This window comes from Triticum aestivum, chromosome 3B (genome assembly GCF_018294505.1).
Source record: "Triticum aestivum cultivar Chinese Spring chromosome 3B, IWGSC CS RefSeq v2.1, whole genome shotgun sequence".
Taxonomy (NCBI): Eukaryota; Viridiplantae; Streptophyta; class Magnoliopsida; order Poales; family Poaceae; genus Triticum; species Triticum aestivum.
Window position 1 is genome coordinate 153,508,844 of NC_057801.1, and position 72,089 is coordinate 153,580,932.

The 72,089-nt window shown below is 48.3% G+C and overlaps 3 protein-coding genes and 2 long non-coding RNA genes across 5 annotated transcripts; all 5 read left to right on the forward strand.

Annotated features, from left to right (window-relative positions):
* Positions 1-9,284: 9,284 nt before the first annotated feature.
* LOC123065083 (probable carboxylesterase 15) lies at positions 9,285-10,624 on the forward strand. Its single transcript, XM_044488451.1, has one exon. The coding sequence runs from the start codon at positions 9,319-9,321 to the stop codon at positions 10,318-10,320; it is 1,002 nt and encodes a 333-aa protein (XP_044344386.1). The 5' UTR covers positions 9,285-9,318; the 3' UTR covers positions 10,321-10,624.
* A 3,393-nt stretch (positions 10,625-14,017) lies between these two features.
* On the forward strand, positions 14,018-15,217 carry LOC123065084 (probable carboxylesterase 15). Its single transcript, XM_044488452.1, has one exon. The coding sequence runs from the start codon at positions 14,051-14,053 to the stop codon at positions 15,032-15,034; it is 984 nt and encodes a 327-aa protein (XP_044344387.1). The 5' UTR covers positions 14,018-14,050; the 3' UTR covers positions 15,035-15,217.
* A 5,568-nt stretch (positions 15,218-20,785) lies between these two features.
* LOC123069117 (uncharacterized) lies at positions 20,786-22,440 on the forward strand. Its single transcript, XM_044491874.1, has 2 exons — positions 20,786-21,747; positions 22,074-22,440. Exon 1 carries the CDS (start codon positions 20,786-20,788, stop codon positions 21,674-21,676), a length of 891 nt encoding a protein of 296 aa, XP_044347809.1. The 3' UTR covers positions 21,677-21,747; positions 22,074-22,440.
* A 5,476-nt stretch (positions 22,441-27,916) lies between these two features.
* Positions 27,917-29,032, forward strand: LOC123065085 (uncharacterized). Its single transcript, XR_006430895.1, has 3 exons — positions 27,917-28,003; positions 28,085-28,689; positions 28,772-29,032. It is a non-coding gene; the product is annotated as an uncharacterized lncRNA (long non-coding RNA).
* Positions 29,033-29,123: 91 nt separating this feature from the next.
* On the forward strand, positions 29,124-29,897 carry LOC123065086 (uncharacterized). The gene is made up of 3 exons (XR_006430896.1): positions 29,124-29,315; positions 29,398-29,704; positions 29,778-29,897. It is a non-coding gene; the product is annotated as an uncharacterized lncRNA (long non-coding RNA).
* Positions 29,898-72,089: the final 42,192 nt, after the last annotated feature.

The following is a 72,089-nucleotide window of genomic DNA, read 5'->3' on the forward strand; positions in this document are numbered from 1 at the left end:
GCGCCTTGTCAGCTTTGACCTTCTCCGACAAGGTCTTCTCCCGCTCCTTGGCGGCCTCCAGCGTCTGCATCAGCGTGGCCAGCTTCAACTCCAGGTCCGCATTGGAATCCTTGGCGGCGCTGAGCTCCTTCCCCTCTTAGCGAGAAGACCTTGCAGCTCACCATGGGCGGCAGCATCCTTCTCACGCTCACGCTTGAGCGCGGCAAGCTCCTCGCCGCTCTTCCCAATGTTGGCCTCCAGCTGCGCCACCTTCTCCTCCAGCTCTTTCTTGGTAGCCTCTGCGATTGCGGCAGCGTCCTTTGCCTCCTTGAGCGCCCCGCCAAGTGCTTGCTCGCGCTCAGCGAGCTCCTCCTCGTAGCTGTCGAGGTTGGCCTTCCGCTGCACCAATTCGCCTTCTCGCATAGACTGCTTCTCGGCGGCCAGCCTTTGCTCCTCCTCAGCTTCGGCCTTCTCGAGAAGGAAGGCCGTGCGCTCCTTGTCGAGTCGCTCCCGCTCCTGTGCCAGGGACCGGAGAGCCTCTTCATTGTGGCCCCGGAGCTCCTCCGCGCGCTTCTCCATGTCAACTCCTGCCTTCGCGACAAGCGCTTCCCGGGAAGCCAGCTTGGCTTGCCGTGCGCGGTAGAGTGACAGCAACTTCTGCAGCAGCTGCTCCTCCTCAGGCTCGCCACTGCTGCTGCCGGGCGTGTCGACCAACGACAGTCCGGCGGAGGCGAGCACCTCCTCATCAAAAGTTTCCCCCTCGACCGGCGCGCTGGAGCTCGACGCCCAGGGTAGCTTGATGAAGATATCGTCGCTGGCCTTCAAGTAGGCGCCAGGCTGGGGCTCCTCGGAGCCCGGCTCCGCAGCAGCGGCAGAGGGATCGGCGGTCGGCGCAGCGCCTGGCGCTCCTGCGGCCTCAGGGTCGTCAGTGCGATCGCCCAACCCCTCACCGCCCTCTGCGGCGGCAGCCTTGGCGGCCTCTTCGCCAGCAGTCTCATCAGCACCAGCCCCTTCCTCGCCGGCGCCCTCTGTCTCCATTGGCTCAGCAGCAGATGGGTCTGAAGAACGAAGAAGGGAGAAAAATCAATCAAAAATCCAAGAGAAGAAAATCAGAAGAAGAAGAACCCAAGGGAAAGTTTTTGGACAAGTGAATTACCGATCTACAGTTGCGGTCCCGGCCGCCGCAGGATCGACGGTGCTGCCCCTTGCCGGAGAGTTCTCCCTTGCCGGAGAGCGCTCCCTTACCGGGAACCCCTCCCTTGGCGGCATAGTCGAAGCAGATGGCACTTCAGGACCAGCTTCCAGGCGCTCCTGATGTGGCTGCTCTGCTCCTACACAAATCAACAAGCAAGATATCAACAAAGGAAAAAGCACTCATGCGCGCCCGACAGCAGAAAGCTAACTATGAACTTACGCTGGGGGTTGCGCTGGGGCTGCTTTGAGGAGTGATTGCCGGGTCCGTCAAAGTGGTCTCGGACCCACCCCCTGCTGACACGGTGGGGTCATCTTCGATGACGATCATCGCGGCCTTGGCCCTCTTCGCCGCTCTCTGGGCCAGCGTCCTGAAAAGAAAGGAGTCCAGATTGAAGCAAGTCAGATACAAGATAAAAACAGCAAGATTGAAGAACTACAAGAGCACCAAAGAAACTTACTCTTCTTCCTCCTTGTCGGAGCTGAGCGCGGAAAGATCGAAGTCCGGCTCCCCTCTGGTGCGGCGAGGCGGAGGAGTAGGATCCCTTGCCCGCTTGGCGGGGGCGGTGGCGGTGGCCCGGGAAGATCCCGCTCCAGTTGCCGCTGCTGCATGAGGCGCTCCCGCGGCAACATTGCTTGCCGCGGTAGAGCGTGTCGCACGGCTCGACGGCTGTTGACCCGGCTGCCGCCCCGCTAAGTACGCGGCCCTGCGAAGACGTCTCCTTGGCGGGGTCGGGGGCTCCGCCTGTGGCAAGCTTTCCAAAGGCTCGGGCTCTTCCTCGCCGGCCTCGCTCGGCTCGGCTTCAGAACCGGCAGGCTCTTCCTCGCCAATGAACTCCGTGCACTCGGCAAGGTTTGCCGCTTTTGCCGCCTCCGCCTCCTCCGTAGTGAACCCGAACACGCCCGCGGCAGCTGCGGCCGCAACCTCTTCCGCCCTAGTGGCGATGCGCTGCAGCTCCTCGTCGGTGGTGTCACGGGTGAGGCTCTTCTGCTCGTCAGCGTGGACCGGCACTTTTTCCAAGTTGTCGAAGAATGCTTGCACGACGTCATCTGCAGGCTCTTGCCAAGTTGGAACGATTCCGTGTGAATCGCACAACGGCATCATGGCGCGGATCCGGTCAAGCGAAGAATTGTTGCACAATGGAACAACGCCCCTCGGCAGCGTGAATGGGTGCTGGGGGTCGCGTTTGAATAACTCCAGGAGCATTACGTCCAGCTCCAAGACGGTGAAGTTGTAGTTGAGGCCCGGCCGCAGCCTCATGATGTCCGCCGAGTTCTTGAATTCCCAGGCGGGCCCCCCCCCCTCTCCTGCAAGGGGGCGATGCGGCGGCGGAGGAAATCTGCACCTACAGCGCCTACAGTGAGCCCGGCAAGCCTGAGGCGAAGGATCCTAGTAATGGCAATCTTCAGCCTCTCGTCTTCCGGGGCCACGTTGCTCCAGTCATTGCCGCGCACTATTGGAGCTTGGCGCACGGCGGTGAAGGGCTGCGGACTCTCCTCGACGATCCAGCACCACTCCGCTCTCCACTCATCCCACTTGATGCGGAGCTCACCCTCCAAGTACGCCTCCTTCTTGCCGACTCTTGAGATCCAGGCGATCCCTCCGGCAAGCGGCTCTCCTCTCTCTACCCGAGGTATGAAGAAGTGGCGGAAAAGGGCAACATTGGGGTGTACTCCGACAAAGTTTTCGCACAAATGTGCGAAAACTGCCATGGTCAAAACGGCGTTGGGGGTGAAGTCAAGGAGGCGGAAGCCGTAGGTGTTCATGATATCGTAGAAGAACTCCGAGAAGGGCGGGCAGAGCCCGCAATAGAAGAACAGCGCGCAGAATGGGTACCCGTTTGGAGCCAGTTCCGAAGCAGCGGTCGGGAGTACCCTCGTGCGCGGATGCTCCCGCGTCTCCGTCGCCCAAAAGAGGTAGAAGTACTCCATCAGCTCCTGCACGCCGAGCTGGGGGAGAAGATCGCCCGCTCCTTCCGCAGCGCCGCGAGCCGCTGCGCCTCGGCCGACTTCACGCCCTTTCCCTTGTCGGCTTTCGGAGCCATGGCGGAGGTGGTGGGGGAGGTCGACGACGTTGGTGATGCTGGTGGCAATGGGGGGCAGAGCGCTGCTCTCTCGGCTTCGAGAAGAAAGGGGGGGCGGCGGTGGTTCGTGAAGATGGAGTAGTAGCAACCAGCGAGGGGGAACGAACTGCCCCTGTTTCCTCTGCTTATAAAGAGGGACGGGGCGGACATTTCGCCCTTCCGAATAAAGAACCACCCACGATCTCTCCCACGATGCCGCATTCAACGCGTGCCGTTAGGGGAGAGCGCGGTGGATACGGAGCGAGATTCGGCGTGGCCCAGTCCGCGTGTGCCCATGCCCTGTCTTGAGCCTGGCCCAACAGCGCTCGGCACCGTGTCTGGCCCGGGCCCGGGGGCTCCTGTCGGTGTACTAGAATAGGGGTACCCTAGTACCCCGAACTTGTGCACGGGCAGTTGCAGCACCCCGCGGCAAGGCTTGCCGGGAGAACGCCAAGATCCTCCATGGTTCCCTTGGAGCCATTCAAGAACAAAGTATTTAAGCTCAGGAGACAAGGCCCCGGCAAGAGGAGCTTGCCGGGAAGGCCAACCAAGGCACTCCAAGGAACTTGCCGCGACGTGCCACGCGCTCCGGCAAGGCAACAAGGCCTCGGCAAGAGGAGCTTGCCGGGAAGACCAACCAAGGTACCTCGAGGCCCGGTGAGCGACAAGCTTCCGGACCTGACAAGATAACAACAGCGGCAAGGCGCTTGCCGCGGCAGGCGGCCACTCTGTGCCCACGCTCCAGCGCATCCACCAACGTGTCGCCCTGGGGGCCTCTCCAGGCGTGCGTGGCGGGAGGCTGTGCAGCCAGCGGTGCGTAGTGGCATGCGAAGCTGACAAGATCGCCATCATGGCGAACGGTGGCGCCCCTAACGGTCCTTTTCTGCACTGTTTGGGCGACCCAGACGGGCATTTAATGCCCTTGTCCCCTACCGTCAGGGTTAGGTAGGGTGCACTGTACAAGTAACTATACCAACCACCCCAATTTTAGATAGGATGTCTTCCAAGTCCTCCCAGCTGCCAATTAAATTTTCGGGCAGACTGTTCAACCAGTACCGAGCTGGTCCCTTAAGTTTTAGCGGGAGGTATTTGATGGCATGAAGATCATCACCACGGGCCATATGGATATGGAGAAGAAAAATCCTCAATCCATACCGTGGGGTCCGTTATCTCGTCATATGATTCAATGTTCACAGGTTTAAACCCTTCCGGGAATTCATGGTCCATTACTTCATCAGTGAAGCAAAGGGGGTGTGCGGCGCCTCTGTATCGGGCCAAGGCGTGACGTAGCTCGACTGGAGTTTGTCTGTGGTGTTCGGCCCGGGCGTGGTTATGTTTGTTGCGTCCGGCCAGATGGCCATTGTCGCGTGTCGGGGCGCGCCCCTGTGATCCGTAGATCGATCTGGTCTGACCTGCTCTGCTCTTCAGGTCATGCTGCAGGTCATATGTGTATCCCCGAGTTGTTGTGTCTCTATTTTTGCGGCGCGATAGTGCGGGCTGGTGTTCGTCCTGAGTTGCCACTTTGTCCCGGCCACGTGGTGGTCGGTCAGCCGCATTATGCACTGGTAGGGCGGGCTCCAGCGCCTCGTCGTCGAATTGGGGTAACAATTTGCGCTTCGGGTAACTTTTGGTTGGGCGCTCGAGGCCTTATTCCTCGGCTGCCAGGACATCAGTCCATCTGTCATTGAGCAGATCTTGGTCAGCTTGAAGCTGCTGCTACTTCTTTTTCAGGCTCTTCGCAGTGGCAATTAGCCGGCGCTTAAAGCGCTCCTGCTCGACGGGTTCCTCAGGCACGATAAAGTCTTCGTCGCCGAGGCTCACCTCATCCTCGGAGGGTGGAAGATAATTACTGTCCTCCGAGTCTTTGTTTACGGCCTGTTCATTAGGGCTGACTCGCCCGTCCTCCCGGTCGTCCTGTTCGGAGGTTGGCTCAACGGGGTCTTCATTGTCTTCGGCCTCGTCCGGAGTATTGTTTTCTCCTATGCCAAAATTTTTGTCTTTTCCACGATGTGATTTAGAGCGGCGCTGCTCGCGTCGGCATTTTGGCTGTGTCTCAGGAGGTTTATCCTCGACTGGTTCTTTCTTGTTATCGCCATTGTTCTCTTTGGGTGTATCCACCATGTACACGTCGTACGAAGAAGTGGTCGTGCAACGCCCGGTAAACGGTGGGTTTTGTCCATGCTCCTCTTTGGCATCGTCGTCCATACCGTCGATGTCTTCGGAGCCGTAATTGAGCATGTCAGTTAAGTCTTCGACAGTGGCTATGAAGTGGGCGATGGGTGGGAAGCAAAATTCTCCGTCATCAGCCTCCAGTTCGAACTGGATATAATTCGGATGTGAGTCCCCCGCTAAGGAGAGTGTTTTTAATGAGTTTAGCATGTCGCCTAAAGGTGAGTGCTGGAAGATGTCCGCGGAGCTGAATTCAACGATCGATGCCTGATCAAGCTCGGCGTACGCGGACGTACGTGGTTCGGAACCTGTAGCCGGAAACGAGTCCGAGGTTCCGGTGGCACAGATTCCACTCAAGGTTGGGTCTGTGTGCAGCTCTGACGCCGCTGAGTTTGCGGCTTCCATGGTGGGGTTGAGCTTCCTGTCCTCGGATGGCGCGATCTGCTCCGGATCTAGGGCCAGAGCAGTTACAGGCGCTATCTCATGGGTATGGTCTGATGACAGATTTAATTCATGTTCATCGTGGTGGCAGGGAGCGACCGCCGAGGTCTCGAATCCATCGAAGATCAAGTCTCCGCGGATATCTGCGACGTAGTCTAGGCTTCCAAATCTGACCTAATGGCCAGGGCGTAGCTGTCGATCTTCTCTAGATGGCCAAGCGAGTTGGCCCGCAGTGCGAAGCCGCCAAATACGAAGATCTGTCCGGGGAGGAAGACTTCCCCTTGGACAACATTTTTGTAGATGATTGATGGAGCCATCAAACCTTTTGATGATGGCACAGTGGAACTCTCAATGAAAGCACCAATGTCAGTGTCAAAACCGGCGGATCTCGGGTAGGGGGTCCCGAACTGTGCGTCTAAGGTTGATGGTAACAGGAGAAGGGGGACACGATTTTTACCCAAGTTTGGGCCCTCTCTATGGAGGTAATACCCCACTTCCTGCTTGATTGATCTTGATGAATATGAGTATTACAAGAGTTGATATACCACAAGATCATAATGGATAAACCCCTAGAAGTCTAGCCTATATGATTATGATTGTCTCTACGGACTAAGCCCTCCGGTTTATATAGACATCGGAGGGGACTAGGGATGTACAAAGTCGGTTACAGAGAAAGGAATCTTCATATCTAGACGCCAAGCTAGCCTTCCACGCCAAGGAGAGTCCCATCCGGACACGGGTGAGAGTCTTCGGTCTTGTATCTTCGCAGCCCATTAGTCCGGCCCATGTCAACCAGGCCGGACGTCCAAGGACCCGTTAATCCATGACTCCCTCAATTGTGTCTTTAGACTAACTGATGTATTACTGTGTAATGTCTTGATGAATAATTAATGATATGACTACATGCATCGCCCTGATGCAAAGTCGGGAGTCATCCTTGTTTTCGAAAGAAAATACCCGCTCATCGAAATAAAGATATTCTTGATGCAAAAAAAGAAAGAAAGATATTCTTATGGAACGAGTCAACCGAGAGACGTCAAAAGCATAATCGGAATCATCTTCAATTCATCGCCGCAGCTGCACCACAAACATATGCCTTCCCATTGATTTATCACGACAGTTCCACCAATTGCACTCCCACCCTGTTTGGGGCTGAACCTTGAGAAATCTTGGGAAGTTGGATGCGGACTTTACCCCCCCCCCCCTGATCCCTCGCGTCGCCCTCTCGAGGGCGACCAACATCCCCATCCGCCTACCCCCTCCATCTTGATTCCTTCCCTCGCCGCCGCCGGAGGCGGGCGCTGGGTCCCCTGCGCGGCCGCTGATGAGGGTGGCGGCGAGGCCCTCGGCCATGACGCCGCTCGGGCTCAGGCCTAGGGTTTGAGGCGACGACCTTTGCTGGTGAGGGTGGCGTCGTCCTGGCGACGGGCAGCGCTCGCCGGTGTTGCGGGCCGCCTCCACTCGGCCGCGCGGGCGGCAAGTCGGCGGTGGATGCGGGCGCCGCCTGGAGTGCTCCCCTGCTGCTCTCCTTCACCAGATCTGAAGACAGCGCCCCCTGCTACTGCTTCCAAATTGTCAGTCCGACCAGTTCTTGTGGCTGACTACGCAGATTTGGGGTCGGGAGCTCTGGATCAGAGTAATTTCTTGGCAGGCTGCGGCGGCCACGACGTCGGCGGTGCTCCAGGCATTATTAATTTCCTTCTTGAAGGCAGCTTCGAGGTCCAGCTTCCTCCCCCTTGTCCCCCCTACACCTGGGTGAAAACCCACAACTTTGGTTGGGCAGCGGCAGTGCCTGGCTCTGTTACCTTCTTGAAGGCGCCGCTTTGGGTCTAAGGGGAGGTGGGATGGCTGCAGTGCGTTCTTGGGTGGTCTTGATGGCGGCGGTTCTCTCTTCAGTGGTGTCGCTTCGCCATGGTCGGCTGGCTTCCTCTTCAAGACGTCGTGCCCTCCTCGCCGTGTGGGTCGGTCTGTCCGACGGGTCGACGCCCTCGACCTGGGCGAGAGGGGATAGTGGTCACCTCTACAGCGACTTGGACACGCCGGCGACTGAGGGATGGTGTTCTTGGCGAGGTCTGGATCTCGTGGTGACTGGGGTGCTCATCTCTTCGCCGTGTCTTCCTGGAGCGCTCCTGTTCAGGGGCTAGTGTCTTCAGCGTGCTTCTTGCTTTAGGCTGCGGCTTGTGTTTCTGATAGCTTGCTTGGGGTGGTGGTTGCGCTCGGTGCCTTTCTTCTTACTTGCTCTAGGGGGAGCAAGCCCCATTTCCTGTGGCGCGACCCCATCCAGCCCTCTATTAGGTCTCAAATTGTAGCCTTTCTTGTTTGGCCGTAGCATTTTAGCCTTCCTTCTGCGCCATGTATCTGCTGCTTTGTTTATGTTTGTTGTACCTCGTTATAATCCTGGCCCATTGATGGCTTTGTTAATTCAAAGCCGGGCGAGGTTCGAGCCTTTTGTCGGGCTCGGCCTGTGCCTTTTCTCTCCAATCTTGGGAAGTTGGGTCGGAGGAAGCTGAACCTTGAGCAATCTTGGGAAATTTTGGCGGGAGAGGGGGTGGGAGAGAAATTTTTAGGAAGGTTACGTTAGAATTTCGTAGCTTTCTTCGTAGGTGTAGGATTATCGGTAGCAAAACTCAAAGGAGAATACGTACCAACCTGTTGTTGAATGGTTAGGAGGACAATGATATCCCCTGCCCGTCAGAATTCAAGTTTCAAACTTAACATTGACGCTCGCATTTTTCTGGATTTATTTCAGACCTTTCTGTGATGTGCGTTCAGTGCGAGGAGACGTTCCATTGACTACGAAGAAGGCGTCTGTGGTGACTTCGTCAATCTCGAAATGATGTGTCGTCTCAGTCTCTCGAAGATGCTCATAGAGATAGAGTGTGCGTATGTCTATTCATAAGGCTGAACGCATGTGCGTATGTGTATGTATGATTGTGAAAAAAGAACTTAGGGCAAATGAAGAGAAATCACTACTTTAGTAATCTAAACGCTCTTATATTTCTTTACAATCAAAGACCAAAGTAGTACGGATAGCAATTCTGGACCATTGGCATAGCAGCACATAGGTATTCTCTCTTCTTTCTCAATTCAGGGAGAGGACACTATCTTAATTCTTGTGAAAAGGCAAAAGCAAGTAAAAGGGCAGCAGTATTATATGAGTACTAAAAATAAGGGCGAGAAAACTTGTACGTCCTGATCCGTAATCCAGCATTTTTGTTTTTCAACAGTTAGTCTATTTTTTCCCCCGGAGCTCGTTTATCTTTCTTTCTTCCCAAGGCATTTGAAGTGTGGAGTCAGATCCTCGAGAAGGCCAAAGCTGTCACAGATCCAAGATCCAGAGTGGTCTCTTCAGCTCACGTGCACGGAAGAAGTGACCACGTGGATCCTTCCCTACAAGTAGACGCCCGCCTCAACGTCCATAAACCGCAACGACCGGGGCGGCAACCATCGACCGTATCCGTATCACACTTACATCATGGCCGGCGACACGGCACCGCACGTCGTGGAGGATCTCCTCGGCGTCGTCCAGCTCCTCAGCGACGCCTCCGTCGTCCGCGGCGACGAGTCCGTCCTCGGACCAAAGGAGCCGCTCCCGGACGTCCCCGGCGTGGAATGGAAGGACGTGGTGTACCACGCGGCGCACGGCCTTAGCGTCCGCGTCTACAGGCCGGCGTCGTCGTCTGTGGCCTGCAGCGTCAAGCTCCCGGTGCTGGTGTACTTCCACGGCGGCGGCTACTGCCTCGGCTCCTTCGCGCAGCCGACCTTCCACGCGTTCTGCCTCCGCGCCGCCGCCGAGCTCCCGGCCGTTGTGCTGTCTGTGCAGTACCGCCTCGCCCCCGAGCACCGCCTCCCCGCGGCCATCGACGACGGCGCGGCTGTCCTCTCCTGGCTGCGCGGCCAGGCCGAGCTCGGCGCCGGCGCCGACCCGTGGCTCGCGGAGTCGGCGGACTTCGCCCGGGCCTTCATCTCCGGCGTGTCGGCGGGCGCCAACCTGGCCCACCACCTCACCGTCCAGGTCGCCACGGCGCGGCTCCCAGTCAGCCCCGTGCGCGTCGTCGGGTACGTACTCCTCTCCGCCTTCTTCGGCGGCGCCGAGCGCACGGCATTGGAGGCCGACCCGCCGACGGGCGTGTCCCTGCCTGTGGAGATATGCGAGCAGCTCTGGCACATGTCGCTTCCGGTCGGAGCGACCAGGGATCACCCGGTGGCCAACCCGTTCGGGCCCGAGAGCCCCAGCCTCGCGCCGGTGGAGCTCCCGCCGGCTCTCGTCGTGGCGCCGTTGGGCGACGTGCTCTGTGACCGCGTGCTGGGGTACGCGGCGAGGCTCAAGGGCATGGGGAAAGACGTGGAGCTTGTCGAGTTCGAAGGACAGCAGCATGGCTTCTCTGTCCTTCGGCCGTTCGGCGAGGCGGCCGACGAGTTGATGCGAGTCCTCAGACGGTTCGTGTACCAAGGTGACACGCCCGCTGAGCGCTGATGGGTTGGTGAATGGTGATCATGCTACTGTTTCGATGTTCTGAACTGCTGATAAGGGTCGGAGGCTCTGCTATGTTGGATGTTGTGTGTCGAGAAATAAATAAATTATAAATCTTCTTTCGATTTTCATTTCTGGTTGGACGTATAGGTGTACAATGGTTGGGATTTTGGTCAAATCACGACCCAGTACCTAATTCTTTTTCTTTTAACACAGAAAGTAGCCATCAAGCGTCAGGTTCTCACTCGTCTCACAGACAATGTACAGCACGTATTACAAAGCCCTGCGCTTGGAAATTGAGAAGAGATCGCACAAAAGGGCAAGAAGTAGGTATAGCTTCTCCCTGTTGGAAATTCTGAAAGTTTCTCCCCACTCTGACCCTCCCGCGGGCGGCAGGGGAGAAACCTGAGTCATCGCTGCCGCCCCCGGCCATCCTCCCTCCTCTCTCCGTGTCGTCGTCGGGGCGCGCCAGTGAGCGAAGCCCGTGCGGCGGCGGTGGCGGCGGGGCTCCTTATCCCTCTCGCGTGGCTGAGGTTGGTGTGGGCCGATCTGACCAGGCCGGAGAATGGCATGGTGCGGGGCGCGGTGACTCCTTGGTGGTGATTGGCCGAGGTGCTGAGTTGTCGTGACGGTGTCGTGGAGAGCTGCACGGTGGCTCGGGCGTGTTGCTTGTTGGATCTGGTGGTGCGGGGATTGGAAGCGTCTGTCGTTGGTTTGAGCTCGCCGGGATCGCCATGGGGAGGCTACTGTTGTGGTGGTCGCAGGCGGGGTTTGGTCGTCACGTGCGTGGCTAACTCCGATCAGACACTCGCGGTTCTAGCTTCTGGTCATCGGCGCGCGGCGCAGGGCGGTGGCGGCGGCTCGGCGTGGCGATGGTGGCGTCGGCTACGAGGGGTGTGTAGGGCGCATGGCGGGGCGTGAATCCCGCACGGATCATCGCCGACGGCCACGGGCATGGCATCGTGCGAGCTCGCAGCAACTGCTACTTAATCGTAGGTTTTCTTTCATGCAAGGCCCCCGCTGCTGGAACAGGCAATGCCAATGGGCTAGGGCCGGGGGTTTGCTTGGCGGCGGCCATCGGGAGCCACTGGATTGGTGCCCCCTCCATAAAGTGTAGCTAGCTTGGGCTCAAAACAAACATAACTACACCGCATCACCGACTGTATTTTTACCAGTAATGCCACAATAACAAGATATTCCCTCCGTTTTCTTTTAGTCTGCATATAATATTTGGTCAAAGTCAAACTTTGTAAAATGTGACCAACTTTGTAAAAAAAATATCAACATCTATAATACTAAAGCTATATGGTATGAAAAGTAATTTCATGATGCATCTAAGGATATTGATTTCATATTATGAATTCTGATTTTTTTTCTATAAACTTAGTCAAAGTTAACAAAGTTTGACTTTAACCAAAATTTATATACAGACTAAAAAAGGAAGTATTTACTAACATAGCATCACCTGATTGAAGGAGGGTGAGCCCACAGTGAAACTGAGGGGGTATGTGGGGCTAGATTTGCTCTATCAGCTACCAAACGGGAACATTTGGTAGGGATCAGGGAGGTACATTCCTGGGTGCCTCAGCACTAGTCTTCAGATTCATTTCAGATCCACTCACGCTTGAAACCCTAGCTATACGGGAGGCCTTGGCTTTGACCAATGATCTATATATTCAGAATATACATGTGGCTTCCGATTGCAAAGTAGTGGTGGAAGACATCCAGAAGCGGAGTTTGGCTTGCTATGGTGCAATAGTTCAGGAGATTAGAGATATGTCTCGTTTTTTCACTTCATGTAATATAGTCTATGAAAGTAGGAGCTCAAATTTTGAGGCTCACAATTTAGCGAAGCACGCACTCACCCTGGGAGGTGGCCGCCATGTTTGGTTAGGTCATCCGGAAAATCTTTTGTCCGTCCCTGTAAACATTGTGACGAATTAATAAAGCTTCATGAAATTGTCTCAAAAAAAAAGCTACCAAACGGGTACTCCCTCCAGAACTTGAAATGAGTATGAAGAGATTAACACGACTATTTTTTTTCTCTTAGTTTTTCCTACGGACTTACCGTGCAAGGAATAAACAATCATATACTTGTGGATGATTTTTCTACGGGAATCGTTTGGCGACGGTGCACCGGCCGAAGCTTTGGCCGGTCGCGTCCACGCGCAAACGCGCCTAGCGACTCGCCTAGCGACACGTAGGATGAGGGGCCCGCCCACGTGCGTCTTCTCCCTCCTGCCTTTTCTCTTCTTCCTCTCGGTCATCTCTCTCTTCTCTCTCCCCGTTGCCATGGTCAACCCGTCGCCCGCGTCGGAGGCCTCCCAGGGGCGCCACTGTCATGGGAATCAGCCGATTTGGCCGCCCTCGACCAGATCCGCGCGGATCCGCATGCATCGGAGCTCTGCCTACCTCGCCGGACCCGGCCACGCCGGAGCTGCAACCAGCCATGGCAGACTACACCCCGCGGCGAATTTTTGCTAGAACCGGTTGTAGCAAATTCAATCGCCGGTGGTAGCAAAAATCTACTACGGTTGCAGCAAAACGGCGTCATCGTCATCGCGGGGGTCGTAGCTGAGATAAGAAGTTTGAAGCTTTTTTCAATGCGGTTGTAACTTTTATAACCGTCGGTTGCAACTTTTCGTTTTTCGTCCATGACTTCGTTTCCACGGTTGAAACTTTTTTTATAGTCAGATGAAGCTTTTTTCATCGCTAGATGAAGATTTTTCTGTCACTGATTGTTACTTTTCTTGGTCATCCATAGCACCAGTCGTATACTGGTTGAAGCTTTTTTCGTAGCCGGTTGAAGCTTTTCCTATCGCTAGTTGTAGCTTTTTTGGTCGTTAGTTGTAGCACTGGGCATCTCCCCCGGTGCTCGATATTTTGTTGCAAGCTGCACACCGGGGATGAGCGGCGGCGAGCATGTTGGCGAGCTTCAGTCGTCGCAACCGGAGCTACAACGGTCTCAACAAGAGCTTCAACCGCGGGGTGTGGCCTTTGCACGGGGCAAAGCAACAAGGATGGACGGCGGTGGTTGGGCTGGTGACTAGGATGGTGGCCGGCGGGGACAACGGCGGACGGCTGCGACGAGGAAGGTGGCCGGCGGGACGAGGGCGGACGACTGCGACGAGGACGGCAGCGTCATGGACGAGGGCGGCCGACGAGCTGGCTGGCGTATGGGAGATCACGGGGCAGTGGGGATGAACAGACGGCATGACTTTTTTTTACCAACGGAGCAATTGGGGGAAGAAGCAATCGTGCGGTTATTATGGAACGTATCGTACCTCCACGGTACGGTGTTCGGCCGGCACACCGGCACAGATCAGTGCCCTTTTTCTACCGACTCCCTCTACGCGCTAATCCTTACACTAAGTCTTGTGGGCTTACTTTCTCTCGGAAAAAAAAATTATGAGACCAGGTCTCCCTTTCTCTCTAACCTGATGTTGCATTAGTCATAGGTGTAAAAAAGCAAACCCAGAGGCAAAATGGAGTCTTGTTTTTTCACGGCTAGTTATTCTTTTTCCCCGGCGCTAGTCTATCTTTCTTCCCACGGCATTGAAGAGGACTCAGTATTCTATCCGACGCGCTTTGGATCCCGCGCCACACCGAGATTCAAATTATCGAGGGTGACATGTGACCTGACGTAACCTCGCTTTGGATCCTTCTCTAACCGACTTGGATGGCTCTACTATAAGTCTAGACAATCACCGTGTCCTCAAAGCTAAAACCAACCATGTCCGGCGACACGGCACCGCACGTCGTGGAGGATCTCCTCGGCCTCGTGCAGATCCTCAGCGACGGTTCCGTCGTCCGCGGCGACGAGTCCGTCCTCGGCCCAAAGGAGCCGTTCCCGGACGTCCCGGGCGTGCAGTGGAAGGACGTCGTGTACCACGCGGCGCACGGCCTTCGCGTCCGCGTCTACAGGCCGACTTCGGTGGTGGCCGGCGGCGACAAGCTCCCGGTGCTGGTGTACTTTCACGGCGGCGGCTACTGCCTCGGCTCCTTCGCGCAGCCGACCTTCCACTCGTTCTGCCTCCGCGCCGCCTCCGAGCTCCCGGCCGTCGTGCTGTCCGTGCAGTACCGCCTCGCCCCCGAGCATCGCCTCCCCGCCGCGATCGACGACGGCGCGGCTTTCCTCTCCTGGCTGCGCGGCCAGGCCGAGCTCGGCGCCGGCGCCGACCCGTGGCTCGCGGAGTCCGCCTGCTTCGCCCAGACGTTCCTCTCCGGCGTCTCGGCCGGCGCCAACTTGTCCCACCACCTCATCGTCCAGGTCGCCTCGGCGCGCCTCGAGGTCAGCCCGGTGCGCATAGTCGGGTACGTACTCCTCTCTGCCTTCTTCACCGGCGCCGAGCGCACGGCTGCGGAGGCAGACCCGCCGTCGGACGTGTTCCTGCCGCTGGAGCTGTCCGACCAGCTCTGGCACATGTCGCTTCCGGTCGGGGCGAGCCGGGACCACCCGGTGGCGAACCCTTTCGGTCCGGAGAGCCCCAGCCTCGCGCCGTTGGAGCTCCCGCCGGCTCTAGTCGTGGCTCCGTTGGGCGACGTGCTTCGTGACCGCTCGCTGGGGTACGCGGCGAGGCTCAAGGACATGGGGAAAGACGTCGAGCTTGTCGAGATCGAGGGGCAGCAGCATGGCTTCTCTGTCCGTCAGCCGTTCGGCCAGGCGGCCGACGAGTTGATGCGAGTCCTCAGGCGGTTCGTGTACCCCGCCCGCTGAGCGATGATGTGCTGGTGAACAAATGGTGATCTCATGACGCTGCTGTTCCTGATGCTGTGATAGCTACTGTTTCGATGTTCTGAACTTCTGGGTAGAGGTCAGAGACTGTGTCTGTATGTTTGAGTGTTGTGTGTTGGTTTGCATTTGGATCGAGCCTATAAATAAATCTAGTCCATTTATGATTGGATGTGTTGTTGTCCAATGGTTGAAATTACGTTCAAATCCCGACTCAGTTGTCTCTTAACAAAATGCTCCTCACCCAAACAAAGATATTACTATCGGGACGTACGCGAACATTTTCAGAACGGCCTCCAAGTGCAAATAGCACGTTGCATAAAGCTTATAGCACGTGTGCATGCCAAAGCAATAATAACGGCATTAAATGCAAGATTTCAAATTCGAAGTTTTGAACTGGCCGTTGGCTAAACGGACAGTCGGTTGGGGGCCTGCTGCGAGTCCAGCCAGAGAGCTGTGACGACCGCATTATAGGCAAGAGCGGCATGGACAAGCCAACGATCCCCTCCTCACAGGTTCACAGCTCACAGGTTGGTGTCTTTTTTTTTCAGAAAAGGAGGATGACCCCCCGGTCTTTGCATCTGGACCATGCATACGGCCACTTTATTAATTATTCTTACAAGACCGTACAAATTCACACAACAACAAGACTAAAGCCACCGTCTAAGCAACAAATGTCGCTACACCTATCCAATTGATAAGGGGCGCTGATAGCCTGGACCTAATACCAAACAGACATCACAGCCAAACCTAAATATCTAAGACCTGAGGTCCCAACCAGGACGCTTGCCTAGTATGGGGCACCTACCAGTCCGGCGCACTCCTCAACCAGGACGCCTGCCGAGTATGAGGCCGCCGCAGCCACCTGCCACGAGTCCATCTTCAGAGTTGTACTGTTGCATCTACTGTGCCAGGTCTCTCTGCCATCGACGCCACCACGACGCCAGACAGCGCCGTCCTCCTGCGCGAGTCCATCCTCCCACATCGAACTCCGAATCTGCACTGCACCACGCCGTCAAGATCCGTCGCCATCAATATGTAGGATGAAGCACCACTCCACCAAAGAAGCCATCCGCTGGTCCCGCGAAGCCGAGTGCACCTCCAAGAATGCTACCCCAAAGGGGTTACGACACATGAATGCCGCCAACATCCGATCAGCTGATCTAGGGTTTCCCCCGGAGGTATTAAGTGGAGTTGGGAGCTTCACCTCGATGATGTCTTCATGAAGGAAACGATGATAAGGGCATCGTCATCACCGATTTCGGCCATCAACCAAAGACCAGGTTTTCACTCGGATCCGTCCCAAGAAATCCACCCAACAACCCGTGCACCGTCTTGACCGCCTTCAAAGCCCCAGATCCAGCCGCCTAGATCCGGCGACCACCCGCAGCAACAGTGCCATCGTAGGATCCCTGGCGCACCGGCCACTGCCTGAGTGTGCCACCACTGGAGCCTAGGAGGAGGGCTCCCACCCCGCCTCGCCAAGCCGCAAGAGCCACCGAGAAGGATCCCGCGCGCTCGTCACCGTCTCTGATTCGAACCAATCCAAAGCAGATCGCCGTCACAGATCCGCCTTGGACAGGGACTGCACCACGCCATGCCGCCGCGGGAAGCCCTAGCTTCACCAGCCGCCACCCTCCAGGGCCGCCGCCCCGGGATCCAGACAGAACCTCGCCGCTGCCACCGGCCAAGTTCCGCCACCGCCGACCGGCCACTGCGACCTCCGCCGCCATGCCACCGACGGATCTAGGCGAGGATAGCCATCCTCCCCGAGGACACACGCCACAGCCTCTTCTCCGCGCACTCGCACGAGAAGCCACCGTGGCCGCGTCCCCACCCCTCGCCGGATGCCGCACACGTGCCGCCCCGCCGCCGGCGAAGGCCGCCGCCACGAGGAGACCCGCACGCAGCCGCCACACAGCTCGGCGTCGACCCATCTGCAACCGCGCCATGGGCCCACCGCCGTCAAGATCGTCGCCGCCGCGCCACCAGGATCTGCGCGCCCGGCGCCTTCGCTCGGCCTGGCCGCTCCCGCAGGCCACGAACGCGAGGAGGGGAGAAGGCCCTCGCCGCCAACCACCGCGGGGGGCTTTGCCTCGGCGACTCTGGCCGGCGGCGGCAGGGAAGGGGAGGAGGAGGAGGGCTAGCGGCAAGGGGTGCCGGCGCCGCCCGTGTCACCCGCGGGAGGAGCGACGCGGGGGCTAGGTTGGTGTCTTCTCCAGGCAGGTTTTGCATCAGGTCCTCTCTACAGCAGATCTCACAGCAGGATGAAACTTCCAGTCCTGATTCGAGCGTCCAAACCGCAGCTGAACGCGTCGGCACCAACACATTCAAGGGAGCCCATTCGCTAACCATCCTTACCCACCTTCCAGCGCATTTGGAAACGCCGTATTCATAGTCGATCTCCAACAGAATCCCCAATCTATCTATTTTTCACCAATGACTATATCCATTACTCCGAAAGATAGTTTTTCCTGCCAAAAATACTTGCTGGAAGAATTGATTGATACAAGGCTTTCCAAAGCAGAAAAGGCCATCATCAACAAGAGCAAAGAAGTTCCAACTATGTCATCGCTCTGGATTACTCATCTTGGAGGAATCGATACATGAGATTATAAACAAGAATCATGGGCAAAGGAAAGATTTGCTTGAATGCAAAATTTTCTCCAATAAGTCCATCTATAATGACGAAAGAACAAACAGTTCCATCACAAGGAGATAGCAGCGTTAACTGGGATACCTATCCTGACCAAAGTTTCAATTCCATCAACAATAAACCTTTGCTGAAACAGTGGACTAGTAGTGGTCAAACTGTCTGCATAAACTAAAGATATTCATCGGCATGGGTGGTACACCAAACGAAAAGTTTCCTTACACTTGCCTGACGAACAGTTATTGATATCCCGAGTTCCTCACTTGAACCAACTAAAACAATAGACGCAGCAGAGGCTCTATCCTTGTTATTTGAACTGTTGTGATGACCAAGGGATGCACCTTCTCAAGATAAGTTTGTTTTCCAAGATGTGAACCTTAAGATGTGAATGCTCTGGTGCCTGTCGCAACAACCAGTAGAAAGGCCTCATCAGAAGTTCAGAACAAAATCCATTATATTTCAACATAAAATGGTACAAAGCTACAACTGAATATTTTCCCATTGACATGTCTTCTTAACTAGCCTGTAATATCTCTGAACAAAGTGCACAATAAGTTCCAAACTTGCCTGGACACTCAAGCACTTTTAAGGCCCCTTAAGCAGAGACAACGCGTAGTGAGTATCAGCGTCTAGGCATATTTGTGCAAAGCTAATAATTCTTTCGGATAATGTGCTGGTTCATTTTAAAAAGTAGCAAGATGAAAATACACAGAACACAAATGATTCGTTTCATAATTGCTGAGCAGGACCTTGAAAACAGGCCTGGTTTATTACTGGCAGGACCTTAAAATAGGCATGAGTCAGTTATGTGCCATTTAGGCAGCTAATTCCAAGTAGGGCCTCTATATTTGAAGGCCTTGATAAACAGTGTTCCATTCACTGGATATTTGCAAGAAAAATCTGGAAAACAAAAAATAAAGCATCGGTTATGATGACTAGCTCCGAACATCATGTTGCAACTATTTAGTAGTATACAATATTTTGCTAGCACAAAAGAGATGATTATTACCTATTTACAATGAATAAATAATTGTGTCTACAAAATTTAGAGTTGACTTTGGGCTAATGGTCCGAGACAATTGCTACTCTTGTTTTGGGGTTTACGCAATATGATTATATTTCTACAGTGACCATCGGATTTGTACTGAGAATAGGGGATGGATGTGCTACATGAATACATGATTGAAATTATTTACATTACTCCGTACCAGCTAGTTGATCATACATGTATTGAACACAACAACAACAACAACAAAGCATTTTAGCCCCAGAAAAGTCAGCATAGGCAAGAGTTGAAACCCATAAGATCTCGAAACCTAGTCATGGTTCTGGCACGGGGACAAATTCATGACCTAACCTTATATGATAAGTAATACTAATCATCATAAATAGTGATGATAATAAATTGGAAAAGTGATATTGTAACGCCTAAAAAAAGTTCAGAATCTGTTTTAGGATCACTCGAAACAGTATGCTGGTACCTTAGGAAAGAGATAATAATTTGACATAAAGATTTAGGGACAGACGAATAAAACAATTCGGAGTAGGATATTAACAAAGCTAGTTCAGGCACTTCAATATTTATTCGTAGGCCTCCTTAATTGTTGATGTATCATGTACCGAACCATCCAAGAGCAACAAAAGGATTTCGATCTAGATTTAAGTATAAATATTTGGTTTGGCAGCCATAATAAGCATAAAAGGATAAGCATTTAAGCGCGTTTTAGCAACACTACAAGTTCTACACTTTCTGTATTAATACACTTTAAGCAAGAGAGTACTCAGTTAAGTGTGTTCCTTGAAAACAACCATAGCAATCTTATCCTACTGAATGGATAGGTTTACATCCGAAGCATCTATTTACAAGTAGAAATATTGAAAAAAATTGTAGCCATTACTTAATACTGATCATGCAGCCTAAGTGCATGACTCCACAAGATGGAGGAGACATGATCACTTGTGCCGATTACAAAGGTCTAACTGGCCAACTAAAGAACATGGATAGATATCCAAAAAAACAAAGTATAAAGCAGATAAATAAAATAACGTGTATATTCTGCATTAGTAAGTTTCACTAACCTCAAGTAAGTGATGGTTGAATCCAAACCGAGGGTGGCCAGTTTAATCTTGAATCTGAACTAGGGGATGATAACTCAATGAAACTGCTATCTTTCATATTAAAGACAACGGCCTGCCTAAGACCAAATCTGTGACAGAAGATATAATGCAGCAAGTCATCTGTGTGGTAGATGCTGTTGGGAATCAACGTAGAGAAGTCTTTCACTGGAAGCATGAATGAACTGTTGTAACTGTTGAACCGGTATGGGCCCAAGCCCATCATATGTATCACTTAGGGCCCAAGCCCATGAGGAGAAGCTGACCTAGAAGGGGCATCCAGTCCCCCCGTTCCCAGTGAGAGCCGCCACACACACTCACACTCACGCTGCAGGTATTCCTCTCTCCCTGAGTCAACATGGTATCAGAGGCCAGGTTCGGCGGGGCCTGACGGACGGCGGCGCCGGCCGGCGAGGCGCGGGCGCGGGCCAGTGCCTGGGCGACGACGGTCGCGGCGTCAACGCGCTGCTGCGCACGAGTGGTCGGGCGCGGCGCTGCCTGCGCGGCCGTGCACGGGCTGACGCGGCAGAGGACGGAGGGACTCGCGACCTGAAGGCTGCGCAAGTGTTGTCCATGCGAAGGAGGAGTGCTTGCGTGAGTGCGCAAGGTGCTGCTGGAGTTTCTGTGCTGCTGCTGCTGCTGCGTGAGGCAGCGGGAGGAGGTAGGAGAGGTGGTCGTGGTCCTGGAGCTGCCGTTGCTGCTACTGTTCCTTGGGAGGAAGAGGTGTTGCTTGCTGCTACTGGTGGTGGTCAGTGCTACTGCTGCTGTGGGCTGCTGTTGTTGGGTGTGTAGAGGCTGTGTCCGTTGCTGCTACTGAGTGTTGCTGCTTCCACTCCTCCTGACCAAAGATGGCTGAGCCAACAGGCCTTGCTGAGGCTTTCGAGAAGCTTGCTAAGATCTTCGAGGAGTCAAAATCTAGGGCCATCGTTCCTCGATAGGAAGTGGCTCAGAAGGTCGAACTGCCGTCCATGGACATGAAGTTAGAGGGGGCTACCAATTATCTGAGCTGGTCCCGGAGGGCGTTGCTGGCTGTGGAACAGAAGGAGCTTGATGGGCACTTGTTGGGTGTTGTTGCTGAACCAGGAGACAAGACTACTGTGGAGGGAAAAAGATGGAAGGTCATAAACTCTGTGCTCATTGGCTGGTTGTTGAACTCGATGGTGCCCCCCATTGTACGCTCTGTGGAGGGGCTATCCACATCCGCTGCGATATGGACGACTCTGTCCACCTTGTACTCAGGTAAGGGCAATGTCATGCTAATTGCTCAGATTGAGGGGAAGATCAGTCGGCTGCATCAAGGCGACGCCATGTCAGTGATGACATATGTGGCAGAGCTGCAGGCTTTGTGGGCAGAGCAGGATAACTGCGACCCTCTGGAACTCTACGATGCGGCTTGCATCGAGTCAGGGCGCAAGTGGATTGCACGCAGGCGTGTGCTGAAACTGTTGGAGGGGCTTAGAGGTTGTTTTCATGGCAGGAGGGCATCCCTGTTGCACCAACCTCTCCTGCCCTCTATTGAGGAGACTATTGCTGCTATGTCTCAAGAGGAGGTGCGGCTATCTCTTGAGCATGCAGACATGAAGGCTGTGCCGTCTTCGACATTTGCAGTCACTGAGCGCATGGAGTGGAGCGATCCCAACAAATGTCATATCTGTGGGGAGGCAGGTCACTGGAAGTGGGCGTGTCCAACTCGTGGCAGAGGCAGGGGATACAACGGAGGGGGAACTGGCAGAGGCAGGAGTGCTAGAGGCAGAGGTGGATACTCAGGGACCTCAAGGGGTCAGGCTTCTAGGGGCAGAGGTGGCTACTCAGGACACTCAGGGGATCAGAGGGCTCACATGACAGTGGCAGGACACTAGGACATCAAAAGGCAAAGATGCAGATGATGTTGACTATGGAGACTTTGCTCTCTGGGCCTCCACTGATGAAGGTAATCCAGAACAGGCATCTCTTGCTTCTAATGAGAGTGCTCCAGAGTGGGTTCTCGACTCTGGAGCATCTAAGCATATTGCTAGTAAATCTTGCGTGTTTGAGTCTTACACTAAGCACCCTCCGTCTCACACGGGCACTATGCAAACTGCTGATGGCACAAACCAGCCTGTCGTAGGGGTTGGCACAGTCAAGTGCACTCCAACCATCTCCCTATCCTTGGTTTTACATGTGCCAGCTTTTCCTGTCAATTTGGTCTCCTTCAATGCCCTAATTGATCAAATTGACTGTCGTGTGATCCTTGCCAAATTTGGTTGCGTGATTCAGGAGCAATAGACGAGCCAGACAGTTGGGACTGGCACCAGGCGTAGGGGGCTCTGGTACATGGACCAGGAGGTGCAGCCGGACTTGGTGTGTGCTGCGACCATGGAGGACAAGGAGAAGGAGGCGATGATCCATCACTGTAGGATGGGACATGTATCTTTTGATAAGATGAGTAGAATCTTTCCGGATGTTATGTGTGGGATAGGCAAGGGCAAGTTGACATGTGATGCTTGTGAATATGCCAAACACACACGAGCCTCATATGTGAGTAAGGGGCTTAGGAGCATATCTCCTTTTATGCTTATTCATTCGGATGTATGGAAGAGCCCAGTTGTATCAATGAATGGAATGAAATACTTTGTGACATTCATCGATTGCTATTCTCGTATGACCTGGATTTATTTGATGCGTCACAAAGATGAGGTGTTTAGCTGTTTCCAGAATTTCCATGCCTTGGTGAAGAATCAGTTTCAGGTGCAGGTGCAGCTGATCAGGACTGACAATGGGACAGAGTATGTGAACAACACATTTGGGGCCTACTTGTCTGATCAAGGTATTCTTCATCAAACTTCATGCCCAGACACCCCTCCTCAAAATGGAGTGGCGGAAAGGAAAAATCGGCATATTCTTGAGGTTGCTCGGTCATTGATGTTTACGATGAATGTGCCCAAATTCTTGTGGAGTGAAGCAGTGATGACAGCCACATACCTGATCAACCGGACACCATCAAGAATACTAAGCATGAAGTCTCCGTGTGAGCTAGTATATGGAGAAACTAAGTTTGTTGTTCCCCCAAAATTGTTTGGCAGTACCTGTTTTGTTCGTGATCACCGTCCTTCTGTTGGAAAACTTGATCCGCGAGCAGTGAAGTGTATTTTTCTGGGCTATTCTTCTAGTCAGCAGGGATATAAATGTTGGTATCCCTCAGAGAAACGCAGGTTTGTCAGTATGGATGTAACCTTCAGGGAGTCTGAGCCATTCTATGGTGAGCCAACAGATCTAAGTGTGTTGTTTCAAGAGCTTGACCATTTACACTCTGTGCAGGATGGTCAAGAGGGGGAGAAGGCTGTGTCTCACACTCAGGAGGATTCTGTGGGCACTAACATTGATGATGATGTGCAGGTTCAAGTCCAGCCAATTGTGGGTACAATTCCGGTTGGTACTCTCACTGATGGTGATGTGCAGGTTCAGGTCCAGCCAACAGTGGGTTCCATTCAGATTGGTAATCTCCAGCTCCCTGTTCCAGATCGGTGGCAGAATATTCCCCTAGTGTACTCTCGACGGCAGCCACAAGTGCCACAAGTGCATAGCTCATCTGACACACGTCTGGTCTATTCACGGCGGCAACCACTTGTGCAGGAGGAGCAGCAAGTGCAGGGGGAGCAACAAGGCAGTGGTGCAAGCTCATCTGACACGGTGGAACTGCCTATTGCGTTGCGAAAGGGGACACGTGAAGCGGCACAGAAGGCTTTACCACCGAAGTTTTTTGATGATCATGACATTGGAAATTGTGTGTCTTATGAGGCTTTGTCTCCTTCCTATAGAGTGTTTGTTGCCTCTCTTCAAACTGTGTCAATCCCAAAGGATTGGAAGACTGCAAAGCAAGATCCGAAGTGGCGTGAAGCGATGATAGAAGAGTTGGAAGCACTGAGGAAAAACAAGACGTGGGTGCTAACCACATTGCCGACAGGAAAGAAAGCAGTGAGTTGTAAGTGGATCTATACAGTGAAGCAAAATCCTGAGGGGAAGGTGGAACGGTATAAGGCTAGATTGGTCGCCAGAGGATATAGTCAAACTTATGGAATGGACTATGACGAGACGTTTGCTCCAGTGGCAAAGATGAACACAGTAAGGATATTAGTTTCCTGTGCTGCAAACTTTGGGTGGAAGTTGCATCAATTAGATGTCAAGAATGCCTTCTTGCATGGTGAGTTGAGGGAAGAAGTGTACATGGAGATACCACCAGGGTTTGGTACTTCACAGACCACGGGGAAGGTATGCAGGCTGAAGAAATCCTTGTATGGACTGAAGCAATCACCGAGGGCTTGGTTTGATAGGTTCAGATGTGCTGTCCGTGCTATGGGGTATGGTCAATGTAATGGTGACCACACGGTGTTCTACAAACACTCACTCTCTGATCCGAAGATCACCATCCTTGCAGTTTATGTGGATGACATTATCATCACTGGAGATGATAAGGAGGAAATAGAGAGATTGAAGGGGTGTCTAAGCAAGGAGTTTGAGGTAAAGGATTTGGGCAACCTAAAATACTTCCTTGGCATTGAAGTGGCTCGGACAGAGAAGGGAATATCTTTGTGCCAACGGAAATACACCTTGGATCTCTTGAGTGACATGGGCATGATGGGATGTCGTGCAGCCCCTACGCCGATTGAACAAAATCATCGAGTGACAGCTCAATCAGGTGAGCTGGTGAATAAGGAAGATTATCAGAAATTAGTTGGGAGGTTATTGTACTTGTGTCATACCAGGCCTGACATTACGTATGCCGTGGGTGTGGTGAGCAGATACATGCATGAACCAAGGAGTGGGCATCTTGATATTGTGCACAGAATTCTGAGATACTTGAAGGGGACTCCGGGTAAAGGGTTGTGGTTTGCGAAGTGGACATCTTGAGGTGGATGGCTATAGTGACTCTGATTGGGCCAGTTGTCAAGATGATAGAAGATCAACTTCTGGCTATTGTGTGTTTGTGGGAGGAAATTTGGTGTCATGGAGAAGCAAGAAACAGACAGTTGTGTCTAGATCGACAGCAGAAGCTGAGTACAGAGCATTATCTCAAGGGTTGTGTGAGATGCTCTGGGTGAAGTACCTACTGAGCGAGTTGAAACTTCTGAGGAAGGGCCCCTTGAAGGTGTGGTGTGACAATCAGTCAGCTATAGCCATTGCTAATAACCCAGTTCAACATGATAGGACAAAGCATGTGGAAATTGATCGCTTCTTCATTAAGGAGAAACTTGATGCTAGGATCATCAGCCTTGGTCATGTCAGTTCTGGGCAGCAGTTTGCAGATTGCTTGACAAAGGGACTAGGAACAAAGGACTGTAACTTGGCATGTGACAAGATGGGAATGATAGATATCTACCACCCATCTTGAGGGGGAGTGTTGAACCGGTATGGGCCCAAGCCCATCATATGTATCACTTAGGGCCCAAGCCCATGAGGAGAAGCTGACCTAGAAGGGGCATCCATCCTCCCGTTCCCAGTGAGAGCCGCCACACACACTCACACTCACGCTGCAGGTACTCCTCTCTCCCTGAGTCAACAGTAACCAATGAACATTGCATGATCTTGGATGTTATTTGTTTGGACGAGCTTTTGTTCAACAAAATCAATCTTGTACACGAAAAACTTGTCTGCAACCCGGTCCTTTCTCCCATTCTCCTTATTATATTTATCATGTCTCCATATCTGGAAAAAATCTCCCCATGGTGCTTGAACAATATATCTACTATGCGCTTGATAGGATATGATCGGCTTCAAAATAACTTTCACTTCAGCGGAAGGTCCATTAAGATTAATAGTATCAACCTGACCCCTACCACGAACACCATAAAACAAACCATCATTACTGTTATAAAGTATATCTTGATAAGCCCTACAATTTGGATTTGCATCAATCCAGGTCCATTTGGTGTCCCCAACCCTAGTATAAGAGAGTTGATCCTTTGGCAATTGTACTACGAGAACTGTGCAGTTTCCATGGGAGGGATCACAAGAAAGAACGACCCTCGCATAGAGGTAGAAGCGGGCTTCTTCAAGTGTAAGATGGTACGGCTCCATTTCATTGTCAAAATCCCGAGAGAAGAGATCCATGTAAAGAACATCGTATCCATCTAGCACGCCCTCTTCAGTGTACAGCAGTCTAACATTGTTCATGGTTTCAGGGGGAGGCATAGATATCTGAGCTCTGGTTACAGGGTTGACTAGTATGAGATTCGACCGCTCATCCGCAGTGATAAGCCAGCCGTAGGAGGAGCCCATGACGTGGCGTGTGCGGAAGGCAGGCTCCGATAGAGTGACGTGGTAAAGCTTGTTGGTGGACATGTTATGCAGGGTGACCGTGTTAGCGTCACGGTTGCCGGGTGAGTAAACAAGGCAGGGGCTCTGGTTCGGCGAGCACCGCCGGAGACGGCGGGCCTCCAGATAAATGAGGTGCCAGGATCGACAGACCACACCTGAGCTGAAGAGATCAGGGATCTCAAGAATGCCAAAGATCTGGAGGAGCAGGTCAGTCTGAAGCTGGGACCAATCGCAATCGGCGCTCGAATCTGGAGAATCATCCGAAACAGAAGCTTTCTCCATCGATTTTCGCAGAGTTCAATTGAGGAGTCCTATATATGTGTGTGTGTGTGTGTGTATATATATATATATAGCTCCGAACCAGACTGGAAGGTGGAATCGGACTACAGAAGAACTTTCAGAAGGATACTGATTACCGAGAGAAATACTGTATGCAGTAGTGCTGTGCACCTGCACTCATGACCTCAGATCCTCCCAGAAAGCCAATCAGAAAAAACAACTCGCCGGAGAGGAATGAATCAGGCGCCCGCCTCTAGCTGGGAGCAAAACCCTAGGGCCCCGGGAATTCGAACGCAGAAAGGAGGCCAAGGTGAGTATGGCAGGAATTAATACGCGGATCCGGGTGGGAGCTGAACCCTACTAGACTGGGGATTCGAGGGAGGGAGCGGAGAGAGGGGTTGTGCGGGTGCGTACGCCACGGCGAGGTCGAGCTAGTGAGGGCTGGTGAAGTTGCCGACGCAGGGGCGGCTAGTGCGCCGTGACGACTTAGCTCCACGTGCTCATCCCCGCCGCCCGCTGCTGTCGCCGCCGGAGGAGGAGCAGGAGGGTTCTGGACTCTGAGCGGTGGAGGTAGGAGAGGGGGCGCTGCGCTGCGCTTCCCTTCGTGTTTTTTTTCTCAACTTCCCTTCATTTGGGCGTCGATTTGGGGACGAAATTACTTTTCTGACTTTGTCAACGTTTATCGTCACAAACTAAACCCCGCGTAAAAGTATTTCACGATTTGACCTTTTTAGAAACGCCAGGCCCCGCGGCATTTTCACCCAACATTGAAACGCCGAGACAGCTAGTGTTTCTGGCCAACACGGAAACGCCGTGGTAGGTTGCGTTTCTGCCCTGGCCCACAGTCAGTCTGAACCCGCTGTTTTCGCTGACATGGCACGTGAGAAACGCAATGTCCCTGACGTTTCTGGACTGGATTAACTAATGCGCGCCGGGCCGCGGGGGCCTAACCCGGCCCACTCGCCGCCCCGGTCAGGCAGTTCTTCCAGGGACGAACTGGCGGCCGCCCCCTCCCTTTTCTTCATCAAATCTCCCCCAGATCTGCTATTTTGATCATCAAAATGAGTAGATCGGAGCATCCCGAGTTGCTTGAGGTATTCTCTTCCCAATCCTCCATTTATTTTCAGCCAAGATTGGCTATTGTAGATGCATTTTTTTTAAACATGGTGGAACCCTAAGATGAGTTATTAGTTATTTGTTTGATGAATATTTTGGTTACATTATGTTTAGAAAGAAGACATGTACTCCTGGCCGGCCTGTACTCCTTGTGTTGAAGTATTCTTAGTTAACTTGTTTAGTATTGGATTTAGAGAGAGACCATTTTTCGGATTAGGTTGAATCTATTATTTGTTAATAATTACTTGTGATAGATTCTTTAGGATAAAATAGATTGAAAAGAATTGGTGTTGGTAATGTGGTTCGTGATTTGTATCTTTGGGGTAATTTGTAGTAGTTCTTACACGATTTTGCATATGATGTGGTCATAATTTTAAGCATATATCATAACAAATCCATTGACCTTATTTTGTAGGATGTTTGAGCCGGATAAATATCCCGGCCTTGATGATTATTACGAGGAGAAGCATCGTGATGTGCTAGTGGAAAGAGGGGAGGTAATTATGTATCTACATTGTTGATTCTCATATTGTGAGTAGTTTAGAGAAGTATATAAATTGTGCGTGTGTTTTTTGTAGGTTCCTCCAGTACTTCGGTTGAGAGGCCACAACCCACGTGAGTCCCTGAAGTATGACCGTCGCTACGAGCATTATTTTAGAAGAATGGGTCTTCTCCAGTTTGTGCTCAACTTTAAAGGCACACCACCATGGCTGAACTCAACGGCCATTACCGCCCTTACGGACCGTCGGAGGCCGGAGACGCACTCTTTTCACCTTGCTCTTGGTGAGATGACGTCACTTTGGAGGATATTGCGATGATCTCCGGTCTTCCGATCAAGAGCAGGGCTCTTACCGGGAAGGTGAAGTCTGAGGGGTGGCGACAAGGGGTTGCAGGTTTGGTTGGTGTTGAACCTTCCCCGTGGATTCATGAAACAAAGAAGGATCCTAGGCCATCTGGTGTTTTGTTCTCGTGGCTACAAGAACATTTTTACGAGTGCCCAGAGAGTGCCAGTCCGGCTATTGTGGAGAGGTACGCCAGGGCTTACTTATGGAATCTTTTGACTCAAGTGGTGTTTCCTGACGGGACGGGAGACACAGCCTCGTGGATGTTCTTGGACCCTCTTTGTAACTGGGATGTTAAGTGGAGTTGGGGGTCAGCGGCACTAGCCTTCTTGTACCGTCAGGTAATGCTAATTTGATGCATTCTCATTATATGAAAGAGTTTTTTTGCATGTGATTGTTTAATGTGTGTACCCGGTCATGCAGTTGGACGGAGCATGTATGAGAAGTAAGCCGAAATCTTGTCTTGGTGATTTTGTTTGGGCCCTATAGATTTGGATGTGGGAGCGTATCCCTGTGGGCCGTAACTTGACCATTGCTCCGGAAGAACCTTGGGAGTGGCCTTTTGACGGGGATGAGGAGCGGTATCCCACTATCGCATACATGTGGGCTATTGTCCAAGTGTCGAGTATCGCCGCCATGGGGCGGTACAAGGCATACATAAGCGAGCTTGACATGCTTACTTACAACCAGGTAATTATCAAATGCCTTGCCATCATTACAGATTTTTTTTTGTTGTGCATGAGCTAGTGACATGTTGTGATGTAGGTTAATTGGAGGTCGTACATGGTACTTAGGCAGTTCCCTTTAAGCAATATGTGCCTTCGTGACCAACATCTTTGGCGTGTGCGTTGCCCCATGATATGCTTTTTTGCGGTGGAGTGGCATCTTCCACATCGTGTTTGAAGCAATTTGGAGTACAACAACGCACCCCGTCGGAGTATGTTGAGACAAGTGTGGTGCTACATAGGTGAGAGTTTCTTGTACCATATGTTGATCAATGTGTACCATGGAAAAATGAAGTTGATACCGATACTTCTCATGCTTTGTAGGACGAGCCGACAACACAACAAGAATGTCACTAATTGGGAGGATCACCATCTTATGTGGGTGGACATGTGGAATGCTCAGAGGAATGCCCGAGTTGAAGATGATCACACACCTGACAATGATGAGGGGGCATATTTCAGTCATTTGGAGTGGCTTCGCAAAGAGTACTGAGTTATCCTTAAGGGTGCTTGGACTCGTGTCGATTGCTTGGAAGTAATGCCAAGTGAGGCTGCTAATGGTGCATTCAACAACTCTATTAGGGAGACCATTGGAGCACACCTAGATTATGGCCCTCTGCATGACCGAGTGGTATGTCTTTTTGTCTCTTTTTTGAACATGTGTCATTTCTCCATGAGTGGTGTGTCACTTAAGTTTTATTCAGGGCACGGAGCTATGGAGATGTATCAATGATAGTAATGTGCTGCTTGGCCGCGCACCTGGTAGAGAAACGAGCGTTCTCGTTAGGAGTACTCTACAGGTTAGAGGCCTTCTTAATATGAACATATGTTTTATATCATGTGAACTATTTTTGCATATTTACATGTCAATGTCTTTGCCTCTACAGAAGGTTGTGAATCGTTGCCGAACACTAGCCGCTTTACTCTCTTGCCATGGCGGTTCATCCATGGATGTGCGTGCACGTGCTCAGTATAGAATGGATGTTGATAACCCGCAAGTATACGGGATAGTTGTAGCCTCTTTCGATAAGTAAGAGTGTCGAACCCAACGAGGAGCTAAAGGTAGAACAAATACTCTCTCAAGTCCTATCGGCCACTGATACGACTCTACGCATGCTTGACGTTCGCTTTACCTAAAACAAGTATGAAACTAAAAAGACTTTGTAGGTGTGATAGGATAGGTTTGCAAGATAATAAAGAATACATAAATAAAAACTAGGGGCTGTTTAGATAAAGATGCAATAAAGTAAATATAGCGAGTGTGGAAAAGCGGTGGTAGGAGTTGTGAAATTGTCCCTAGGCAATTGACTACATTACTAGACCGGTAATCACTATTGCAATTCTATTTGAGGGAGAGGCATAAGCTAACATACTTTCTCTACCTGGATCATATGCACTTATGATTGGAACTCTAGCAAGCATCCGCAACTACTAAAGATTCATTAAGGTAAAACCCAACCATAGCATTAAAGTATCAAGTCCCCTTTATCCCATATGCAAACAACCTACTTACTCGGGTCTGTGCTTCTGTCACTCACGCCACCCACCATAAGCAAACCATAAACATATTGCAAACCCTACAGCGGGAATCCCTCACGCTTGCGCGACACGGAGGGCACAATAGGAAAGCACCAATAATAAAACATGCAACTTAAACCAATCATAGCAATTCATCAATCACCGATAGGACAACGAAAAATCTACTCAGACATCATAGGATGGCAACACATCATTGGATAATAATATGAAGCATAAAGCACCATGTTCAAGTAGAGGGTACAGCGGGTTGCGGGAGAGTGGACCGCTGGATATAGATGGGGGAAGGTGATGGAGATGTTGGTGAAGATGACGGCGGTGTTGGTGAAGATCGCGGTGATGATGATGGCCCCCGACAGCGTTCCTGCGCCACCGGAAGCAAGGGGGAGAGGGCCCCCCTTCTTATTCTTCTTCCTTGACCTCCTCCCTAGATGGGAGAAGGGTTTCCCCTCTGGTCCTTGGCTCCCATGGCGTGGGAGGGGCGAGAGCCCCTCCGAGATTGGATCTATCTCTCTGTTTCTGCGTTCTGTTCTGGCTCTGTTTCACCGTTTCGTGTATATATGGAGATCCGTAACTCCGATTGGCCTGAAACCTTCACCGTGATTTTTTTCCGAATATTAGCTTTCTTGCGGCAAAAGAAGAGCGTCAACCGCCTTACGGTGGGCTCACGAGGGTAGGGGGCGCGCCCTCCTGGTACGGGCGTGGGCCCCTACCTCGTGACCACCTCGGGCACCGTCTCGCGTGGATTTTTCTTCCGGAATTTTCCATATTTTCCAAAAATAAGCTCCGTCTGTTTTTATCCCGTTTGGACTCCGTTTGATATGGATATTCTGCGAAACATAAAACATGCAACAGACAGGAACTGGCACTGGGCACTGGATCAATAAGTTAGTCCCAAAAATAATATAAAAAGTTGCCAAAAAGTATATGAAAGTGAATAATATTGGCATGGAACAATTAAAAATTATAGATACGACGGAGACGTATCAGCATCCCAAGCTTAATTCCGGCTCGTCCTCGAGTAGGTAAATGATAAAAAAGAATAATTTTTAATGTGGAATGCTACCTAGCATAATCTTGATCATATGTCTAATCATGGCATGAATATTAAGACACGAGTGATTCAAAGAAATAGTCTATCATTTGACATAAAAGCAATAATACTTCGAGCGTACCAATAAAGCAATCATGTCTTTTCAAAACAACATGGCCAAAGAAAGTTATCCCTACAAAATCATATAGTCTGGCTGTTGCTCTATCTTCATCACACAAAATATTTAATCATGCACAACCCCGATGACAAGCCAAGCAATTGTTTCATACTTTAATAATCTCAAACTTTTTCAACTTTCACGCAATACATGAGCGTGAGCCATGGACATAGCACTATAGGTGGAATAGAATATGATGGTGGGAGTTATGTGGAGAAGACAAAAAGGGAGAAAGTCTCACATCAACTAGGCGTATCAACGGGCTATGGAGATGCCCATCAATATATATCAATGTGAGTGAGTAGGGATTGCCATGCAACGGATGCACTAGAGCTATAAGTGTATGAAAGCTCAAACTGAAAACTAAGTGGATGTGCATCCAACTTGCTTGCTCATGAAGACCTCGGGCATTTGAGGAAGCCCATCATCGGAATATAAAAGCCAAGTTCTATAATGAAAATTCCCACTAGTATATGAAAGTGAAAGCATAGGAGGCTTTCTCTATGAAGAACATGGTGCTACTCTGAAGCACAAGTGTGGTAAAAGGATAGTAACATTGCCCCTTCTCTCTTTTTCTCTCATTTTTTTTATTTTACTTTTTTTAGTGGGCTTCTTTGGCCTCTTTTTTTTATTTGGGCTTCTTTGGCCTCTTTTATTTTTCATAAAGTCTGGAGTCTCATCCCGACTTGTGGGGGAATCATAGTCTCCATCATCCTTTCCTCACTGGGGCAATGCTCTAATAATGATGATGATCACACTTTTATTTACTTACAACTCAATATCTAGAACAAAGATATGACTCTATATGAATGCCTCCGGCAGTGTACCGGGATGTGCAATGATCTAGCGTAGCAATGTCATCAAAAAACGGACAAGCCATGAAAACATCATGCTAGCTATCTTACGATCATGCAAAGCAATATGACAATGAATGCTCAAGTCATTTATATGATGATGATGGAAGTTGCATGGCAATATATCTCGGAATGGCTATGGAAATGCCATGATAGATAGGTATGGTGGCTGTTTTGAGGAAGATATAAGGAGGCTTATGTGTGACAGAGCGTATCATATCACGGGGTTTGGATGCACCGGCGAAGTTTGCACCGACTCTCGAGGTGAGAAAGGGCAATGCACGGTACCGAAGAGGCTAGCAATGATGGAAGGGTGAGAGTGCATATAATCCATGGACTCAACACTAGTCATAAAGAACTCATATACTTATTGCAAAAATCTACAAGCCATTGAAAACAAAGTACTACGAGCATGCTCCTGGGGGATAGATTGTTAGGAAAAGACCATCGCTCGTCCCCGATCGCCACTCATAAGGAATACAATCAATAAATAAAATTGTGCTCCAACTTCATCACAAAGCGGTTCACCATACGTGCATGCTACGGGAATCACAAACCTCAACACAAGTGCTTCTACTAGTCCACAGTCACCCACTAGCATAACTCTAATATCACCACCTTTATATCGCAAAACTATTGCAAGGAATCAAACATATCATATTCAGCGATCTACAAGTTTATGTAGGATTTTATGACTAACCATGTGAATGACCAATTTCTGTCATCTCTCTAAATAGATATAAGTGAAGCAAGAGAGTTTAATTCTTTCTACAAAAGATATGCCCACGCTCTAACAAATATAAGTGAAGCAAAATAGCATTCTACAAATGGCGGTTGTCTATATGAAGAGAAACAGGCAATCCAAACTTCAAATGATATAAGTGAAGCACATGAAGCATTCTATAAAGCCATACTCAAAAGATTTAAGTGAAGTGCAATGAGCATTCTATAAATCAACCAAGGACTATCTCATACCAGCATGGTGCATAAAAGAAAAATAAAAACCTAATTGCAAAAGACGCTCCAGGACTTGCACATAATGCATAAACGAAACGAATACGAAAATATACCGATACTTGTTGAAGAAAGAGGGGATGCCTCCCCAGCATCCCCAAGCTTAGACGCTTGAGTCTCCTTGAATATTTACTTGGGGTGCCTCGGGCATCCCCAAGATTGAGCTCTTGCCTCTCTTCCTTCTTCTCACATCGAAACATCCTCGATTAGACACTACATCCACACAAAACTTCAACAGAAAACTCGGTAAGATCCGTTAGTATAATAAAGCAAATCACCACTCTAAATACTGTTGCAAACCAATTCATATTTTGTTTTTGCATTGTGTCTACTGTAATATAACTTTTTCATGGCTTAATCCACTGATATAAATTGATAGTTTCATCAAAACAAGCAAACTATGCATCAAAAACAGAATATGTCTAAAACAGAACAGTCTGTAGCAATCTGAACATCCACCATACTTCTATTACCCCAAAAAATCTACGAAAATTAGTAAAAATAAAAAATTTGTACAGAAAGACAGTGCAAAAAGAATCAGAACCATTTTACGTTCCAGTTAAAAATGTAAAATCGCGCACTACAGAAAAATTTTCTGTCCTGCACCGTACAAACCAACAAGCATTGTAAACATTCTAAAGGCAAACCTTGGCACATTATTTTTATAATACAATGGAATTGTAAAAGGGGATAATTATTTTTATTGAAAAGTTTCTGTAATTAAGATTCACAAAGTTCCCATGGGCATGAACAAAGTTCAAGGACGCCCCCCACTTTCACAATGCTCGTCTCTCTCACTTTCACTTCTCTTTTTGAAAAGTTTTGGGTTCCCCTCTTTATTTTTGTTGTTTAAACTATATGAAAGCACTCAACAGGAATAAATGACTCACTAAAACTTCCGGGTTGTCTCCCTGGCAGCGCTTTCTTTGAAGCCATTAAGCTAGGCATATAGTGCTCAAGTAGTGAATCCACCCGGATCCCAAGGTATATCAAAGCCAATTTTAATTAACAATGATTTGTAATTTATTAGTGAGCACAAAGTAACATATATGATGCAACAACGAAGTCTAACTCTCTTCCTATGCATCGGCATGTCATAAAAGAACAATTCATGCACACCAAGTAAAGGCCAATGCATAGTATAAGCAGATTCTTGCAATTCTAACGTATTGGAAACATGAAGAGGCGGAGATAGAGTTCCCCTCTCATAATAATTGCAAGTAGGAGCAGCAAGCACATGCATATTACATTCATCAAAATCATCATGTGCAATGGTAAAAGGCAACCCATCAATATAATCCTTAATAAGCACAAACTTTTCCGATATAGTGTAGTCGGAAGAATTCAAAAAGATAATAGGACTATCATGCGTGGGTGCAATAGCAACAATTTCATGTTTAACATAAGGAACTATAGCAAGTTCATCTCCATAAGCATAATTCATATTGGCATCTTGGCCACAAGCATAGCAAGCATCATCGAAAAGGGATATTTCAAGAGAATCAATGGGATCATAGCAATCATCATGGCAATCATCCTTCGGTAAGCACGAAGGGGAATTAAACAGTGTATGAGTTGAAGAGTTACTCTCATTGGAAGGTGGGCACGGGTGATCAATCCGCTCTTCCTCCTTTTGTTCTTCGCTCTTCTCATCATCTTTTTCATCCAATGAGCTCACAGTTTCATCAATTTCTTCTTTCATAGATTCCTGCAAAATATTAGTCTCTTCTTGGACAACGGAGAATTTATCAATATATGGTTTAACATAGGCATTAGAAGCATAATTATCATAACAATATTCAAGTATGGCAAAACTTTCAGAATTGTAAAGAGTAGCATCATACTTTTCAATCAAAGAAGCAATTTCTAAAGCACCCTTAAAAGCAACAAATTCTTCAATTTGTTGAACATCATAGTAATTATAAACACCCTTAGCATACGAAGATACGATTCCATTATCACTAAACTCACATTGGTAGGGAAGGTGTTTCTTAGGGTTTTTAGAGCAACAAGTAAAATCATATAGATAACATAAATTCCAAGCATAGCAATGCAAACGTTGAATTTGATCCCATAATAATTTCCCTTTTTCAGATATACGGTGTCGCACATAACAAGCATGCTCATCTAAAGATTTGCCCTCAACTAAGCTAGTTGGGGTTTCAGCACGAGCACATAGGGATCGAAGATGATCCAAGTAAAAAGCTTCAGTAGTGTGATAGATTTTGAGTGGTTCTTCAACCATTGGAGCAGTAGGTACAACTAATTTTGTTGGTATTTTGCGTTTCCTACCCATGACTAAAGATAGAAAACAACTAAGGACAGCAAATAAAAATTACTTAGTGATAAAGCAAACAAGCACCCACGAGAATATTCACCCCACGCTATGACTCCCCGGCAACGGCGCTAGAAAAAGGTCTTGATAACCCGCAAGTATACAGAATAGTTGTAGCCTCTTTCGATAAGTAAGAGTGTCGAACCCAACGAGGAGCTAAAGGTAGAACAAATACTCTATCAAGTCCTATCGGCCACTGATACGACTCTACGCACGCTTGACGTTCGCTTTACCTAAAACAAGTATGAAACTAGAAGGACTTTGTAGGTGTGATAGGATAGGTTTGCAAGATAATAAAGAACACGTAAATAAAAACTAGGGGCTGTTTAGATAAAGATGCAATAAAGTAAATATAGCGAGTGTGGAAAAGCGGTGGTAGGAGTTGTGAAATTGTCCCTAGGCAATTGACTACGTTACTAGACCGGTAATCACTATTGCAATTCTATTTGAGGGAGAGGCATAAGCTAACATACTTTCTCTACCTGGATCATATGCACTTATGATTGGAACTCTAGCAAGCATCCGCAACTACTAAAGATTCATTAAGGTAAAACCCAACCATAGCATTAAAGTATCAAGTCCCCTTTATCCCATATGCAAACAACCTACTTACTCGGGTCTGTGCTTCTGTCACTCACGCCACCCACCATAAGCAAACCATAAACATATTACAAACCCTACAGCGGGAATCCCTCACGCTTGAGCGACACGGAGGGCACAATAGGAAAGCACCAATAATAAAACATGCAACTCAAACCAATCATAGCAATTCATCAATCACCGATAGGACAACGAAAAATCTACTCAGACATCATAGGATGGCAACACATCATTGGATAATAATATGAAGCATAAAGCACCATGTTCAAGTAGAGGGTACAGCGGGTTGCGGGAGAGTGGACCGCTGGATATAGATGGGGGAAGGTGACGGAGATGTTGGTGAAGATGACGGCGGTGTTGGTGAAGATCGCGGTGATGATGATGGCCCTCGGCGGCGTTCCGGCGCCACCGGAAGCAAGGGGGAGAGGGCCCCCCTTCTTATTCTTCTTCCTTGACCTCCTCCCTAGATGGGAGAAGGGTTTCCCCTCTGGTCCTTGGCTCCCATGGCGTGGGAGGGGCGAGAGCCCCTCCGAGATTGGATCTATCTCTTTGTTTCTGCGTTCTGTTCTGGCTCTGTTTCACCATTTCGTGTATATATGGAGATCCGTAACTCCGATTGGCCTGAAACCTTCGCCGTGTTTTTTTCCGAATATTAGCTTTCTTGCGGCAAAAGAAGAGCGTCAACCGCCTTACGGTGGGCTCACGAGGTTAGGGGGCGTGCCCTCCTGGTACGGGCGTGCGCCCCTACCTCGTGACCACCTCAGGCACTGTCTCGCGTGGATTTTTCTTCCGGAATTTTCCATATTTTCCAAAAATAAGCTCTGTCCATTTTTATCCCGTTTGGACTCCGTTTGATATGGATATTCTGCGAAACATAAAACATGCAACAGACAGGAACGGGCACTTGGCACTGGGTCAATAAGTTAGTCCCAAAAATAATATAAAAAGTTGCCAAAAGTATATGAAAGTGAATAATATTGGCATGGAACAATCAAAAATTATAGATACGACGGAGACGTATCAGATGTGCTTTCTTCCGCTCGTCCATCTTCGAGCCAAGCACGTGCTTCTTCCGCTCGTCCATCTTCCAGCCGAGTAGCTGCTTCTTCGATCCGAGCACGGATTGATGAACAGGAAGATGAAGAGGAGGAGGCACAATACGATGCGGATCCGGACTATGTGGAGCTTGGGGCTTCGCAGATGGAAGATGCTCCACAACCAACTCAACCTTCTCATCCTTCTGAAGAAGCACGCCGAGTTAGCTCAAGAACCATCCAACATCCTGGATGGCAGAAGACTCTAGAGGGGTACGTCAACAGGGGGAAGATGGCTGCGAAAAGAGGCAAGAAGTGAAGTGATGACTGATGCGAACTTGTTAGTTCTATAACTGGTGAACTAGAAATGTAGTTAGTGTTTCAGATGGAGCGAACTTGTTAGTTCTATATGTGATGAACTTGTTATGTTTTATGTCGGATGGACTTGTTAGTTCTATGTCACCAAGACTTGTTAATTATTATGTAAGCTGGATCATGTTAAGTTCGTTTCCGAAAATATGTCTCATTGCTATACTATTGCTGTACTTGGCATTTATATTGTGAAAACCGTTGGATCATTAACTAAACTGTTGCTATACCTTTGCTACCTGTGATGGAATGGGCAGCAGGGTTTGCTATTGAAAGGATCGATATAGTTGACTAGAGGGGGGGGGTGAATAGGCAACTAACAATTTTTAAGCTTTTCTTTACCAATTTAAACTTTGCAACAAAATAGGTTATCTAGATATGCAACTATGTGAGCAACATATATGATGCAACAACAACTAGCACATAAGCAAGCAAGAGATACAACACAAGTAGGCTTGCAAAAGTAAAGGCACGAAATAACCAAGAGTGGAGCCGGTGGAGACGAGGATGTGTTACCGAAGTTCCTTCCTTTTAAGGGGAAGTACGTCTCCGTTAGAGCGGTGTGGAGGCACAATGCTCCCCAAGAAGCCACTAGGGACATCGTATTCTCCTCACGCCGTCACACAATGCGAGATGCCGTGAATCCACTATTGGTGCCCTTGAAGGCGGCGACCAAACCTTTACAAACAAGGTTGGGGCAATCTCCACAACTTAATTGGAGGATCCCAACGACACCACGAAGCTTCACCACAATGGACTATGGCTCTGAGGTGACCTCAACCGTCTAGGGTGCTCAAACACCCAAGAGTAACAAGATCCGCTAGGGATTAGTGGGGGGAATCAAATTTCTCTTGGTGGAAGTGTAGATCGGGGCCTTTCTCACCCAATCCCGAGCAAATCAACAAGTTTGATTGGCTAGGGAGAGAGATCGGGCGAAAATGGAGCTTGGAGAAACAATGGAGCTTTTGGGGGAAGAAGTGGGTCAACTTTGGGGAAGAAGACACCTTTATATAGTGGGGGAAACAATCCAACCGTTACCTCCCCAAACAGCCACGCACAGAGCGGTACTACCGCTTGGGCAGGATGGTACTACCGCTGACAAGTGGTACTACCGCTCCCTCCCAGCGGTACTGCCGCACTGACGAGGGATGTAGGGTCCTGGCCCCAGAGTGGTACTACCGCGGAAGTCTTGGCGGTACTACCGCTTGGAGCGGTACTACCGCCAATACTGCCGCAACTAGTACCGTAAAACCCGACACAAAAAACAGCAGTCTCAAGTCGAGGCGGTAGTAGCCCGGAACCACTGCGGTACTACGGCTGAAGACCGCAAGCGGTACTACTGCTCAGAGAGCGGTACTACCGCTTGGGGAGTGGTACTACCGCTCGGGGAGTGGTACTACCGCTTGACGTGCTTCGGCGGTACTACCGCTGAGGACCGCGGTACTACCGCTGGGACAGGGTAGGGTAGGCACAGATAGGAAGGGAAGCTCCAATGAAGCGGAAAGGAACATCGGGTGTGATAAGGATGTGTATGTGTTGATTCCACCCTAGCCTTACCAAAGCGGATCCCCTCTTGATAGTACGGTGACTCCTACGAAACTAGTCCACCAACAGAGAAATGAAGGAGCTACACCGTCTTGAATAAAACACCGAGGGGAGGTAATTGTCTCGTGCCAAAGGATGAATCTCTGAAAGAACTCAACGCACACGATTAGTCCGCAAAGCATTGTCATCAATCACCAAAACATCTTGGGGATAAATTGTTGGGGAATGTAGTAATTTCAAAAAATTTCCTACGTACACGCAAGATCATGGTGATGGCATAGCAACGAGAGGGGAGAGTGTAGTCCATGTACCCTCGTAGACCGTAAGCGGAAGCGTTATGACAACGCGGTTGATGTAGTCGTACGTCTTCATGATCCGACCGATCCAAGTACCGAACGTACGGCACCTCCGAGTTCAGCACACGTTCAACTCGATGACAATCCCTGGGCTTCGATCCAGCTAAGCTTCGGGGATGAGTTCCGTCAGCACAACGGCATGGTGGCGATGATGATGCTCTACCGGCGCAGGGCTTCGCCTAAACTCCACGACGATATGACCGAGGTGGAATATGGTGGAGGGGGGCACCGCACACGGCTAAGGAACGATCCGTAGATCAACTTGTGTGTCTATGGGGTGCCCCCCGCCCCCGTATATAAAGGAGCCAGGGGGAGGAGGCGGCCGGCCAAGGAGGGCGCGCCAAGGGGGGAGTTCTACTCCCACCGGGAGTAGGACTCCCTTCTTTCCTAGTTGGAATAGGAGAAGGGGGAAAAGAGGAGGAAGAGGGGAAGGAAAGGGGGGGCGCCGCCCCCCTTCCCTTGTCCTATTCGGACTAGGAAGGGGAGGGGCGCGCGGCCCCCTCCTGCCTCCTTCCCTCTTCTCCCTCGAGGCCCATGTAGGCCCAATAACCCCCCCCCGGGGGGGGGGGTTCCGGTAACCTCTCGGTACTCCGGTAAAATGCCGATTTCACCCGGAACGATTCCGATGTCCAAATATAGGCTTCCAATATATCGATCTTTATGTCTCGACCATTTCGAGACTCCTCGTTACGTCCGTGATCACATCCGGGACTCCGAACAAACTTCGGTACATCAAAACTTATAAACTCATAATAAAACTGTCATCGTAACGTTAAGCGTGCGGACCCTACGGGTTCGAGAACTATGTAGACATGACCTAGAACTATTATCGGTCAATAACCAATATCGGAACCTGGATGCCCATACTGGTTCCTACATATTCTACGAAGATCTTTATCGGTCAAACTGCATAACAACATACGTTGTTCCCTTTGTCATCGGTATGTTACTTGCCCGAGATTTAATCGTCGGTATCCAATACCTAGTTCAATCTCGTTACCGGCAAGTCTCTTTACTTGTTCCGTAATGCATCATTCCGTAACCAACTCATTTGGTCACATTGCTTGCAAGGCTTATAAAGATGTGCATTACCGAGAGGGCCCAGAGATACCTCTCCGACAATCGGAGTGACAAAACCTAATCTCGAAATACGCCAACTCAACATGTACCTTCGGAGACACCTGTAGTACTCCTTTATAATCACCCAGTTACGTTGTGACGTTTGGTAGTACCCAAAGTGTTCCTCCGGTAAACGGGAGTTGCATATTTCTCATAGTTACAGGAACATGTATAAGTCATGAAGAAAGCAATAGCAATATACTAAACGATCAAGTGCTAGGCTAACGGAATGGGTCATGTCAATCACATCATTCTTCTAATGATGTGATCCCATTAATCAAATGACAACACATGTCTATGGTTAGGAAACATAACCATCTTTGATTAATGAGCTAGTCAAGTAGAGGCATACTAGTGACTATATGTTTGTCTATGTATTCACACATGTATCATGTTTCCGGTTAATACAATTCTGGCATGAATAATAAACATTTATCATGATATGAGGAAATAAATAATAACTTTATTATTGCCTCTAGGGCATATTTCCTTCAGTCTCCCACTTGCACTAGAGTCAATAATCTAGATTACATAGTAATGATTCTAACACCCATGGAGTCTTGGTGCTGATCATGTTTTGCTCGTGAGAGTGGCTTAGTCAACGGGTCTGCAACATTCAGATCCGTATGTATCTTGCAAATCTCTATGTCTCCCACTTGGACTTGGTCCTGAATGGAATTGAAGCGTCTCTTGATGTGCTTGGTCCTCTTGTGAAATCTGGATTCCTTTGCCAAGGCAATTGCACCAGTATTGTCACAGAAGATTTTCATTGGTCCCGATGCACTAGGTATGACACCTAGATCGGAAATGAACTCCTTCTCCAGACTCCTTCATTTGCTGCTTCCGAAGCAGCTATGTACTCCGCTTCACATGTAGATCCTGCCACGACGCTTTGTTTAGAACTGCACCAACTTACAGCTCCACCGTTTAATAAAAACACGTATCCGGTTTGCGATTTAGAATCATCCGGATCAGTGTCAAAGCTTGCATCAACATAACCATTTACGACTAGCTCTTTGTCACCTCCATATACGAGAAACATATCCTTTGTCCTTTTCAGGTATTTCAGGATGTTCTTGACCGCTATCCGGTGATCCACTCCTGGATTACTTTGGTACCTTCCTGCCAAGCTTATTGCTAAGCATACGTCAGGTCTGGTACACAGCATTGCATACATGATAGAGCCTATGGCTGAAGCATAGGGAACATCTTTCATTTTCTCTCTATCTTCTGCTGTGGTCGGGCATTGAGTTTGACTCAACTTCACACCTTGTAGTACGGGCAAGAACCCTTTTTTTGCCTGATCCATTTTGAACTTTTTCAAAATTTTATCAAGGTATGTGCTTTGTGAAAGTCCTATTAAGCGTCTTGATCTATCTCTATAGATCTTGATGCCCAATATGTAAGCAGCTTCACCGAGGTCTTTCATTGAAAAACTTTTATTCAAGTATCCCTTTATGCTATCCAGAAATTCTATATCATTTCCAATTAATAATATGTCATCTACATATAATATCAGAAATGCTACAGAGCTCCCACTCACTTTCTTGTAAATACAGGCTTCTCCAAAAGTCTGTATAAAACCATATGCTTTGATCACACTATCAAAGCGTTTATTCCACTCCGAGATGCTTGCACCAGTCCATAAATGGAACGCTGGAGCTTGCACACTTTGTTAGCACCTTTTGGATCTACAAAACCTTCTGGCTGCATCATATACAACTCTTCTTCCAGAAATCCATTCAAGAATGCAGTTTTGACATCCATTTGCCAAATTTCATAATTATGAAATGCAGCAATAGCTAACATGATTCGGACAGACTTAAGCATCACTACAGGTGAGAAAGTCTCATCGTAGTCAACTCCTTGAACTTGTCGAAAACCTTTCGCAACAAGTCGAGCTTTATAGACAGTTACATTACCATCAGCGTCAGTCTTCTTCTTAAAGATCCATTTATTCTCAATTGCTTGCCGATCATCGGGCAAGTCAACCAAAGTCCATACTTTGTTTTCATACATGGATCCTATCTCAGATTTCATGGCCTCTAGCCATTTTGCGGAATCTGGGCTCATCATCGCTTCCTCATAGTTCGTAGGTTCATCATGGTCAAGCAACATGACTTCCAGAATTGGATTACCGTACCACTCTGGTGCGGATCTTACTCTGGTAGACCTACGAGGTTCAGTAGAAACTTGATCTGAAGTTTCATGATCAATATCATTAGCTTCCTCACTAATTGGTGTAGTTGTCACAGGAACCGTTTCTTGCGATGAACTACTTTCCAATAAGGGAGTAGATACAGTTATCTCATCAAGTTCTACTTTCCTCCCACTCACTTCTTTCGAGAGAAACTCCTTCTCTAGAAAGGATCCGATTTTAGCAACGAAAATCTTGCCCTCAGATCTGTGATAGAAGGTGTACCCAATAGTCTCTTTTGGGTATCCTATGAAGACACATTTCTCCGATTTGGGTTCGAGCTTATCTGGTTGAAGTTTCTTCACATAAGCATCGCAGCCCCAAACTTTAAGAAATGACAACTTTGGTTTCTTGCCAAACCACAGTTCATAAGGCGTCGTCTCAACGGATTTTGATGGTGCCCTATTTAACGTGAATGCAGCCGTCTCTAAAGCATAACCCCAAAACGATAGCGGTAAATCAGTAAGAGACATCATAGATCGCACCATATCTAGTAAAGTACGATTACGATGTTTGGACACACCATTTCATTGTGGTGTTCTGGGTGGCGTGAGTTGCGAAACTATTCCGCATTGTTTCAAGTGTAGACCAAACTCGTAACTCAAATATTCTCCTCCACGATCAGATCGTAGAAATTTTATTTTCTTGTTATGATGATTTTCCACTTCACTCTGAAATTCTTTGAACTTTTCAAATGTTTCAGACTTGTGTTTCATCAAGTAGATATACCCATATCTGCTCAAATCATCTGTGAAGGTGAGAAAATAATGACACCCACCGCGAGCCTCAACATTCATTGGACCACAAACATCAGTATGTATGATTTCCAACAAATTAGTTGCTCGCTCCATAGTTCCGGAGAACGTCGTTTTAGTCATCTTGCCCATGAGGCACGGTTCGCAAGTACCAAGTGATTCATAATCAAGTGATTCCAAAAGCCCATCAGTATGGAGTTTCTTCATGCGCTTTACACCGATATGACCTAAACGGCAGTGCCACAAATAAGTTGCACTATCGTTATCAACTCTGCATCTTTTGGTTTCAACACTATGAATATGTGGATCACTACTATCGAGATTCAATAAAAATAGACCACTTTTCAAGGGTGCATGACCATAAAAGATATTACTCATATAAATAGAACAACCATTATTCTCTGATTTAAATGAATAACCGTCTCGCATCAAACAAGATCCAGATATAATGTTCATGCTCAACGCTGGCACCAAATAACAATTATTTAGGTCTAAAACTAATCCCGATGGTAGATGTAGAGGTAGCGTGCCGACCGCGATCACATCGACTTTGGAACCATTTCCCACGCGCATCGTCACCTCGTCCTTAGCCAATCTTCGCTTAATTCGTAGTCCCTGTTTCGAGTTGCAAATATTAGCAACAGAACCAGTATCAAATACCCAAGTGCTACTGCGAGCATTAGTAAGGTACACATCAATAACATGTATATCACATATACCTTTGTTCACTTTGCCATCCTTCTTATCCGCCAAATACTTAGGGCAGTTCCGCTTCCAGTGTCCAGTCTGCTTGCAGTAGAAGCACTCAGTTACAGGCTTAGGTCCAGACTTGGGTTTCTTCTCTTGAGCAGCAACTTGCTTGTTGTTCTTTTTGAAGTTCCCCTTCTTCTTCCCTTTGCCCTTTTTCTTGAAACTGGTGGTCTTGTTAACCATCAACACTTGATGCTCCTTCTTGATTTCTACCTTCGCGGCTTTTAGCATCGCGAAGAGCTCGGGAATAGTCTTGTTCATCCCTTGCATATTATAGTTCATCACGAAGCTCTTGTAGCTTGGTGGTAGTGATTGAAGAATTCTGTCAATGACACTATCATCAGGAAGATTAACTCCCAGTTGAATCAAGTGATTATTATACCCAGACATTTTGAGTATATGTTCACTGACAGAACTATTCTCCTCCATCTTGCAGCTATAGAACTTATTGGAGACTTCATATCTCTCAATCCGGGCATTTGCTTGAAATATTAACTTCAACTCCTGGAACATCTCATATGCTCCATGACGTTCAAAACGTCGTTGAAGACCCGGTTCTAAGCATTAAAGCATGGCACACTGAACTATCGAGTAGTCATCAGCTTTGCTCCGCCAGACGTTCTTAACGTCGTCAGTTGCATCAGCAGCAGGCCTGGCACCCAGCGGTGCTTCCAGGACGTAACTTTTCTGTGTAGTAATGAGGATAATCCTCAGGTTACGGACTCAGTCCGTGTAATTGCTACCATCATCTTTCAACTTTTCTTTCTCAAGGAACGCATTAAAATTCAACGGAACAACAGCACGAGCCATCTATCTACAAACAAACATAGACAAGCAAAATACTATCAGGTACTAAGTTCATGATGAATTTAAGTTCAATTAATCATATTACTTAAAAAACTCCCACTTAGACAGACATCTCTCTAGTCATCTAAGTGATCACGTGATCCAAATCAACTAAACCATGTCCGATCATCACGTGAGATGGAGTAGTTTCAATGGTGAACATCACTATGTTGATCATATCTACTATATGACTCACGTTCGACCTTTCGGTCTCCGTGTTCCGAGGCCATATCTGTATATGCTAGGCTCGTCAAGTATGACCTGAGTATTCCGCGTGTGCAACTGTTTTGCACCCGTTGTATTTGAACGTAGAGCCTATCACACCTGATCATCACGTGGTGTCTCAGCACGAAGAACTTTCACAACGGTGCATACTCAGGGAGAACACTTCTTGATTATTAGTGAGAGATCATCTTAAAATGCTACCGTCAATCAAAGCAAGATAAGATGCATAAAGGATAAACATCACATGCAATCAATATAAGTGATATGATATGGCCATCATCATCTTGTGCTTGTGATCTCCATCTTCGAAGCACCGTCGTGATCACCATCGTCATCGGCGCGACACCTTGATCTCCATCGTAGCATCGTTGTCGTTACGCCATCTATTGCTTCTACGACTATCGCTACCGCTTAGAGATAATGTAAAGCAATTACAGGGCGTTTGCATTTCATACAATAAAGCGACAACCATATGGCTCCTGCCAGTTGCCGATAACTTCGGTTACAAAACATGATCATCTCATACAATAAAATATAGCATCACGTCTTGACCATATCACATCACAACATGCCCTGCAAAAACAAGTTAGACGTCCTCTACTTTGTTGTTGCAAATTTTACGTGGCTGCTACGGGCTTTAGCAAGAACCGTTCTTACCTACGCATAAAAACCACAACGATAGTTCGTCAAGTTGGTGCTGTTTTAACCTTCGCAAGGACCGGGCGTAGCCACACTCGATTTAGCTAAAGTGAGAGAGACAGACACCTGCTAGCCACCTTTAAGCACGAGTGCTCGCAACGGTGAAACCAGTCTCGCGTAAGCGTACGCGTAATGTCGTTCCGGGCCGCTTCATCTCACAATACCGCCGAACCAAAGTATGACATGCTGGTAAGCAGTATGACTTGTATCGCCCACAACTCACTTGTGTTCTACTCGTGCATATAACATCAACGCATAAAACCTAGGCTCGGATGCCACTGTTGGGGAACGTAGTAATTTCAAAAAAATTCCTACGTACATGCAAGATCATGGTGATGGCATAGCAACGAGAGGGGAGAGTGTAGTCCACGTACCCTCGTAGACCGTAAGCGGAAGCGTTATGACAACGCGGTTGATGTAGTTGTACGTCTTCATGATCCGACCGATCCAAGTACCGAACGTACGGCACCTCCGAGTTCAGCACACGTTCAGCTCGATGACGATCCCCGGGCTTCGATCCAGCTAAGCTTCGGGGATGAGTTCCGTCAGCACGACGGCGTGGTGACGATGATGATGCTCTACCGGTGCAGGGCTTCGCCTAAACTCCGCGACGATATGACCGAGGTGGAATATGGTGGAGGGGGGCACCGCACATGGCTAAGGAACGATCCGTAGATCAACTTGTGTGTCTATGGGGTGCCCCCCGCCCCCGTATATAAAGGAGCCAGGGGGGAGGAGGCGGCCGGCCAAGGAGGGCGTGCCAAGGGGGGAGTCCTACTCCCACCGGGAGTAGGACTCCCTTCTTTCCTAGTTGGAATAGGAGAAGGGGGGAAAGAGGAGGAAGAGGGGAAGGAAAGGGGGGGCGCCGCCCCCCTTCCCTTGTCCTATTCGGACTAGGAAGGGGAGGGGCGCGCGGCCCCCTCCTGCCTCCTTCCCTCTTCTCCCGCGAGGCCCATGTAGGCCCAATAACCCCCCGGGAGGGTTCCGGTAACCTCTCGGTACTCCGGTAAAATGCCGATTTCACCCGGAACGATTCCGATGTCCAAATATAGGCTTCCAATATATCGATCTTTATGTCTCGACCATTTCGAGACTCCTCGTTATGTCCGTGATCACATCCGGGACTCCGAACAAACTTCGGTACATCAAAACTTATAAACTCATAATAAAACTATCATCGTAACGTTAAGCGTGCGGACCCTACGGGTTCGAGAACTATGTAGACATGACCTAGAACTATTCTCAGTCAATAACCAATAGCAGAACCTGGATGCCCATATTGGTTCCTACATATTCTACGAAGATCTTTATCGGTTAAACCGCATAACAACATACGTTGTTCCCTTTGTCATCGGTATGTTACTTGCCCGAGATTTGATCGTCGGTATCCAATACCTAGTTCAATCTCGTTACTGGCAAGTCTCTTTACTCGTTCCGTAATGCATCATTCCGTAACCAACTCATTTGGTCACATTGCTTGCAAGGCTTATAAAGATGTGCATTACCGAGAGGGCCCAGAGATACCTCTCCGACAATCGGAGTGACAAAACCTAATCTCGAAATACGCCAACTCAACATGTACCTTCGGAGACACCTGTAGTACTCCTTTATAATCACCCAGTTACGTTGTGACGTTTGGTAGTACCCAAAGTGTTCCTCCGGTAAACGGGAGTTGCATATTTCTCATAGTTACAGGAACATGTATAAGTCATGAAGAAAGCAATAGCAATATACTAAACGATCAAGTGCTAGGCTAACGGAATGGGTCATGTCAATCACATCATTCTTCTAATGATGTGATCCCATTAATCAAATGACAACACATGTCTATGGTTAGGAAACATAACCATCTTTGATTAATGAGCTAGTCAAGTAGAGGCATACTAGTGACTATATGTTTGTCTATGTATTCACACATGTATCATGTTTCCGGTTAATACAATTCTAGCATGAATAATAAACATTTATCATGATATGTGGAAATAAATAATAACTTTATTATTGCCTCTAGGGCATATTTCCTTCATAAATATGCCCTTACAATCTCCCCCTTTTTGGTGAATTGATGACAATACGGGATTTGCACAAACAGGGAAGATATAGGACAAGCGCAAAACCCCACCGTCCTAAAATGTAGATGGGCTCCCCCTAGATGGGTGCTATCTAGATAAGTGCTTTGGACTGCATGGTACACATACCAGGATCAACGCTCCCCCTACATTTTAGAGACCAACCACCTAAGCAGGGTATATGAGAGCAACATAGATAACAGGATAAGCATGCAACTCATAAGCTAGATAGACATAGATAATGATACTCGAAAGATAAGGTAGCATATGTCTCACACCATATGACAGGAACTTAGGTCTCACTGACACAAACCAAACAAAGCAAACTGCAAGAAAACACAAACACAGAAGACGGAAGACACAAAACACAAATCCCTAAACTCTCTCCCCCTTTGGCATCGAGACACCAAAAAGGAGAGGGAGTGTTGCTATGGCTCCAGGTGATAGCAAGAGAGGGACTCAAATATCAGATCTCAGCGGGATCGTCTGCGCCACCGTCGTCGGTCGGGAAGTGCTCGACATCAGAATTGGTCCACGGATAGTGCTGCTGAATCCACTCCTCCTCCTCAGTAAGCTGGTCCTCAGATCCACTGTTAACGGTGGCGCCCAACTGACACATGAGCTCCTTGTGACGACCTTGGGCCTTCTTCTCAGACACATGAGTCATGTACTGACCGTGAGACTCCATGCAGAACAGATTCTTCATCTTGAGCTTGAGCTTCTTTGCCCAAGAGGGCTCTGCCGCAGAAGGCACATAGTCATCATCATCCTCATCCTCATCCTCAGCCTCCTCCTCAGTCCCCATGGCAGTAGTAGATGAAGGACCTCCAGATTTAGGGACCTGAGTGCCCCAGTTGTCCTTCTTCCTCAGACGCTTGATGTTGTGAGAAACCAGCTCTCCAGTCTCTAGCATCACCTTGGGATAGACATGATCCCAGGCCTTCTCAATAAGCAGCATGATGAACGGACCATAAATCGGGCACTTGCGCTCGGAGATAGCAGATAAAATCTCAGACCACATAACATGAGAGATATCCAGGGACTCTCCGGAGTTTTGTTCCTTCTCACGCTGGCAGGAGAGAAGCATGTCCACGAGATAAGAATGAACCATATCCAGATTCCTGATGCGAGGGAAAAGAGTCTCACGGAAGACAGGTGAAGAATGTCCAGAAAGGCAGGCAGCTCATACGTTTCCTTCTTCATCTCAGGGTTGATCTTCAAAGTGCAGTAGGGCCATAGAGCTTGCTTGTGAGTGGAGGTGGTATTGCGGTGTGGGCGAAAGCCGACAGGAGACGCAAGCCCTTGATCTTCCACCCCAATCAACTCCATGAACGCCTTCCACTTGACTGAAAGCAACTTGCCATTGGTCATCCAAGTCAGTGTCTTGTCCTCATCAGCCCCGAGATGAACGGTGGCATAGAATTGGGCCACAATATCAACATCATAATCTTTGTTGAATTGCATGACACCAAGAATGTTCAGTTGAGTGCACATCTGAAGAGCTTCACCAAAGTATTCAGGATCCTTCTCCATATGGTCGGTATCGATGGAGTGCACGTTAACAAATAGGTTCTTCTTGGCTTTGAGTACATCAAAGAAGATGGCAAACTGAAACCTGTTCCAGAACGGACGATTGACCAAAGTGGGATCGTGGTCTGCCTCATAGGGGTTGCGGCGACGCCTTGCCTAGAACTCCTTGGCTTGCATTTCTGGCATGGTTTTGCCAGATTGCTTCGGCTTGACAGCAGACTTCTTCTTGACTTGAGGTGGAGGTGGAGCACTTGAGGAACCTCCTGCAGACTCAGTTGTGCGGTAACGCTTTGACGTGGAACGACCAGGGTTGATACGCCGAGCCTGATGCTCAGGAAGCTCATCACCTGGAACCACACACAAGAACACGCAAACAACCAGAAAGAACGAGCATAAGCCACCAAACACAACCAAAAAGGATCACTGAGTAGTAAGAGTATGGTGGAACCTGGTAGAGGGCGGTAGTACCGCGACCTGTGAGCGGCAGTACCGCTCCAAGCGGCAGTACCGCTCCAGAGGGAGCAGTAGTACCGCTCGAGACGGGGAAACAACAGTTTCCTACTGCCGTGGTCAGATCCGGCACTACTGTCCTACCAAATTAAAAAATACTCCTACCAACCACCAATCCAAACTGCCTAGATGACTTCTCCATCCTACTCAAGCCTAGATTTGGCCAAAAATCTAGAGATGCAACCACTATTGCCCCTACGATGCTAGATTGGAAATCTAGATAAGAAGAGAGAGGGAACGGGGGCAATACCGGCATCCATGGCAAGAGGACAAGGTGGGGATCGTCTCCACCGAAGGAAATGGAGAGGAACGCCCCGGAGAAGGAGATCCACCGGAGCCCTCCCGCGGCGCCGGTTGCTGGAGAGACGAACAGAGCGAGGGGGCGAGCGAATGGGTATGGGGGAGAAGAAAACTCCCCGATATAACCCCCTGCCCCCGCCTCGCAGCAGTAGTACCGCGCTGGTGGGCGGTAGTACCGCTTAGAGCGGTAGTACCGCGCACCACCAGCGGTAGTACCGCTCAGCAACCAACAGGCCTCTAGACAGACGGCTAAAGCTCAAAAAGAAACGAAAAACACAGCCAAGAAGGAGGAAAGACCAACACGGCCACAAACACACTAACAACGATCCAGAACACACCTCTTCAAGAGAGGGCGGTGGCCGAGGCCACCTATGTTTGAGTCAAGAGGTATGCCGTCGCGAAGATTTTTACCTTGGACCCATGACCAAAACTCGTCCTTGAAACACTAGTACCAAAAAAATGGTTAAATTGAAAGACTAGATCAATTTATGCATAATGGGGGGAGGGAGAGTTCATTGAGAGAACAACACTCCCCCTATGTCCATGCCTACATCTAAACTAGACAACAAGTTGAGTGAGGTGGGGTGTGCAAGGGTTCAAGTCACATTGCTCGAATCAATGATATTTAGCTCATGCCTTAACTCGCGAAATCTTGCTTCATCCAAGGGCTTCGTGAAAATATCTGCAAGGTTATCATGAGTGTTGACATACTTGAGCTCGATCTCCCCTCGCCTAATGTGATCCCTGATGAAATGATGCCGAATCTCAATATGCTTTGTCTTGAAGTGTTGCACCGGGTTGAGAGAAATCTTGATGGCACTTTCGTTATCACACCAAAGAGGCACTTTGTCACAAATGACACCGTATTCCTTTAAAGTTTGCCTCATCCATAAGAGTTGTGCACAACAACTATCGGCCGCCACATATCCCGCTTCAGTGGATGAGAGAGACACACAACTTTGCTTCTTGGAAGACCAACTCACCAAAGAGCACCCAAGAAATTGGCACCCTCCGGAGGTGGACTTCCTATCCACTTTGTCTCCCGCCCAATCGGAATTCGTAAATCCTTCAAGCTTGAAGTTTGCTCCCCTTGGGTACCATCAGCCAAAGTTTGGGGTATGAGCCAGATATCGAAAGATTCTCTTGACCGCCACATAGTGACTTTCCTTTGGTGCGGCTTGAAACTGTGCACACATTCCCACACTCAACATGATATCCGGTCTAGATGCACAAAGGTAAAGCAATGAGCCAATCATGGAGCGATATACCTTTTGATCCATCGCTTTACCATTGGGATCAATGTCAAGTTGACACTTGGTAGGCATTGGTGTAGTAGCCGGCTTGACGCCACTTAGCTTGAATCTTTTTAGCATGTCTTGAGTGTATTTGGCTTGGTTGATGAAGGTACCTTCTCTTCGTTGTTTGATATCAAAACCAAGGAAGAACTTCACCTCTCCCATCGAAGACATCTTGAACTTGGAGGTCATGAGAGCGGCAAATTCCTCATTGAAAGCTTTGTTAGGGGAACCAAAGATAATATCATCAACATATAGTTGGCATACAAACAACTCCCCTTTGACCTTCTTAGTAAAAAGAGTGGGATCGATTTGCCCTACCTCAAATCCACGATCTTGTAACAACTCGGTAAGGTGGTCATACCACGCACGTGGGGCTTGTTTAAGGCCATAGAGTGCCTTATCGAGTTGATACACATGATCCAGGAAGTAGGGGTCCTCGAACCCGGGGGGTTGCTTGACATAGACCAACTCATTAATAGGACCATTAAGAAAAGCACTTTTCACATCCATTTGTTGCAACTTAAAGTTGTGATGGGAAGCATAAGCAATCAACAAACGAATGGATTCAAGGCGAGCAACGGGAGCAAAGGTTTCACCATAGTCGATACCCTCGACTTGGGAGTAGCCTTGTGCTACCAATCTTGCCTTGTTGCGAATAATGTTCCCATGAGCATCTTGCTTGTTCTTGAATATCCACTTGGTTCCAATGACGTTGTGGTTCCCCGATGGCCTTGGCACCAATCTCCACACCTTGTTGTACTCGAAGTTGTTGAGTTCTTCATGCATGGCATTGAGCCAATCCGAGTCTTCGAGCGCCTCATGGACCTTTTGGGGTTCAACACAAGAGACAAACGTGTGATGTTCACAATAGTTTGCTAATTGTCTACGAGTGCTTACCCCCTTTCTTAGGCTTCCAACCACATTCTCCATGAGATGGCCTTTGGTGATGAGTTTTGAAGCAATCTTCACGGCACAACTCTAATTCCTCCTCGGATGTGGAAGGGGGAGGGTTAACTTGATTATCTTGAGCGCCGTCTTGAGCTTGTTCTTGATCTTGAGCTTGCTCATGATCTTGAACTTGCTCAAAGGGAAGAACTTGACCTTGGGAATCATTTGGAGGTTCACCACCATCTTGAGATTGATCTTGCCCTTGGTCTTGTTCATGAGGTTGAGGGCCTTCACTTTGTTCTTCGGAAGCGTGTGGGTCTTGAGTAGGTGAAGGCTCCACTTGATTGGAGCATTGTCCTTCTCCTTTGGCCACAAGGGGTTCCTTAATGGGTAGAATATGACCAATACCCATTCTTCTTATGGCTTGGGGAGGAATTTCATCACCTACATCACAAGTACCACTTTGCTCCACTTGGGAGCCGTTATTTTCGTCAAACTCCACGTTACACGTCTCCTCAATGAGTCCGCTGGACTTGTTGAGAACACGGTAAGCATGAGAGTTTGTAGCATAACCAACAAATATGCCCTCATAAGCTCTAGCCTCAAATTTAGACAAACGAACACCTTTCTTGAGAATGAAACACTTACACCCGAACACCCGGAAGTACTTGAGATTGGGCTTGTTGCCGGTGAGTATCTCATAAGGAGTCTCATTCAAGCCTTTGCAGAGATAGAGCCGATTGGATGCATGACATGCTGTGTTGATGGCTTCGGCCCAAAAGTTGTATGGAGACTTGAACTCCGCCATCATGGTCCTTGCCGCATCCATCAACGTCCGGTTCTTCCTCTCCGCAACATCATTTTGTTGAGGGGTATATGGTGCAGCGTATTGATGCTTGATCCCCTCATCACTAAGAAACTCATACAAGGTGTAGTTCTTGAACTCGGTGCCGTTATCACTTCTTATAGTCAAGATCTTTGCATTATGTTGACGTTGAGCTTCATTTGCAAAGTCGATGACGGTTTGTTGAGCCTCACTCTTCCTCTTGAAGAAGTATACCCAAGTGTATCTTGAATAATCATCCACAATCACCAAGCAATACTTTCTACCTCCAAGACTATCAAAAGATGGAGGCCCAAAGAGATCCATGTGAAGGAGCTCCAAGGGTCTCTTCGAAAAGATGATGGTCGTGGGAGGGTGAGCCTTCTCATGGAGCTTTCCTTCAATACAAGCACTGCAAGCACGATCTTTGGCAAAACTAACGTTTGTTAGTCCATGGACATGGTCCCCCTTGAGAAGACTTTGCAAAGATCTCATATTGACATGGGATAAACGGCGATGCCAAAGCCATCCCACGTCAACTTTAGACATTAGGCATGTCGCGGTCTTAGTGGGTCGCTCCGAAAAGTTAATCACATAGAGACCGTTCTCGACATGCCCAACAAAGGATACTTTAAGAGTCTTGCTCCACAAGAGGGCCACGGTATCAATGTCAAAGAAAGTGGCAAAGCCCATGATTGCAAGTTGACGAACGGAAAGTAAATTGTATGCAAGGGACTCAACAAGCATGAATTTCTCGATCGTTAGATCATGAGAAATGACAACCTTGCCAAGACCCAATACCTTAGAATGTGAGGCATCACCCCACTCGACATTGGTGGGCATAGATGGAATCTTTTGCACGTCCACCACCAAGTCCTTGCTCCTGGTCATATGATTTGTTGCTCCACTATCGAGCAACCATGATCCCCCACCGGAAGCAAACACCTACAAGAGATCAATGCTTGGTTTTAGGTACCCATTTAATAATGGGTCCTTTGATGTTAGTAACAAGGGTCTTAGGAACCCAAATAGACCATTCAATGTACTCATAAGGAGAACCAACAAATTTAGCATAAACATGTCCATCACTAGCATGGCACAACACATATGACGGGTTAAAGTCGCCGGCTTTGTTGGAGGAAATGGTTTTTCCCTTTTTGACATCAACGTCCTTCACTTTTTCCTTCTTCTCCTTAGGAGCACCCTCTCCCTCCTTCACAAAAGTTTGCTTGAGAGGAGGAGGACGTTTGGTCTTGTCGTTCTCCTTCTTATTCTTGGACTTGGGTGCAAACCCAATTCCCTTCTTGGCCACAACTTCCTTTTGATTGCTCAAAAGGGCGTTGAGGTTCCTCTCACCTCGAATGCAATCACAAGGCCTTTCTCAAGTTGATCCCTCAACTTGTCATTCTCCTCCACAAGATGCACATGCTCACAACATGGGTTAGTAGCATATGCATTATCAATTAGTACCATATGAGGGAAGGTGGCCTTTTCCTTGGTTAGCTTAAGTTGGAGTTGAGCATGAGACTCCTTGAGATTAGCGTGAGCACCCTTCAAGACCTTGTGGGCCTTGTCAAGTATCTCAAACTCCTCTTTGAGTCTAGCATGATCAACCCCAAGTTTAGCCTTCTCGGAAGTTAGCACACGAGACATGACAAGAGCATGATCAAGATCTTTCTTTAACTTAGCATGGTTATCGTTGTATGACTCCTTAAGAGTCAAACGATGCACACGCTCTTCCTCAAGAGCATTAGAGAGATACGATATCTCATCGGCATAGTCACGACTATGACCTTCCATCTTAGAGATGGTTTCTTCGTGAGCCTTGATCATGTCATTGGCCTCACCAAGTTGTTCCAAGAGAGCAACAAAGTGCTTCTTGGATTTGCCCTTGAGATTACTCATAAAAGACTCCAATTCATTCACTTCCTCATTAGACCCATCATGTTCATCAATGCAATCCTCCAAGGAGGGATTAGTAATGATGGTGGTTTTGATGTTGGGGGTTACCTTGTTGGAAGCTTTAGCCATGAGGCACTTGGTGGTGATGTTCTCGTTGGGTGAATCAAAGAGAGACACCCGGGGAGTGGAAGCAATGGAAATGGATGCCATGGACATCGCTTCTCCATTTTCATCATCATCGTCATCCTCATGGTATTCTTCTTGAACCACCAACCCACGAGTAGGAGTCTTCTTGGTGAAGTTGTTCTTGTTGGGGAAGGACTTGGCTTTGTCTTTTCGGATGAACTTGCCACCATTGTCTTCCCGCTTCTCGTAAGGACAATCCGCAACGAAATGGCTCACATTGCCACAGTTGAAGCAAGTTCTAACTCGTTGCTTGCCCTTGACGCCACTTGAGTTGTTCTTGTTGAAGTTGGGTCTTGTATTCTTCTTGCTCCAGAATTGTCTTGAAGCAAGAGCCATGTGCTCATGATAATCATATTTGGTGTCTTCGGGGTTGCTCTCCTCATCTTCCTCTTCTTCCTCTTCTTCCACACTAACCTTGGCCTTCAAAGCAAGGTTTGGCTTCTTTACCCTTTGGGAACGGAGCACCGCATTGTCGGCGGTCTTGTCCAAAATGCTCATTGCAACGAACTCATCCAACACTTCACTTGAGGTCATGGAGTGGAAGTCCGGTCTTTGACGAATGACGGAGGACATGGCCTTGTTGTAGGGCATCATGGCCTGGAGGAACTTGCGCTTGATCCAATTGTAATCCGTGTCCTTGCTCCCATGAATCTCAGAGTGAGACCGCGAGTGTGGTCACTCTTCGAAAGAGCTCACGAAGTTCTTCATCTTCTTTCATTGCAAACTTATCGGCTTCATATTGTACCACTTCATAGTTGGAGCATTGAATGCTAGCACTTCCTCGATAGAGAGACACAACGCATTGCCATGCGTCTTTGTCCATGGCATGAGGTCGAAGATGAGGGAGATCTTCGGGAAGGATTGCATCTTGGATGATGAAGAGAGCACTCTCATTGAATTGATTATCCACGGCTTCTCGAGGGGTGAAGTTGCTTGGGTCATGTGGATAGAAACCTTCTTCAATGATTCTCCAAAGATTAGTATTCACATGTTTTAAATGACGCTTGAAACGATATACCCAAGAATCAAAATCCTCATTTTTCACAATCTTAGGAGGAGGACCGGCATGATTTAAATGAGTAGAGGGAATCGGTCCTCCATAAATTGGAGGTTCCACATGGGCAAAGATGCCGGTGCCATTTATACCACTAGTAGAAGGACTCTTTTCACTGTTAGCTTCCCCCTTGTCGGAGGTAGCATCCGTCACCTTGTTAGTGGTATCACCCACTTTCATCGGCGAGGTGGACAGTTTAAGTCCTTCAAGAAATTTAGTAAACATGCTTTCAACCTTGGTCGTCATGGAGTCCTTCAATGTGTCTAGAGCCACATTGAATTCCTCACAAGAGACCGAGGTTCCCCCATCGGCCGTAGACGAGATAGGATTCACATCGGAGTGCTCCTCCGCACCGTCTGTGGTGTCAACCATACTCTTCGGATGGTAAAGTCCTTAATAAAGAGACGAGGCTCTGATACCAATTGAAAGGATCGATATAGTTGACTAGAGGGGGGGTGAATAGGCAACTAACAATTTTTAAGCTTTTCTTTACCAATTTAAACTTTGCAACAAAATATGTTGTCTAGATATGCAACTATGTGAGCAACCTATATGATGCAACAACAACTAGCACATAAGCAAGCAAGAGATACAACACAAGTAGGCTTGCAAAAGTAAAGGCACGAAATAACCAAGAGTGGAGCCGGTGGAGACGAGGATGTGTTACCGAAGTTCCTTCCTTTTAAGGGGAAGTACGTCTCCGTTAGAGAGGTGTGGAGGCACAATTCTCCCCAAGACTTTGCTTTCGCATCGGATCTCGACATTAGCAAATCTAGAAATAGAGTAGATCCCGGGGCGTACCTAATGGTTTCATTTATTTGAATGGATTGATCCGTTGTAGCCACTAGGGCCACCGTATTCTCCTCACGCCCTCACACAATGCGAGATGTCGTGAATCCACTATTGGTGCCCTTGAAGGCGGCAACCAAACCTTTACAAACAAGGTTGGGGCAATCTCCACAACTTAATTGGAGGCTCCCAACGACACCACGAAGCTTCACCACAATGGACTATGGCTCTGAGGTGACCTCAACCGTCTAGGGTGCTCAAACACCCAAGAGTAACAAGATCCGCTAGGGATTAGTGGGGGGAATCAAATTTCTCTTGGTGGAAGTGTAGATCGGGGCCTTCTCACCCAATCCCGAGCAAATCAACAAGTTTGATTGGCTAGGGAGAGAGATCGGGCGAAAATGGAGCTTGGAGCAACAATGGAGCTTTTGGGGGAAGAGGTGGGTCAACTTTGGGAAAGAAGACACCTTTATATAGTGGGGGAAACAATCCAATCGTTACCTCCCCAAACAGCCACGCACAGAGCGGTACTACCGCTTGGGCAGGACGGTACTACCGCTGACAAGCGGTACTACCGCTCCCTCCCAGCGGTACTGCCGCGCTGATGAGGGATGCAGGGTCCTGGCCCCAGAGCGGTACTAACGCGGAAGTCTTGGCGGTACTACCGCTTGGAGCAGTACTACCGCCACTACTGCCACAACTAGTACCTTAAAACCCGACACGAAAAACAGCAGTCTCGAGTCGAGGCGGTAGTAGCCCGGAACCACTGTGGTACTACGGCCGAAGACCGCAAGCGGTACTACCGCTCGGAGAGCGGTACTACCGCTTGACGTACTTCGGCGGTACTACCGCTGAGGACCGCGGTACTACCGCTGGGACAGGTCAGGGCAGGCACAAATAGGAAGGGAAGCTCCAATGAAGCGGAAAGGAACATCGGGTGTGATAAGGATGTGTACATGTTGATTCCACCCTAGCCTTACCAAAGCAGATCCCCTCTTGATAGTACGGTGACTCCTACGAAACTAGTCCACCAACAGAGAAACGAAGGAGCTACACCGCCTTGAATAAAACACCGAGGGGAGGTAATCATCTCGTGCCAAAGGATGAATCTCTGAAAGAACTCAACGCACACGATTAGTCCGCAAAAGCATTGCCATCAATCACCAAAACATCTTGGGGATAAATATGCCCTTACTGCTGTGATCTGCATAACAGGGCACAAACGCCAAAGACTTTGGCGTTTGTATGTGGCTTGGAAACGCCGAGCACGGCTGGCATTTCAGGTGTGAGCGGCAACGTTTCATGTACGTGTCCCAGGCAGCCTCTGTCTTAAAGAAACTCCAAGCCACGTAGAGCGTTTCGCTGTAGGGCTGAAACGCCAGGGTCATTGGCGTTGCCAGCGTACACCACAATGTTTCGTGGAGAAGTCCCACGCAGCCTCTGTCTTAAAGGAACGCCAAGCCAAATTAAATGTTTTGATGTAGGGCAGAAATGCTAGGGTCATTGGCGTTGCCAGAGTATAGTACAAAGCCCCTGGTTTGGCGTTGCTATCAGAACAGGATGTGAAAAACAAACTCCAAAGAAATTTGGTGGTACACATAGTTCACCACATAAAGTAGTCCAAAGCAATTGTGACATCACATAGTTCACCACATAAAGTAGTACACATAGAGGAGTCCAAAGCAATTGTGACATCACATAGTTCACCACATAAAGTAGTACACATAGAGGAGTCCAAAGCAATTGTGACATCACATAGTTCACCACATAAAGGAGTACACATAGAGGAGTCCAAAGCAATTTAGAGTACACGTGGCTCCATGAAATGTCCACTACCAAACTCTCTGGTGGTCATGAGGTCATCCATATCATTCCTGTATCGCTTTGTTATCCTTCTACCCTTGGGTTGTACCATCATCTCCGGATCGGGCCTAATGTTAGGACCATGATACTCTGGCCATTGCGATGCGTCCAGAAAAGGGTGGAATCTAGACGCCCATGTTAACTTATGAGTTTGCAAGTTGAATTCATGCAACCTCACAACTACTCCATCGGAGATATCCACATTCCTGATGCGGGCCACTGACATCATGTGTGAGCATGGCCAGTGGTACTTACTAGGCCGCTCACAAGTGCAATGTCTTGTCCTAAGAGCCACCTTAAATGAGTGACCACCATATGATTGTCCATCTCTAGTTGTCCCACCTGGCTCATCCACTTGGTATTTCATTTCTACATTATCGAAACAAGTGACTCGCTGGATGGCTGACTTGTCTCTCTAAAACTCCAGCCACTCGGCAACCTTCTTCGGATAAATTTCATTGGGAGGCTTCTCACTATCAGCAATCAACTTGTCGATTTCATCGGAGTGCTTCAAAAAATACTCATTTAGCTTGTAAAAGGTATATTCCGCTATTGCCATCATCGGCAACTAACGGGCACCCTTCAAGACAAAGTTGAAGCACTCAACAAGATTGCTTGTCATGTCACCATATCTCACGCCTCCTTCATCACATGCCTGTGAACACTTGTGTCTCTCATCAATATTCATTTCTAAGAAATCTTTCCCACCTTCGTTTGCCTTCTCATAGATTTTGTTCAAGCGTGTCATGAATGACTTAACGGAGAAGGCTACACATGCGGAGTTAAGATCCTTGCAAAGATCCTTGTTCTTACAAGCCCTGTAAAAGTTTGCAACGAAGTGCCTCATACACCATCGGCGGTGAAGCCTCGCATGTCCTGGAATATGAATATCCACGGCCTTCAATATGCCTTGGTGTCGATCGGATATGATGCATACTGATATGTCTCCAATGTATCTATAATTTTTTATTGCTCCATGCTACTTTATCTACTGTTTTGGACTATATTGGGCTTTATTTTCCACTTTTATATTATTTTTGGGACTAACCTATTAACCGGAGGCCCAGCCCAGAATTGCTGTTTTTTGCCTATTTCAGTGTTTCGAAGAAACGAAATATCAAATGGAGTCCAAACGGAATGAAACCTTCAGGAACGTGATTTTCTCACCGAACGTGATCTAGGAGACTTGGACCCTACTCCAAGAAGTAACAGAGGCGGTCATGAGGGTGGGGGGGCGTGCCCCCCCCTAGGGCGCGCCCCCCTGCCTCGTGGCCCCCTTGTTGCTCCATCGACGTACTCCTTCCTCCTATATATACCTACGTATCCCCAAACGATCAGGGGAGCCAAAAACCAAATTCCACCACTGCAACCTTCTGTATCCGCGAGATCCCATCTTGGGGCCTGTTCCGGAGCTCTGCCGGAGGGGGCATCCACCACAGAGGGCTTCTACATCAACACAATAGCCCCTCCGATGAAGTGTGAGTACTTTACTTCAGACCTTCGGGTTAGCTAGTAGCTAGATGGCTTCTTCTCTCTTTTTGGATCTCAATACAATGTTCTCCCCCTCTCTTGTGGAGATCTATTCGATGTAATCTTCTTTTTGCGGTGTGTTTGTTGAGACCGATGAATTATGGGTTTATGATCCAGCTTATCTATGAATAATATTTGAATCTTCTCTGAATTCTTTTATGTATGATTGAGTTATCTTTGCAAGTCTCTTCGAATTATCCATTTGGTTTGGCCAACTAGATTGGTAGTTCTTGCAATGGGAGAAGTGCTTAGCTTTGGGTTCAATCTTGCGATGTCCTTTCCCAGTGACAGAAGGGGCAGCAAGGCACGTATTGTATTGTTGCCATCGAGGATAACAAGATGGGTTTTTTATCATATTGCATGAATTTATCCCTCTACATCATGTCATCTTTCTTAAGGCGTTACTCTGTTTTTAACTTAATACTCTAGATGCATGCTGGATAGCGGTCAATGAGTGGAGTAATAGTAGTAGATGCGGAATCATTTCGATCTACTTGTCTTGGACGTGATGCCTATATACATGATCATTACCTAGATATACTCATAACTATGCTCAATTCTGTCAATTGCTCAATAGTAATTTGTTCACCCGTCGTAGAATATCTATGCTCTTGAGAGAAGCCACTAGTGAAACCTATGGCCCCCGGGTCTATTCTCATCATATCAATCTCCATTACTTTATTACTTGCTTTGTTTTTACTTTGCCTTTTAATTTTCACTTTGCATCTATATACCAAAAATACCAAAAATATTATTTATCATCTCTATCAGATCTCACTCTCTTAAGTGACTGTGAATGGATTAACAACCCCTAATCGCGTTGGTTGCAAGGAGCTATCGTTTTGTGTAGGTACGAGGGACTTGTGCGTGGTCTCCTACTGGATTGATACCTTGGTTCTCAAAAACTAAGAGAAATACTTACGCTACTTTGCTACATCATCCTCTCCTCTTCGGGGAAATCCAACGCAGTGCTCAAGAGGTAGCACATACCTCCCTATTCGGAGGAATGACCGTGCTCCTAACAAGTCTCATGAACCATTCCCAGTTGTCTTGGTTCTCCACGGAGACCAAAGCAAATGCCACAGGCAACACCTGATCATTAGCATCATGTGCCATTGCTATCATGAGTGTGCCCTTGTATTTCCCTGTCAAGAATGTCCCATTTATAGACAGAACCGGTCGACAATGCTCAAAAGCTGCAATGCATGGGCCAAATGTCCAAAAGGCACGACGGAACACTCCTTCAATATCTTGGACATAGTGGTACATTCTTGGGTTTCTATACGACATTGCTCCCAGCAACCTGGGTAGCATGTTGTAAGCCTCTTCCCATCCACCGTACAACATTCTGAGAGCGACTTGCTTGGCCTTCCATGTCTTCCCGTACTTGACCTTATATCCGAACTTATCTTCAATCCAACTCATCAACAACTTCACTTTAATGGTTGGATCCTCGGCTATATGTTTCTGGTATTTATAACCAATGAATTCCGAGGTTAGTTGACGGTGTGTCTTCCGTGCTTCTACAGCCGGCGGTGTGCATTGATGAGTGGCTTTGCAACTAGTTAGCTTCCACCAACCATCTTTCATGAGTCTTCCATTGACTTTCCATTTGCATCTTTCTACCTCACATTTCATGGTGCATCGCTTGTTGCAGTCCGAGTGAACAACTATGAAAGGCCTGTGGTGTTTGACAGCATACTCACACAACCACATCCTGAATTCTAGCATGTGCTCGAACATCAAACCTTTCCTCACGTACGACATCGAAATCGCGTCGGGTGTACTACTTGGGAACTGTCTAGCCTCAATTGTCTTGCTCATGCCCCCGTCGACTATAGCCTTATCTGCAAGGCTAACATCACAAAACAAGGGAACTTTGTAATCCCTACCGGTGATTTTTGTGTACCACTCTGCTTCTTTCTCAGTCAAGCCATCCTCGTCCAACTCATTCACCGGGCCTTCATCATCTGAGTCATCCACACAAGCACGTTGATAGATAATGTCAGGATCCATGTCCTGATGCCTTACTTCAGCCTCTACGTCACCAACAATGTTGTGGTGCCTCTCATACTCTTCGTCGGAGTCATTGCCATCATATTTCATTGGTGCACTACCTCCGAACTCATATTGGGGATACTCATTGGCTTCCGCTTAAACTTTATGCTCAACAATAGGAGGCACACTACTAACCGGGCTCACATCATCTACTAAGGTTTGGTTCAAGTCAACATGAAAGATAGGAGCCTTGACCACCTTACTTGCAAAGACTTTGAGTGACTTGACTGCCGAGGATGCAACAACCTCCTTATATGCAACCCAATGCAAATTGGACTTGATAGGCATTGTCTTCATTCGACACTTGTGTGCCGACCCAACATCATATCTTCCTACTAATTCAACTTGGTCACTTGCATCCACCCACTTTAATCTTATTTGTGTTTCTTCCACAACCTCTTCATAACTAGGAGTCTCAAGAAATATCAATCCTTCCTCATACTTGTCAACAATATCCACATTCATGAATGCCTCTTTGTCAACATAATGAATATTCACAATCTTGTCCATCTAAAAAAATGGTAACATAAGTATAAGAAATGTACACAGCTAAATATACCACATTGCTAACAAAACCTCTAACCCTAACCCTAAATCTTAACATTAGCCATAACCTGTAACACCCCGAAAAATTTAACCATGTTTTGAATTATTGAAATTTTGCCAGGAGTTTAAAATTTTTGCTTTCTGGATTTTCTTTTGAATTCAGAACCCCTTTGCTTTAATATTGAGGAGTTTTTACCCCAAGTGGAAACTTTCCAAAAATATTATAGGACTTGTATGCTCACTCAATAAAACAATTCTTGATCAGTGGTTTTATTTGCATAATTATTTTTCCTGAGCTTTATTCTTTTAAAGTAATTTTTATAAAGTTTTGGAGCCTCTTTTGCACTACAACCATTTGATAAATGCATCTAATATTTTCACCAACATTTGGGGATGGCATATGATGTCCCTAAATCACTTTCATGCACAAATATCTTCTGTTCATTGGAGATTTTGAGCTCTACACCAAGTTTTCAAATCTGGTCTAGTGGGCAATTTTGCACTACAACCTATATAAATATTTCTTTAAAACTTCCACCAAAATTAGGGGAGGTCAGTAGGAGTATATTATCCATCTTCATGCAAAAACCCAGTTATGTCATTTGAAAATTTTGAGTGAATCAACCTCATTTTCATTCTGGTCCAACTTAAGGATTTGTACTGCAACCATATTTTTGCTTGCTCTTTTACCCATGGTTCTTTTTCCTGCTTGTAGTCCTTCCTACAAAACCCTTAAGTCCAGGAGCATGAACACATTGGAATATTTTTGGTCCATGAAATGACAGCCTTTAGTTTCTGCCCAAAATTGGTTTTCTCAAACTTTTGCGCTAACAAGTTTCTATGTTTGACAAACTAACCTGGCCACCATCACCTACACCTAAAGAGACTAGGATCTGGAGATTTTGGCCACTCCAAGAACTGCCTAGATGCCTCTAGAATTATGTCAAACACCTTGTGTGCATGGCCAGTTTTGGCATGGTTTTTAGTTAGCATTGTAAACTTGATCCCCTGGCCTAACCCCCTTGTCCATTAACTTCCTTACAAACTCTAGCCTAGTCCTGTTAGTTGCCAGCCTCACTCGAGCACTCTAGACCACCCTGGCATTCTGTCGAGCATGTCGCGTGCATGCTCTGGGCGCGCCCAGAGCACACGTTTTGCACGCGCGCGCAACCGAGCCGCCGCGTTCGCCACCCCGCGCCCCTGGCCTTTGCTCGCCTGCAGAGCCACACCCCGACCTCATCCACTCCCCAGCACACGCCAGCTCGTCCCTGGGGCCGCACAGCGCCGCCGTCAGGTCGGCCACGTCGGCTAGCGGCCGGCCGCAATGGGATCCTGCCCCGGACGGCGCCGATCGAGCCACACCAGCGCGCCAGCTCACTCATGAACAGCCCGAGCTCATCCACGAGCTCGTCCGCTAGCACCTGTCACCGCCACGATGCCCTGCAAGCTACAGCAAGGCGGTTCGCCGATCTTATCTCTGGCCGCTGAAACCGACCTCGGCCGTCTATAAAAGGAGCCCCGAGCGCGTCCAATCCCTCATGGCGATCTCACACCCCCCTCCTAGTGCTTCCCTAGCCTGCGACCGACCTGGGAAGGCCACCTTCTCCGTCTCTGGCAATCTCGGCCGCCGCCGCCCTTCGGCGCCGTTCATCGCAACTAGGCCCTCCCCCGACCAACCAACACCACCACCCGACTCCCTTCGACCGTGCGGAGCTGCCCAACCTCTCAATCTCGCTCGGGAACCACCGTGGCACAAAACCCCAATTCACCTGAAGCTACCTTCCGCCGCAGAGCTCCCCGCCGGCGACTCCCTCCGTCCCCGCCAGCCCGGCGACCACCGGGAGGACTGGCCTGGACTGGCGAATCCATCCCCACGCTTGGAGCCCCGCGAGGAGCCGCCAAACACCGGCGGCGATCGCCGGAGTTCCGGCCCCACTCGGGCAGAGGAAGAGGAGGGAAAGGCGACTGGTCAAACCTGACCAGTGGGCCCCCTGGACCCACTGTCAGCGACCCGTGTGCCAGTCCACGCTGGATAAGTGAAGATGTACTTCCAGAATATGCTTTCGACGTGGTTAGTTCGAAACGTTTTCTTTTTCTTCTGTTTTATTAAAAAAACAAAATCTGACCAAAACTTTGACCGGCTATAACTTTTTAAATATGACTTCAAAGGAGTTGATTCTTTTTCCTACCTCTCTCAAATATTGTCTAGTTTATTTTCAGATTTAATTGAAAAAATTTCAAACAACTTTTTGGTACTGTTTTTGAAACTATATATTGATTCAAAAATATTTTAAATAGGATTTTTGGAGAGAGGAGAAAGCTTTCAAAAGTTTTGGAGTGCACCCTGGCTGCCCACAACTTGAAGGCAAGCATTCTGAACTCTGGCATATTTTTGTCTGTGTTGTCTGATACGGTTGCAATACCACCTCGACACGGAGTATCCGTCATTTTATGTGATGATACGTTCAAACTCATGAGTGCATTTTGATGATTCATGCTGTTGGAGTTTAATATGTTTTGGATAGTCGTCACCATCATATGCCTCTCATGCATACCGGGAGGAACCCGGGAAAGCCTCTGTCTTGGGTAGACACGAGCTTGTCTCCGGTCTTCATCGAGACGATTGTGTCCGGTACGGCATAGTGAGACATGATGAGTGATGATTGTGGCTATTGGTTGAAACATATTTGTTGTGCTAATCATGCAGGTAACACCTAAGCCTCCTGAGTCGACCGTAGATCAAGTCTTGTTCCAGTAACCCCCATACTTGTTTCGTGCTACCACTTGTCCCTGCAGTAGGTAGGGTACGGTTCAGTAAGTTGTCAACCCCTTTCTAGCACACACCGTATAGAGAGGCCATGGTGGAAGATACCGGCTGCATCCGGTAGGCATGCCACCTGGTCCGGGGGCATGGGTGTTTCGGTTGTAGCCGAAGGGGGTGGCTCCCCCAGTTTGCGCGCGGTATAAATTTTGTGATCCCATGCTAATCGAGGTTGTAGCCTCCCCACTTAGAGTTTTTCTTAAACATGTGTCATGGGTGATTCCAGACGCCGATAAGTCAGGCTGGTGTGTGTGGTTAGGTCTGTTTTCAATTAAAAGACCGTAGGCGGAATTAGTCCGGATGGACTAACGGAATCCGTTACTCGTGGGTAAAGAGTACACCTTCTGCAGAGATTATATCTATTTGAATAGTCGTGTCCATGGTTAAGGACTATAGGCTGGGTTGGGTCAAGTGTCGGTCTTAGTGTCGGTCTTCGGGGGAAACCCTACTAAGTCAGAACATTGACTATGACCGGTGACATATGATGAGTATGATTAGTATTATTGTGGACTAACTATGTTCATTATTTGATTTATTGAGTATCCCTGGGACGGTTCTACCTCCTGGATATTCACTGTGATTATTCTGTTATAAGCCCTTTATGTGGTGTCGCACAGATGCCCTACTGTGGCATGTTTGTTATTTATTTACCATATAAGCCCTTTATGTGGTGTAGCACAGACGCCCGACTGTGGCATGTTTGTTATTTATTTACCATATAAGCCCTTTATGTGGTGTCACTGAGACGCCTGACTGTGGCATGCTTGTTATGTATTTACTTTATAAGCCCTTTATGTGGCATCGCACAGACGCCCGACTGCGGCACGTTTGTTACTCATTTCACTTATGAGCCCTTTCTGTGGTGTCGCTCAGACGCCCGACTGAGGCATTCTATTTCTACTCTCTAATTGCATTACTCATGTGCTATGTGATTAACTTGCTTGCATGCATCATGGATTTTATTTCTGAGACTGACGTTGCGATCATAGGATTTTCAGAGCATGATTATCATTTGTTATATTATACCCGTGTTCATAATGTTTGCGAGTACATTCAAAGTACTCACTGGCTTGTCCCTGGGACTTGTCTTGGCCAGATTTCTTGCCCGGAGAGGAGCGACGAGATGACAGCCCCGGAACCTAAGCAATGGTGATAGCAGCCTCGCGAGGATAGGAGTTAATCTGGCCAGCTGTTCCTGTGGGAAATGGAGTCCCATAGACACTGATGATCCACAAAACACTTCCGCCATCAACCACTAGAAACCTTGTGTTGTACTCACAGGCCAGAATGGTCTTGTACTATATATTATGTATTTTTCTTGGAGTTATTGTATCAAGTTTATGTCTCTCCAGCTAACAGTAATCCTGGGGCTGGTAAGCATAAGGGCCATTTTCTAGGAAATTAATATCCCGAAATCCGGTCCTGACAAACTTGGTATCAGAGCCAGGCTGACCATTGGCTAATCCTATCTTAGCCAGGTCAATAAACCTAGGTTAACCAAACCACCAGACCATAACCTAACCCCGGCCAAGCTTCTCATGTAAGATAAGCCCCACAGTGACCCGACACCTTTTGGCAGTCGGTGCCTAACCTATCAGTCTAGCCTGTCGATCACACGCCAGTGACCGACACCTAAATTGTCTCATTCGCAAGCGTGCGAAGGAAGACTCCACCCTCTTTTTCTATAAAAAGGGTACGCTAACCTCAACACAACACAACACAACCTCTTTCCCCAAACCAAGCCATAATGCCTGGCCCCGTCATGCACAATGAAACCATAGCAAACAACCTTGGAGGATTTGTGACCGTGCTAGCAAACCTCACCCGCCGTGCCTTTGCATTAGAGGAGCCTCCAGAATATGTTGCGTACCAAGGACCCATGAGCGGTGAGAGCCGTCAATTCTGGGCCACTGTACACATCTATGGTAGGGGTCTATCACCAGAACGCCCCTATAGGTTCACCGGAAGGACAACTTCCTTTGAGCCACAAGCCATCCAACTAGCTGCTCGAGAGGCTATAGTTCAACTCCGGCACTTGTCGCCCAGAGTTAACTATCGCTCGTTCTACTACTACCCCAGCCGTGACGGGTATGGTAGGCCACCCCAGGTTGTCAACGGAGATCATGAGACGGATCATGCACTGTTACATTTGGTGCGCTATGTAGGTGCACTAGAGGAGCTGTTCGATCAAATCACCCTTGATCTAATCGCAGCTCATGGAGAACTAGTCCACCGAGCCCCGGCAAGAGGAGAAGATGAGCCCGACGCCGACAACCCAGTCGTGTTGTTCGGACACCCGATCAAGTCCTTGAGGACTGCCCCGGCCATCGACCAAAATACTTTGGTGTCCCCAGAAGTGCTTCGTCGCCTTTTGGGAACACGCTCCAGCGGGATTGTGACCAACAATCCCCGGGATGGTCATCATCGCTACCCCGACCCGGCAGCCCCTCACCCCCCTCCAGCTAATCCCGACGGTGAAACCCGTGGAGAGGCCTCGACGTCCACAAGGCAGGCTCATTTAGATATAAACGAGGTAGACTAAGTCACTCGAGTAGTACCGAGTCTCAGCATGCCCACGCCCTGTAATTATGTAATCTTGCGTCACCTTGAATAATCGCAGCCTACTGGTATGCCTCTGTTTTAAATAGTAGCCTTGCATTAAATATGTTAGCATGCGGTTGCATTTTTTTCGGGCACAGCTACCAAAACCACACCGACGACTCCCACAATAATATGTCACTTTTACGAGATAGGTGTATCTGTAGCATTGACCCCGACCCCATGGAGCAGACTCGATAGACTAGTTACTCTTCACCGCGGTAAATAACCCAGCCCCAATGATATATAAAAGGCCACCCCATGATCTTACCAGGTACCCCTCACCTTGAGAACCACTCGCACAACCATTTCCATTGCCATGCCGAGCCCTAGCATTTATCTGAGAACTCCAGGCAGCTTTGTTAAAATTTTGTGGCACTTTACCTGCAGTACCATGAGTGCCACCCATCCACCCCAGTATGAGTTGCTCAAATCGAGGATCACCCCATCCACCTCAAAATATTGGGCAGTGGTGCACGTCCCTCCCGCAAACCCTAAGCAAGACCCCACGGAAGCTTCCTTCGTGGTGAAATCTATGCCGACTCCGCATATGGCCATAGAAGCTGCTGCATATGAGGCGCTTACTCGTCTTCGATTCGCGGTCCCCTATGCCAGCGAACGGGGATATTACTATTTCCCGAGTCGTGCAGCACCCGGAGAAGTAGCATCTTTTCCCGGTGGACGAATCGAGAGAGACCCAGTACTGGCCAATCTTGCCCAGTATGTCATTGCTCAAGAGCGTTTAACCCAGCGAGTAATGGGTTATCTTCAGAGCCTCACTGATTTGAATCCTCAGATCGCCATCGGCAGACCACTGAGGCCCAACCAGGAGAGGCACATTCATCGACTAGTCAATCCACTTCCTCCGATAGAAGAAGAGTGTGTCCCGATTCCAGAGACTTTTTCTCAGGACCCTGTCCAATTACCATTGTTGTTGTAGATGTCATTGCTGTGTTTATTGTCGCTGTATTTATTTATGTGTGCAACTTGTGTGTGGTATCCTAAATTTGTGCGATGAGTTAAATTGTTAGTTTCAATCTATGTGGGTGATTTTTACTACGATAATATTTTATTAACCGTTTTCACTCTCAGTAAATCCTGTAGTGAGAATTTTTTTTCTCGGAGTTGTTGCAGCATACATTTCTTCACATCATAGATTTTTATTTCTCGCAGCACCATAACAGCAGACTCACGACCCCAACCACACGACCTAGTGCAAATCCACGCATTTTTGCACCAAACTAATCGCCTCCCTAACACCCCATAGTCTCAGAGAGAGAGATTTGTGAGTAATTACTCGGGTACGAGTTACCTTCGGCACCCTGACAGCAGTTAGCACCTAACACCGCACCTAATCATCGTGATCACCGCCACCGCGGAGAACTAACACTCGAGCGGCCGCATCACGACGATCATCAAGGATCATCACGCACAGGAGCACGGAGAACCCCAGCAATGCCGCCAACCCTCCGCACATCAGGACCACGTACCATTCCGGCATCACCTCCGCCATTAGAGCCTCGTCTCGAGCTCCTGCAGACAAAAATGAAGGAGAAGGGAGGAGAAGGAGAAGCGAGGTCAGGTGGAGGAAGAAGAAGGAGCACCGCAGTCGTTTTATAGCTCGAGATCGGTGTGCAATGGACGAAGTCCACCAGCGCTGCTCGTCGCTCGATCGCCGGTGTTCGGAGGCGAATCCGCGAGCAGTGCCGACAACGCACTGGCCCGTGAGGTAAGTGCATGCTGCGCCGGCAGCTAGCACACCGCGCACTACCGCAGTACGGCCTAGATGCCCTATGAGCTAGACGTCGCCGGTGGAGAAAGCACGAGAAAGCGCGCGGGAGAGAGGAAGAAGAGAGAGCCAGAGGAAGAGGAAGAGACCGACAGTGGGCCCTGGGTCTGCCTGTCAGCCACAGAGAGCACTGTGCTCTTGGGTACGACCAGCGTATTTTTTCCAGTAATTTAGAAGTTTATTCTAAATTTACTGTAACCAATAGTAGAAACTGACCGTAAATTTTTTCACGCAACGCGAGTATGCCACACTGTAGTTTTGCACCACTTATTGCCCTCTCACTGTAGCTACGTTTTAGTTACAGAAGTAGGATGGTTGTTTTTGTGATAGTAGGAGTAAAGATTTTTTTTTTAAAAACCCTTATCAAATCTTGAGGATGAGATTTTCCTTAAGGGGGGTAGTGTTGTAACACCCCGAAAAATTTAACCATGTTTTGAATTATTGAAATTTTCCCAGGAGTTTAAATTTTTTGCTTTCTGGGTTTTCTTTTGAATTCAGAACCCCTTTACTTTAATATTGAGGAGTTTTTACCCCAAGTGGAAACTTTCCAAAAATATTATTGGACTTGTATGCTCACTCAATAAAACAATTCTTGACCAGTGGTTTTATTTGCATAATTATTTTTCCTGAGCTTTATTCTTTTAAAGTAATTTTTATAAAGTTTTGGAGCCTCTTTTGCACTACAACCATTTGATAAATTCATCTAATATTTCCACCAAAATTTGGGGATGACATATGATGTCCCTAAATCACTTTCATGCACAAATATCTTCTGTTCATTGGAGATTTTGAGCTCTACACCAAGTTTTCAAATCTGGTCCAGTGGGCAATTTTGCACTACAACCTATATAAATATTTCTTTAAAACTTCCACCAATATTAGGGGAGGTCAGTAGGAGTATATTATCCATCTTTATGCAAAAACCCAGTTATGTCATTTGAAAATTTTGAGTGAATCAACCTCATTTTCATTCTGGTCCAACTTGAGGATTTGTACTGCAACCATATTTTTGCTTGC

Bases quoted from the DNA above. Each gene is read 5' to 3' on its own strand.
- LOC123065083 (XM_044488451.1), top strand. From the start codon at position 9,319: ATGGCCGGCGACACGGCACCGCACGTCGTGGAGGATCTCCTCGGCGTC.
- LOC123065084 (XM_044488452.1), top strand. From the start codon at position 14,051: ATGTCCGGCGACACGGCACCGCACGTCGTGGAGGATCTCCTCGGCCTC.
- LOC123069117 (XM_044491874.1), top strand. From the start codon at position 20,786: ATGGACATGAAGTTAGAGGGGGCTACCAATTATCTGAGCTGGTCCCGG.